At 47.1% G+C, this 72,089-nt stretch overlaps 3 protein-coding genes across 6 annotated transcripts; all 3 read right to left on the bottom strand.

Annotated features, from left to right (window-relative positions):
* Nucleotides 1-20,663: 20,663 nt before the first annotated feature.
* On the bottom strand, nucleotides 20,664-26,602 carry LOC140076684 (transmembrane protein 182-like). The gene is made up of 5 exons (XM_072123327.1): nucleotides 26,419-26,602; nucleotides 23,305-23,425; nucleotides 22,206-22,304; nucleotides 21,707-21,844; nucleotides 20,664-21,095 (listed from the first exon to the last, which is right to left on the bottom strand). The coding sequence occupies exons 1-5, from the start codon at nucleotides 26,560-26,562 to the stop codon at nucleotides 20,863-20,865; spliced, it is 735 nt and encodes a 244-aa protein (XP_071979428.1). The 5' UTR covers nucleotides 26,563-26,602; the 3' UTR covers nucleotides 20,664-20,862.
* A 21,923-nt stretch (nucleotides 26,603-48,525) lies between these two features.
* On the bottom strand, nucleotides 48,526-54,846 carry LOC140077387 (TLR adapter interacting with SLC15A4 on the lysosome-like). Of its 3 annotated transcripts, none has more exons than XM_072124509.1 (2): nucleotides 54,511-54,657; nucleotides 48,526-50,076 (listed from the first exon to the last, which is right to left on the bottom strand). In XM_072124509.1, the coding sequence occupies exon 2, from the start codon at nucleotides 50,056-50,058 to the stop codon at nucleotides 49,300-49,302; it is 759 nt and encodes a 252-aa protein (XP_071980610.1). In that variant the 5' UTR covers nucleotides 50,059-50,076; nucleotides 54,511-54,657; the 3' UTR covers nucleotides 48,526-49,299. The 3 variants fall into 3 exon arrangements, with proteins under 3 accessions (XP_071980610.1, XP_071980611.1, XP_071980608.1); XM_072124510.1 differs by lacking the exon at nucleotides 54,511-54,657 and adding an exon at nucleotides 50,281-50,347; XM_072124507.1 differs by lacking the exon at nucleotides 54,511-54,657 and adding an exon at nucleotides 54,710-54,846 and having other exon boundaries at nucleotides 48,527-50,076.
* A 3,169-nt stretch (nucleotides 54,847-58,015) lies between these two features.
* On the bottom strand, nucleotides 58,016-69,366 carry SH3BGRL (SH3 domain binding glutamate rich protein like). Of its 2 annotated transcripts, none has more exons than XM_072124512.1 (4): nucleotides 69,202-69,366; nucleotides 62,455-62,640; nucleotides 59,627-59,707; nucleotides 58,016-59,303 (listed from the first exon to the last, which is right to left on the bottom strand). In XM_072124512.1, exons 1-4 carry the CDS (start codon nucleotides 69,244-69,246, stop codon nucleotides 59,271-59,273), a joined length of 345 nt encoding a protein of 114 aa, XP_071980613.1. In that variant the 5' UTR covers nucleotides 69,247-69,366; the 3' UTR covers nucleotides 58,016-59,270. The 2 variants fall into 2 exon arrangements, with proteins under 2 accessions (XP_071980613.1, XP_071980612.1); XM_072124511.1 differs by lacking the exon at nucleotides 69,202-69,366 and adding an exon at nucleotides 63,210-63,314.
* Nucleotides 69,367-72,089: the final 2,723 nt, after the last annotated feature.

Here is a 72,089-nt window from a genome sequence, read left to right as displayed (position 1 = left end):
GCCTGTATATCCTGTGTGAGAGGTAGTCACAGCCCCGCCCCCTGCCTGTATATCCTGTGTGAGAGGTAGTCACAGCCCCGCCCCCTGCCTGTATATCCTGTGTGAGAGGTGGTCACAGCCCCGCCCCCTGCCTGTATATCCTGTGTGAGAGGTAGTCACAGCCCCGCCCCGTGCCTGTATATCCTGTGTGAGAGGTGGTCACAGCCCCGCCCCCTACCTGTATATCCTGTGTGAGAGGTGGTCACAGCCCCGCCCCCTGCCTGTATATCCTGTGTGAGAGGTGGTCACAGCCCCGCCCTCTGCCTGTATATCCTGTGTGAGAGGTAGTCACAGCCCCGCCCCCTGCCTGTATATCCTGTGTGAGAGGTAGTCACAGCCCCACCCCCTGCCTGTATATCCTGTGTGAGAGGTGGTCACAGCCCCGCCCCCTGCCTGTATATCCTGTGTGAGAGGTGGTCACAGCCCCGCCCCCTGCCTGTATATCCTGTGTGAGAGGTAGTCACAGCCCCGCCCCCTGCCTGTATGTCATGTGTGAGAGGTAGTCACAGCCCCGCCCCCTGCCTGTATGTCATGTGTGAGAGGTAGTCACAGCCCCGCCCCCTGCCTGTATGTCATGTGTGAGAGGTAGTCACAGCCCCGCCCCCTGCCTGTATATCCTGTGTGAGAGGTAGTCACAGCCCCGCCCCCTGCCTGTATATCCTGTGTGAGAGGTGGTCACAGCCCGCCCCCTGCCTGTATATCCTGTGTGAGAGGTAGTCACAGCCCCGCCCCCTGCCTGTATTTCCTGTGTGAGAGGTAGTCACAGCCCCGCCCCCTGCCTGTATGTCATGTGTGAGAGGTAGTCACAGCCCCGCCCCCTGCCTGTATATCCTGTGTGAGAGGTAGTCACAGCCCCGCCCCCTGCCTGTATATCCTGTGTGAGAGGTGGTCACAGCCCGCCCCCTGCCTGTATATCCTGTGTGAGAGGTAGTCACAGCCCCGCCCCCTGCCTGTATTTCCTGTGTGAGAGGTGGTCACAGCCCCACCCCCTGCCTGTATTTCCTGTGTGAGAGGTGGTCATAGCGCCTCCATACCCCTTTAATGTAATGCCTTTTACCTTCATCCTTTGTGACTTCTTGTAGCAGTGACTTTTCCGGAGTTGGAGGACGTGTAGTGAACGCTGTGACACTTTTATTTTTATTGGAGTCAGAATATTTCATGGATTTTCCGGCTCTGTCGCTGTGAGATAAGTTTGGCAGGAAAGTATAAAATGTTACGACTACAAGAAGCCATCAAATGTATAATAGTTGTCACGGCGCAGACATTACAGCCGGTAATTTATACCTCGTATCACTGGGAAGTTCTGCTAATTGCGGCACGTGAGACAATACAGAGAGAGCGGAGAGGAGGCCATAGATGGGAGAGGCCACATCCCTGGGATCCATCAGGGTACAAAGTGGCCAGAGGAGGAGTTATAATGAGGAAGTGCGGTATATACATACGCCACACCCCCTGAGAAGTCACCCTCCCTGCACAGTCCTGGTTATCACTGGGAACCGCCCATGCACAGTCTCGGCTGTCTTTGGGAACCGCCCATGCACAGTCCCGGCTGTCTTTGGGAACCGCCCATGCACAGTCCCGGCTGTCACTGGGAACCGCTCATGCACAGTCCCGGCTATCACTGAAAACCGCTCATGCACAGTCCCGGCTGTCACTGAGAACCGCTCATGCACAGTCCCGGCTGTCACTGAGAACCGCTCATGCACAGTCCCGGCTGTCACTGGGAACTGCCCATGCATAGTCCTAGCTGTCACAGGGAACCGCCCATGAACAGTCCTGGCTGTCACTTGGAACCGCCCATGCACAGTCCCGGCTGTCAATGGGAACCACCCATTCACAGTCCAGGTTGTCCCTGGGAACCGCCCATACACAGTCCCGGCTGTCACTTGGAACCGCCCATGCACAATCCTGGCTGTCACAGGGAACCGCCCATACACAGTCCCGGCTGTCAATGGGAACCACCCATTCACAGTCCTGGTTCTCCCTAGGAACCGCCCATACACAGTCCCGGCTGTCACTTGGAACCACCCATTCACAATCCCCGTTGTCCCTGGGAACCGCCCATGCACAATCATGGCTGTCACTGGGAACTGCCCATGTACTGTCCTGGCTGTCGCTGGGAACCGCCCATGTCCATCAGATCCCGTGACATGTTGTTTTCTTGCTTTTGTCTAATGAATTTTCTGCTCCAGGCAATAAAATCCTGTGCAGATATTTGTGAAATGTCGACAGGCCGTAGTGATGGGGAAGCTAATGGTGATAATGATTGTATGGATGGTGATGATGTGAAGATGAGGAGCAGATACAAGGCTGGAGAGATGAGGAGGAGGAGGAGGAGGACGCTGGTGATGACGAATAGGATGAAAGTGATAATTATGGAGATGATGATGACCATGAAAATGATGAAGAAGATGATGAAAATAATGCTGGTGATGAAGATGATTTTGGTGATGATGATGGTGATAATGATGCTGGTGGTGATGAAGATGATACTAATGATGTTGGTAGTGATGATAATGATGTTGGTGATGATGAAGATGATGGTGGTGATGGTGATGATGATGATAATGATGTTGGTAGTGATGATAATGATGCTGGTGGTGATGAAGATGATACTAATGATGTTGTTGATGGTGATAATGATGTAGGTGATGATGAAGATGATGGTGGTGATGAAGATGATACTAATGATGTTGGTGGTGATGATGAAGATGATGGTGGTGATGATGATAATGATGTTGGAGATGATGGTGATGATGGTGATGATTACTGTTCTTGTTTCATCTCTGTACGGTCAGATATTGATAGATAATCTTTCTCTTTTCTTTCTCCTCCTGGCATTCTGGTTCCGGTTCCCCGTTGCGGTGGCGTCGGGGGGCCTCCATTGACTTGTTCTGTTTTTATCCTTTTTCTCTTTATTTATAATAATTTACACGCTGCGCCCCTCCCCGCCCCCGACATCCCCGAGTGTTTCCTCGGAGCCCATTTAATTTTTAATTTTCCTGAATCAGTGTTAACCAGGGCGGGGGGGGGGGGACGGTAATTGTTGTCAAGAGCGTTCAGACTGTCAGAATATCCTTCAATCTCCGAGCTGTTGGATTCTGAGCAAAAGTAATTACCCAAATTCCATTCAGCGGTAATAATAACCTGCCAGCGATGACGGCAATTACCGCCAGACGCAACACAAATCAAAGGGGCATTTTTCTCTGACAAGTGCGGTTTTTGTAGCCGGGGTTTCGCGGGTGACAATGATGATGATGATGATGATGTGCTTGTATCATTCCTAATCACGGCAGCCGGGCGCCGAAGGGAACGCGACGCTAATTGTGTGTATCGCCTGACGCTGCCGTGTTTTATCTCAGCGCCGAGATCCATCCGAGCTGAAGAAAGGTTAAGTGTTGTGCGTCTCGCCCTTTGTCAGCTCCTGGTTACAGCCGCAGCCATGATATCGTCAGGTGAGAGACATTGGCGCTGAATGTGTGAACGTGACCCCGAGCCTCCCGCGAGGCGAGAAGAAGAAGACGGACTGGTTATTAAATCTACGGAGAATCGGTCCCTGTCTATAGGACACAATGGGGGCAGCACATAAGAGGGTATAGGGTCAGCACCTCATCATAGTAATCTGTTGCTACGGGTTACAGAACTGTTACTTTGTTTCCCCTGCATTGTACACATGTTACTATCTCACTATTGTTACACGGGTCACCAGATACTGCTGGGGGGAGAGCAGCCCCTAATATCCGGTGCTCCACTATCACTCCAGAGAGAGAACCGTGATATATACCGTGAACATATAAGGTCCTGTGTATTAGGTCTCATGTATAAGGTCCTGTGTATTAGGTCTCATGTATAAGGTCCTGTGTATTAGGTCTCATGTATAAGGTTCTGTGTATTAGGTCACATATAAAAGGTCGAGTATATTAGGTCTTACATATAAGGTCCTGTGTATTGGGTCCTCTGTTACAGATCTCCTATATAGAGTTCCATGTTTATTGGGTCCTCTTTATCATGTATAATGTTCTGTGTATTAGGTCTCATGTATAAGGTCCAGTATAATAGGACTTCTGTATAAGGTCTTGTGAATTGGGTTGCATATATAAGGTCCAGTGTATAAGGTCTCATGAATAAGGTCCTGTGTATTGCATCCTCTATATTAGGTCTCATATATAAGGTCCAGTATAATAATGGCTTCTGTATAAGGTCTTGTGTATTGGGTCACATATATATAAGGTCCAGTGTATAAGGTCACATGTATCAAGGTCCTGTGTATTGCATCCTCTATATTAGGTCTTATATATAAGGTCCTGTACATAAGTTCCTCTGTATCAGTTCTTAAGTATACGGTCCAGTTTATAAGCTCATTTTCTGTCATGTGTTATGTATAGGTTCCTGTGTATTAGGCTGCGGTCACACGTGGCGTTTAGAACCTGATTTTGGCCCGTTTCTAAGCAGTCCATTAAAAAACACATGAGTTTTTGACAAGTTTGACCAATTATCTCAATTAAAACTGGTCAAAATGACAGACAACTTAAAAACAGGCCAAAAACGGGTTCAAAACGCCACGTGTGACCGCAGCCTAAGGTCCACTGTATCAGGTCTTATGTATAAGGGACATTTATCATATAATTTTCTTGACTTTTTGGTGGTAAAAAAATTGCGCTGGCCTTTTCCCGCACTCACAAATATTGCCTTAAACATCGAACCGCTACTAGGACAACACCATGTAAATCGATTTCCGACTTGGAAATTCATTAAAAAATTGCGCAGTCACTTGTCTCCTCTCCTGATGTATTTGCTGCTGCGATACTTTATTAATTTTGTAATTATTTGGATATTTGTTTCAAAGTCGCCGACGCTGCTGCAAGATTTATTAAAGGGCCAACTCCAGTGACCCAGCGGATCTCTGAGGGCAGAGATACGACCGTCCCATGGACCCGGGTGATAAATGTCCCTTTGTTCTTAGCTCCGCCCTCCCTGGCACAGGAATACTATTTGTTGAATCTTATGGGTTAATATAAGTGAGTGCAGTAAGTATGTGCCCCCCGGTGTATCCATTCCCTCCGCCGGTGTGGTCTAACATTTGAATAATTGCAGCAGTCATATCTCCGGGAGAAAATTAAAACTAAAGGTCACTCCATAAAAGAGAGCGCGGAGCGGGTGTAGATAAACAGATGAGACGCTCTGCCACCACCCGCTCACCTTTCACTCCGCTCCGCGATATTCAGCGACTCTGACAATATATTGGAGTCATTTCTGTCATTATCTGTGGCAAAGGTTCTGACTGAGGGGCCCCTCTATCCCCCCAACAATGAGTCACATGACCCGGTCCCTGATATAATCTATCTCTGATCCCAGGCTGGCAGGACAGTGGCGCCACCTTCAGTCCTGGCAGTTGTTGTGCCCAGGTTGTCAAGAGAGTGGTGCCCCTTTCACTTGTGGCAGGTTATGTGCCCAGGCTGTCAGAAGAATGGCGCCCCCGTCAGTCGTGGCTGTTGTTGTGTCCAGTCTGGCAGGAGAGTGGAGCCCCCTTCACTGGTGGCAGGTGATGTGCCCAGGCTGCCAGGAGAGAGGCACCCCCTAAAGTCATGGCAGGTCATGTGCCCAGGCTGCCAGGAGCAGTGGTGCCCCCTTCACTGGTAGCAGGTGATGTGCCCAGGCTGTCAGGAGCAGTGGTGCCCCCTTCAGTCGTGGCAGGTGATGTGCCCAGGCTGTCAGGAGCAGTGGTGCCCCCTTCAGTCATGGTAGGTGATGTGCCCAGGCTGCCAGGAGATCGGCGCCCCCTTCAGTCATGACAGGTGATGTACCCAAGCTGCCAGGAGATCGGTGCCCCCTTCAGTCGTGGCAGGTGATGTGCCCAGGCTGTCAGGAGCAGTGGTGCCCCCTTCAGTCGTGGCAGGTGATGTGCCCAGGCTGTCAGGAGCAGTGGTGCCCCCTTCAGTCATGGCAGGTGATGTGTCCAGGCTGCCAGGAGCAGTGGTGCCCCCTTCAGTCGTGGCAGGTGATGTGTCCAGGCTGCCAGGAGCAGTGGTGCCCCCTTCAGTCGTGGCAGGTGATGTGCCCAGGCTCTCAGGAGCAGTGGTGCCCCCTTCAGTCATGGCAGGTGATGTGTCCAGGCTGCCAGGAGCAGTGGTGCCCCCTTCAGTCGTGGCAGGTGATGTCCCCAGGCTCCCCCTCTGTGGGTGAGGCCCATAATGGTAAGCGGCTAGTTTACAGACATTCTGTTTATTGTCCAACATAGACTAAACATACATCTCTGGTGGCAGGAAAGGCTGGCAGCTAAGCTGGCTTTAAGGTGCAGATTGCCCCTTTATGCTGAAGCTTCCTTCTTCACCCTGCAGTAACAGGCTGGAGATATGGAAATCTTTCTGTAGCCTTCCTGACTCTGCTGTGTCCCAGGTTATTAATGATCACCAGTGACCTTCCCTAAGAAAAGACTAAAACCCACAAACACTTGTATTAATTTTTGGAGTCTGCTTCTGAAATGTTCTAAGGAGCCAGCCAATGGAAGAGCCTCCATACCACCAGGTGACATGAAACTGTAAACTTAGGAAATGCATAATAAAATATTTAAATGAGGATCAGTGTGCATCAAATACCCGTATTGGCAAATAGATGCCACTGTTGTTATACATATGTCCAGCTGAGACAGGAGTTTATCTAGAAAAGCTTTCTTGATACGGAAAGCAGCAGAATTATCAGGCCTCCAATGGGATTACATGGCAGAGATTAGAAATGGCCCCTACTCTGGGTCATTACACCAACAGCAGTGCCCATCCCCCTACAGTAGTGGCAGGTGATGTGCCCAGGCTGCAAGCAACAGTGGCGCCCCCTTCATTCATCACAGGTGATGTGAACTCGCTGCTGCTGGCTAATTTTCACATGTGAAAATTCGCCAGGCTGCGTTTATTTATGTGCCAGGGAGGGCCTAGCATAGAGATAAACGCTGCGCAGGACCCCACCAGCTGAAGATTCTTGAAGTATCGGGCTGCGCAAGAGCGACGTTTTTAATAATTATCCAAGTATCTATTGTGAGGTATATAAAGGGTTGTGTAAAAAATTGGAGACATCTGGTAAAGTAGCTCTATGCATTACTGGGGATCCCAACTACATAATTGGGGCCTCATGAGAGACGGTGGAAGCAGAGGAGGAGGAGGCGATGGCAGCATAGGATAAAAAAGAGGACATGGTGGCAGAGGATGAAGAGGCGGTGGAGGCAAAGGACAAGGAGGTGGTGGAGGCAGAAGACGAGGAGGTGGTGGAGGCAGAAGACGAGGAGGTGGTGGAGGCAGAAGACGAGGAGGTGGTGGAGGCAAAGGACGAGGAGGTGGTGGAGGCAAAGGACAAGGAGGTGGTGGAGGCAGAGGACGAGGAGGTGGTGGAGGCAGGGGACGAGGAGGTGGTGGAGGCAGGGGAGGTGGTGGTGATAGAGAACGTGGCAGTGGAGGCACAGGACACGTTGGCAGGGGATGAAAAGGGGGTGGCAGTAGCACACTCAGTGTTGTTCTGCTTTCTATGTCATGATGAATTACAGGTTTACACGGCAGGAGGCAGCAATCATGGGTGTAGCGGTGGCCACTTACTGCAGACAGGCGTCTGAGCAGACAGTAGTAGCGTCATTCCCTGAATTGACAGTTAACAAGTCTTCAAGTTGATCCAGAGTCTGTAAAATCATGTCTGCACTGATACATTGTAACAAACCTAGAAAAGTATAAGCTCAGGAAAGGCTATCGGTCTCTGGATCAAAACTATAAATAGTTCTGGTCAAAGACAACAAGCAGAGGTCTTGACATTGGTGAAGAATGAAACATAGAAAGTGTGGGACTGCACAGACCATAAGGGACTGTCAGGACCAGAAGTGTGGGGGTTGTTCCTTAGTGACACGTGGCGGGGGCCGAGTGACCATAATGCACCTTGTCTGCCATGAATGTGTACAAAAGAATAACAGGAAGAACAACTGTAGGGACATCACCAGGGGCTCCGACCCTTCAACTCTAATGGTGGCCAGGTAGAGGAACCTGTTCTGGTTGACTCCGAACCTTTCCATTGAGCTGTGTGATCCTGAAGGTTGGACCTTCTACTCTTACATGAGTGGTGGGTTATGAAGATGTTACCTCCTTGTGTCTATCCATTGGCTGTGCTATAAACACCACAGAACCCCCCCTGGTGTGACCCTACAGACCCTCATCATGGCGGTCATGGGCTGTGTGACATTCCTGTTGTGTTTCTTGTTCAATGAATTGTTACATTCTTCTTTTCATCTTCTCTTCTACTTCTTTTCTTCTCTTCTTACATTCCCTCTTCTCCTCTCCTAATATCTTCTTCTCTTCTCATCTCTATTTCTTTTCCTCTCCTGTTCTCTTTTCTTCACCTTTTCTTCTGTACTTCTTCTCGTCTTCCTTCCTCTTCCCTTCCACTTCTCTTTAAATTCTTCCTCTTGTGCTTCTTCTTCTTCTCCCCTTCCTCGCTTCTCTTTTCTCTTCCTCTATTCTTATTTTACTCTTTTCTTCTCTTCTACAATTCCTCTATTTTTCTACTCTTCTTCTTCGCTTTTTTTCTTCCTCTCTCCTCTTTTTCTCTACTTCTTGGGGGGAATTCATCACGAGAGCTTACAAGCCATGATAAATAGCCCCCTATCTTTTTACAATTACGTTCTTCTCTTCTTCTTCCTCTCCTCCTATGATAAATTCTATCTCTTCTTTTCTTCTACTTTTCTCCTTATCTCTTCTCCTCCTCAGACCATCCCTCTGTGATACAGATTTGGCCCCTCATCCAGCGCACGCTCGTCCTGTGTCTTTCCATCTCGCATTCTTGTCCTTCCTGCTTCATTTGTTTTCCAGATGGCGAAATGAAAGTCAATAACCCGGGGCGGCTCGCGTGTCGCGGAGAAATGGGATTTCTGTAAGGGAAATCTGAAGAAATTGCTAGAGAAATGAATGAGCAGATAGACGGCAGACGAGGGGATAAAGGGAAATATTCCATTATGGTTATCTCACTGCCGGGGTGGGGGGAGGGGCGGCCCGGCGCTGGTACAATATTTACCTCATATGTGCAAATGCAAAGTAAACACCCCCCAGAACTGAGTGAATTGTGTCTCCTCCGCTCACAGCCGAGGCTTCTGGGTGCAAGGCCCTGAGGCTCGGCTTTCACTGGTTGGAGCTGCAGTCAGTGCTCCGGAGCTGCATTCCGTCCATAATGAAGATGTAACCATAATCAGCCTCCATCTCACTCCACGGCTTCTAGTCTTGAATATGTTATTCCCAAACACACACAAAGGGGCTTATTTACTGCACTTCCGTCTGATTTTCCGACATTTCTGGGATTTGCCCTGCTGTGACAGGTATTTAACTGGGGATTGTGGCGCAGCTGCGCTGCTTCCATGCGTCGTTAATTGGGGGTGGTGCCATCGGACGATCCAACTGAATCTGACTGAGCGCCGGGAAGAAGAAGGTGAACTCCGGGGACCTGAGCGGGGAAGCGACACATGCAGGATATCGGGCGCACGATCTTAATGAATCGTGGCACAGGGCATTATACACGGACCATGCACTTACATGCACCAGGAAGAAGAAGGTGAACTCCAGGGACCCAAGCGGGGAAGCAACACATGCAGGATATCGGGCGCACGATCTTAGTGAATCGCGGTACAGTGCATTATACAAAGACAATGCAATCGTGAACTCCGCGGGACCTGATAAGTAAATGTGCCCCACAGTGTAAAGATACACACAAGCCTCATGGCTCAAACTTCACCAACCACTAAAATTCCCAACGCCAGATCCAGAGGAAATGTTCTGATGACTTTGGGGGTTGATATTTAGTGAATCCATTGAACTTTTCCTTGTCATTGGACAGATGAACGACCCCCAGCCATTGCCTCCACTTCCCAGATTAATGACTTCAGAGAATAATCTGCTCTGATTATGGAGATTTCATTAATAAATATACATATTCGCACGTTCTCGCCATGATTGTGGGTTTGGGGCGGCGCACGGATGTTCTGTGACAAGCTTTCCTCGGATTGTCACCCGCTGTGTCGTCCTCTCGCTGCGGTTGATCCTCGTAGTCTCTGCAGCGTCGCTGTCCCATTACTTTCATCTTAATGAACTTATGATGTCATCGCTGTCAGCATTGTCACAGCGGTTAGAGAATAACGCTGACAGAAACCGCATAATGTGATGGCGCTAAAATACTGAAAAATCCAGAGCCGCCACTGCCGAGGACATTGTAACAACATGTCTGCATTTATAATAATTTCCAGGCAAATATGCAAACGCTGCAGATTACAAACAAGTGAGCATTGTCAGCAGCACAGAGTATTTCAGGATGGAGTGTGGACAAGGTGGTGATGTGTGCTGTCTGCTTCTGGGTAATTACTAAGGCAGAGGGCATAACCTTTACTGCTCTGAGGGCCACACTAGTAACCAGAACCAAATACACAGAAGATCAGGAATGATAAATACCACAGTACAAGACCAGGGGCAGATTTATCATTAGACGGGATCTTAATCCTCGTGACTTGTGAGCACTTTAAGATGTATTAAAGTGACTGTCTGGCACACCTGTATTCACATGATGAACATGGAGTAAGTTGACTGAAGTGAAGATGGTGCCAATAGGAGTAAGTTGAATTTTGTACTATTACTAGGTTACTATTGGGGAGGGATGATCATTTATTATTAACCAAGGGGGCACTATGACTTGGCTGCTCAATGCAGGCACTTTTACTACAGGTGGAGCACTGTGACTATTGGCTACTGGTGGAGCACTGTGACTATTGGCTACTGGTGGAGCACTGCGACTATTGGCTACTGGTGGAGCACTGCGACTATTGGCTACTGGTGGAGCACTGCGACTATTGGCTACTGGTGGAGCACTGTGACTATTGGCTACTGGTGGAGCACTGTGACTATTGGCTACTGGCGGAGCACTGTGACTATTGGCTTCCAATGTAGCGCTGTGAATATTGGCTACTGAAGGAGCACTGTGACTATATTGGCTAATGTGGGGGCACTGCGACCATATTGGCTACTGTGGTTACTAGGTGACTATTGGGGAGGGATTAGCATTTATTATTAACCAAGGGGGCACTATGACTTGGCTGCTCAATGCAGGCACTTTTACTACAGGTGGAGCACTGTGACTATTGGCTACTGGTGGAGCACTGTGACTATTGGATACTGGAGGAGCACTGTGACTATTGGCTACTGAAGGAGCACTGTGACTATTGGCTACTGAAGGAGCACTGTGACTATTGGCTACTGGTGGAGCACTGTGACTATTGGCTACTGAAGGAGCACTGTGACTATTGGCTACTAAAGGAGCACTGTGACTATTGGCTGAAAAGGAAGATAATGAAAAGGAACTTTTACTATCAAATATCATCTGTTATTCACCAGATTTACAGTAAGTGCTGATATTACCCATAAGCCAAAAATATATACCATCTCCCCTGTGCTGTGCCTCTCTATATCTTCTCCCATGAGGGGGAGCTAAATGGGGAGAATCTTACTATACTATGTGAGATTTATCATCAGCATCAAACACTGTGACAAATCTGGTGTAGTAGAAGGCTGACTCGCTCTGCTTGGTTCTGGTCCCTTATCTAAATTGTAAGCTTTCATTCTGGTACAGCTATAGTATGATTTGTTCCAGTGCTGTATCTATGTAGTAAGATTGCTTTTGTACTGTATCTTAATAGTAAGCTTGGTTCAGGTGCTATATATGTAGTAAGATTGTTTTATTTTATTTTGCATCTATGTAATAAGCTTGGTTCCAGTGCTGTGTATTTATAGTACGATTGGTTTAGCACTGTATCTGTGTAGTAAGCTAGAAAAATAATGTCCCACATTTACCAGTACTAGTGTAGTCATGGGGCGCCAGATTAATCAAACCTGGTGCCGGTCTTCATGAACCTTGCGCAGTGACTACTATGAGCTGGACTTACCACTACCTGAGCTCCTGCACCAGGCACCACTCCCAGCAGTTATCTTTGATTTCTGCCTGGCAGGAGAGATGAGGCCATTAAGACCCCTGGAGTAAGGTGGCCATCACCCAGCTTTTTCAGAATCCAGAATGGTGACTGGGCCCAGAGTAGAGCAGGACACTGAAAGCCTGATTATACATCTCTGTACATATCTGTGTAATATAGCGCGTAACACCAACAGAAGAGCATAGAAAAAGGCAACAGTGTCCCCTACTGGACACATGTCATAATGCACACATTTCGTGAAACTGTAAAGGTTTTTTTTCCACAAAGCAATAGCTTTTGGGATGTCAAACAACTTTACCTATTATCTTTGTTACCTCTATGCAGCAGTTTACATGCTATCCCCCTCAGATTGTCTCAGTGCTGCAGTAGCTGCTTCCTCTGCCTGTGCTGATAAGCCCTGGAGTCCGTACTTTGGGTCAGATCTATCACTTTTCTGCGCTTAAGTGTAGTTCTTGCACCTGTATTCTGGTGCATTGTTGCGCCAGAATTATCACAAGCCACAACCATCTGTTCTGAGTTGAATTCCTGTCTCTTATTAATCACTTTGCTTTAGTTGCAGTTTTGGCGCAATATTAGATCGGGGCACTTACTTGTGATCCCCCTACAAGCTCCTCTCTGCTTCCCTCCGGCACCCCAGCATGATAACGACCCTCACAGCAGCACCCGGTGTGTGACACCCTGCACCCAGTGACCTCCTCAGCAGTGGCTTCTCCTGGAGGGGATCCCCCAGTGCTGATCTTCTGTTGCCCCCTGTAATTCTGGCCAGTATCCCCTTCAGACACCAGTGTGGTCATCCTGCTACACGGGGGACACTTCTCTGTAGTATCTGCAAAATCCTACAAACTTCTCTCCTCTCCTGCTCTTAGCTGAGGCTTCTGCAGATTGTTTTGTAAATAGAAGATCATGAACTGTAGACAGAGGCTGCACGTAGTGTCTGTAGAGCGCTGCTGGGGAGGAGCTGCACAAAAGCTCACTGCTGGGGGGACATTTATCACACTGGGGCACATTTACTTACTCGGTCCTGTTGCGATCCCACGGTGCATTGTCCGACGTGGATTCGGGTCCGCTGAGTTCACCTGCTTCCTCCCAGTGCATGTGAGTGCTTGATCTTGCGACACAAAACCTTTTTTAAATTCCGCGGTTTGTCCAAAGCCGTCAAATTGTCCGACGGCCACGCCCCCAATTTCTTTTGCGTGCAAGCCAGCATCGATGCGCCAAAATCCAATTGCGTGCGCAAAAATCCCGGGGCAATTTGGTGCAAAACGGAAATATTCGGGAAACCCGACGAAAGTGCGGCTTTCGGACCCTTAGTAAATGAGCCCCATTGCGTTGCTTCACAGTTTACACCAACTTCGGGCTGGTTATTTTTGCTGCGCAACTAGTTTGGTGTTGAGTTGCAAAATTGGCGCAAAAATAGTAAGACACTATGAATAGGCACAAATACAACAGAAAAAATGAATGATACATCTGCCCTTTGTTTATAGTTTGTTTCTTAGTCAATTTCATGGGAGGGGAGGAGCTGCTACTCACAGAGAAGGAGGTCATGTGACAGTGTATGAAGCCAAGCTGGATGTGTGAATGCAGATGTCTCCTGCACAGAATAGTGAGGTACAAGATCTCTGTTCCCTATCAGTTCTTCCATCCCAGTCTATGATTCTACAGAACCTTCTCTGTCTATCTCCTCTCCGCATGCTGCTCCCTCACCTTGTCATCCAGTATCAGATCTGTGCAGATAAGCTATTAACCCTTAGTGCTCACACAGCACACACCACTAGGGGGAACTCACTACATACATATTATACACCACCACTAGGGGGAACTCACTACATACATATTATACACCACCACTAGGAGGAGATCACTACATACAGATTATACACCACCACTAGGGGGAACTCACTACATACATATTATACACCACCACTAGGGGGAGCTCACTACATACAGATTATACACCACCACTAGGGGGAGCTCACTACATGCAGATTATACAACCACCACTAGGGGGAGCTCACTACATACAGATTATACACCACCACTAGGAGGAGCTCACTACATACAGATTATACACCACCACTAGGGGGAGCTCACTACATACAGATTATACACCACCACTAGGAGGAGCTCACTACATACAGATTATACACCACCACTAGGAGGAGATCACTACATACAGATTATACAGCCACCACTAGGGGGAGATCACTACATACAGATTATACACCACCACTAGGAGGAGCTCACTACATACAGATTATACACCACCACTAGTGGGAGATCACTACATACAGATTATACAACACCACTAGGGTGAGATCACTACATACAGATTATACACCACCACTAGGGGGAGATCACTACATACAGATTATACACCACCACTAGGAGGAGATCACTACATACAGATTATACACCACCACTAGGGGGAGCTCACTACATACAGATTATACACCACCACTAGGGGGAGCTCACTACATACAGATTATACACCACCACTAGGGGGAGATCACTACATACAAATTATACACCACCACTAGGGGGAGATCACTACATACAGATTATACAGTCACCACTAGGGGGAGATCACTACATACAGATTATCCACCACTAGGGTGAGATCACTACATACAGATTATACACCACCACTAGGAGGAGTTCACTACATACAGATTATACACCACCACTAGGGGGATCTCACTACATACAGATTATACACCACCACTAGGGGGATCTCACTACATACAGATTATACACCACCACTAGGGGGAGCTCACTACATACAGATTATACACCACCACTAGGGGGATCTCACTACATACAGATTATACTCCACCACTAGGAGGAGCTCACTACATACAGATTATACACCACCACTAGGGGGAGCTCACTACATACAGACTAGACGTTTAGATGATATATGAGTGGCGCCCCCTGTGGCATAATCACAATATTATTTAAGGAGTTATAGACAACCTCTCTGCCCGCTGTGTCAATAACTTAAGTTTGAAGCTTTACTGGTGAAACTTGTTCTCATGTCAACTAAAATTTTTGAAAAACAATTTGTTGCAAGGACTAAAACGATTTTTGTCCAAACTTACATCCACTTTTAACAACTATCCACTATCAAGACTCGCTGTAAATTTACCAAACATGAGTGGTGAGAAAATCTGTTATACAGTCATGGCCATAAGTTTTGAGAATGATACAAATGTTACAAAGTCTCCTGCATCAGGTTTATAATGACAATTTGCATATTCTCCAGAATGTTATAAAGAGGGATCAGCTTAACAGCAATTCATTGCAAAGTCCATTTTTGCCTAGAAAATGAACTTTTTCCCCCAAAACACATTTCAACTTCATTGCAGGCGCCTTACAAGGAGCAGCTACCATGGTGTCAGTGATGGCTCCAGTAACACAGGTGCGGGTGCTGATGAGGACAGGGCTGGAGATCAATCTGTCAGGATTAAGTGAGAATCACACTACTGGACACTTTAAAAAGGAGGCTGGTGCTTGGCGTCATTGTTTCTCCTCGGTTAACCATGGTTATCTCTAAAGAAACACGTGCAGTCATCATTGCACTGCACAAAACTGGCCTAACAGGGAAGAGTATCGCAGCTACAAAGATTGCACCTCAGTCACCAATCTATCGCATCTTCAAGGAGAGAGGTTCATTTGTTGCCAAAAAGGCTCCAGTGGCCCAAGAAGGACCAGCAAGCGCCAGGACCATCTCTTACAAGTGTCTCAGCTTGGGGATGGGGCTCCCAGCAGTGCAGAGCTCAGGAATGGCAGCAGCAGGTGTGAGGCATCTGCACGCACTGTGACACTGCGGAGACTCCTGGAGCAAGGCCTGGTGTCCAGGAGGGCAGCAAAGAAGCCACTTCTCTCCAGAAAAAACATCAGGGACAGACTGATATTCTGCACAAGGTACAGGGAGTGGACGCTGAGGACTGGGGGAAAGTCATTTTCTCTGATGAATCCCCTTTCCGATTGTTTGGAACATCTGGAAAACAGCTTGTTGGGAGAAGACAAGGTGAGCGATACCACCAGTCTTGTCTCCTGCCACCTGTAAAGCCTCCTGCAGCCATTCATGTGTGGGGCGGCTTCTCAGCCAAGGGAATCGGCTCTCTCACAGTCTTGCCTAAAAACACATCCATGAATAAAGAATGGGACCAGAATGTCCTCCAAGAGCAACTTCTCCCAACCCTCCAGGAGCAGATGGTGATGAACAATGCCTTCTCCAGCATGATGGAGCACCTGCCATAAAGCAAAGGGGAGAACTAAATGGCTCAGGGAACAAAACATAGAGATTCTGGGTCCATGGCCTGGAAACTCCCCAGATCTTATCACATTGGGAACTTGTGGTCAATCATCAGGAGACGGAGGACAAACAAAAAACAACAAATTGTGACACAATGCAGCAGTGATTGTGCAGGAATGGACGGCGATCAGTCAGGATTTGGTCCAGAAGGTGATTGTATATCCTGTGTGAGAGGTAGTCACAGCCCCGCCCCCTGCCTGTATGTCTGTGTGAGAGGTAGTCACAGCCCCGCCCCCTGCCTGTATGTCTGTGTGAGAGGTAGTCACAGCCCCGCCCCCTGCCTGTATATCCTGTGTAAGAGGTAGTCACACCTGCTGACAGGTTCCCTATGTCTTGCTACATCTGTTAATGACTCTCTGTACCCAGAGGTTTCTCCGGATGGAATCATTTCTGCCCTTTCTCCGTGTTTGTGTTCTGACTCCCCTCGTTGGGGTTGTTCGTGTTTTGTAATCACTGCGCCGATCCTGCAGAATCTCTGGTGAGAACAATGAGGCTAAGATTACAAGTTGGGGGCGGTAATGAGCCCCCACCCGTGCCGGACAGAGTAACGGCTCATCTTGACCTCGGCGTCAGGGGTCGTGGCCTGATGAAGTTCTGTCGTCTTTGCAGTAATCAGGCGCCATTGTCATCCGGAGCCGCCGTGCAGAACTCAGCAATCAGCGGCACCACTTACATGAAGTGTTAATCAGAGGAATAAAGATGCAGCCGCGGCAAATTTACCTAATAAAGAGAAAGCTCCTTTTTTAATGTCATATTGTTATAGACCCGAAGGGAAGATCAAGTGTCAGCAATTTTCCAATCAACTCACGAGACGACGGCACCGGAACCAACATGGAGTCACTGCAATGTGTTCATATAGGGGGATCATATCCACACACCCAACATGTACAGGATGAGTGACATCACAGGGCGTCCTGCAGTCACATCCAGAGCTGCACTCACTATTCTGCTGTTGGTGCAGTCACTGTGTACATACATGACATTACTTATCCTGTACTGATCCTGAGTTACATCCTGTATTATACTCCAGAGCTGCACTCACTATTCTGCTGCTGGTGCAGTCACTGTGTACATACATGACATTACTTATCCTGTACTGATCCTGAGTTACATCCTGCATTATACCCCAGAGCTGCACTCACTATTCTGCTGCTGGTGTAGTCACTGTGTACATACATGACATTACTTATCCTGTACTGATCCTGAGTTACATCCTGTATTATACCCCAGAGCTGCACTCACTATTCTGCTGCTGGTGCAGTCACTGTGTACATACATGACATTACTTATCCTGTACTGATCCTGAGTTACATCCTATATTATACCCCAGAGCTGCACTCACTATTCTGCTGCTGGTGCAGTCACTGTGTACATACATGACATTACTTATCCTGTACTGATCCTGAGTTAAATCCTGTATTATACTCCAGAGCTGCACTCACTATTCTGCTGCTGGTGCAGTCACTGTGTACATACATGGCATTACTTATCCTGTACTGATCCTGAGTTACATCCAGTATTATACCCCAGAGCTGCACTCACTATTCTGCTGCTGGTGCAGTCACTGTGTACATACATGACATTACTCATCCTGTACTGACCCTGAGTTACATCCTGTATTATCTCCAGAGCTGCACTCACTATTCTGCTGCCAGTGCAGTCACTGTGTACATACATGACATTACTTATCCTGTACTGATCCTGAGTTACATCCTGTATTATACTCCAGAGCTGGACTCACTATTCTGCTGCTGGTGCAGTCACTGTGTACATACATGACATTACTTATCCCGTACTGATCCTGAGTTACATCCTGTATTATCTCCAGAGCTGCACTCACTATTCTGCTGCTGGTGCAGTCACTGTGTACATACATGACATTACTTATCCTGTACTGATCCTGAGTTACATCCTGTATTATACTCCAGAGCTGGACTCACTATTCTGCTGCTGGTGCAGTCACTGTGTACATACATGACATTACTCATCCTGTACTGACCCTGAGTTACATCCTGTATTATCCCCAGAGCTGCACTCACTATTCTGCTGCTGGTGCAGTCACTGTGTACATACATGACATTACTTATCCTGTACTGATCCTGAGTTACATCCTGTATTATACTCCAGAGCTGGACTCACTATTCTGCTGCTGGTGCAGTCACTGTGTACATACATGACATTACTTATCCCGTACTGATCCTGAGTTACATCCTGTATTATCTCCAGAGCTGCACTCACTATTCTGCTGCTGGTGCAGTCACTGTGTACATACATGACATTACTTATCCTGTACTGATCCTGAGTTACATCCTGTATTATACTCCAGAGCTGGACTCACTATTCTGCTGCTGGTGCAGTCACTGTGTACATACATGACATTACTCATCCTGTACTGACCCTGAGTTACATCCTGTATTATCCCCAGAGCTGCACTCACTATTCTGCTGCTGGTGCAGTCACTGTGTACATACATGACATTACTTATCCTGTACTGATCCTGAGTTACATCCTGTATTATCTCCAGAGCTGCACTCACTATTCTGCTGATGTACATTTGATACATAGGTGTGTGTTATTTGGGGCTCCTCCTCCCTCGCTGACACATTAGAGGGTAGACGTTTCAGGCTGACAGTTCACCATAGTAACATTACATTGTCCCTTCTCCTGTCACAATGGCGGCTGAATGTCAGGCGTTCCGCTCTCGCTGGGCATTGGGGACATTCGCTCACAAAGGTTCTGACGGTTCCTTTGAATGTTGGCGGCTGCGGAGCGCAGATAAGGGGAGAGGTTTGAGGTTCGGCTATCAGGCGTTTGCGGGTCTCTTCCTCACATTAGCCGGTAATTATCCCGGGCGGCGGATGATAGCGTGGCGCTGACAAAGGTTTCCCTCAGATATGGAAATTGTCAGTGATTGGCGCGGGGCCGCGGGGGCGCTCTACACCTCCATTATCTGTGTCACTTTCATTGCCTTCACGTCAACGCCATCTTATCGGAGGCGCCGCACACTAGTACAGGAGAACGGACAGAGGAGCGCGGGAAACTGTGCTGTGCCTATATATACAGAATATGAGTAGTAGTACTGTGCTGTGCGCGTATATACAGGATAGGAGTAGTAGTACTGTGCTGTGCCCATATATACAGGATAGGAGTAGTAGTACTGTGCTGTGCCCATATACACAGGATAGGAGTAGTAGTACTGTGCTGTGCACATATATACAGGATAGGAGTAGTAGTACTGTGCTGTGCCCATATACACAGGATAGGAGTAGTAGTACTGTGCTGTGCACATATATACAGGATAGGAGAAGTAGTACTGAGCTGTGCCCATATATACAGGATAGGAGTAGTAGTACTTTGCTGTGCCCATATATACAGGATAGGAGTAGTAGTACGGTGCTGTGCCCATATACACAGGATAGGAGTAGTAGTACTGTGCTGTGCACATATATACAGGATAGGAGTAGTAGTACTGTGTTGTATCCGTATATACAGGATAGTAGTAGTAGTACTGTGCTGTGCCCATATATACAGGATAGGAGTAGCAGTACTGTGCTGTGCCCATATATACAGGATAGGAGTAGTAGTACTGTGCTGTTCCCATTTATACAGGAAAGTAGTAGTAGTACTGTGCTGTGCCCATATATACAGGATAGGAGTAGTAGTACTGTGCTGTATCTGTATATACAGGATAGTAGTAGTAGTACTGTGCTGTGCCCATTTATACAGGATAGGAGCAGTAGTACTGTGCTGTGCCTATATATACAGAATATGAGTAGTAGTACTGTGCTGTACCTATATATACAGGGTAGGAGTAGTAAAACTGTGCTGTAGCCATTTATACAGGATAGGAGTAGTAGTACTGTGCTGTGCCCATATATACAGGATAGGAGTAGTAGTACTGTGCTGTGCCCATATATACAGGATAGGAGTAGTAGTACTGTGCTGTGTCCATATATACAGGATAGGAGTAGTAGTACTGTGCTGTGCCCACATATACAGGATAGGAGTAGTAGTACTGTGCTGTGCCCACATATACAGGATAGGAGTAGTAGTACTGTGCTGTGCCCATATATAGATGATAGGAGTAGTAGTACTGTGCTGTGCCCATATATACAGGATAGTAGTAGTAGTACTGTGCTGTGCCCATATATACAGGATAGGAGTAGTAGTACTGTGCTGTGCCCATATATAGATGATAGGAGTAGTAGTACTGTGCTGTGCCCATATATACAGGATATGAGCAGTAGTTCTGTGCTGTGCCCATATATAGATGATAGGAGTAGTAGTACTGTGCTGAATCAGTAGTTGCTACAGAAACACACATTAAAATGTTTTTATTGGAAATATTTTCAAGAAACTTGAGCAGCGGATAAAGGAAGCATTAATCTGTAGTAGACGTGTTACATGCGTGTGTGTCCCCCGCAGGGGAGGGGTCCCTCGTTATTGTTGCTACAGACCACCTGATCGAGGTCTGTAGCTTTATGTCCATCATACACAGTCACAGCGCCACCTCTGGTCATTTCTCTGGAGGCGCATGGAGGCTGCGGCTGATACATTGGAACAGAAGCCCAGAGAGGAGCACCAGGGGGGCCCCGCTAGACGCAAACATGAATGACCAGCCGTAGTAGACATGGAGGTGGGACTCTGGGGGGCAGCTCCTGCTTCTCTCTAATAAGATGTACCTCTCCAGGTCAGCAGCAAATTCTTTCCACAGGGCGAAGAGGCTGATGAGGAGGGCGAGCAGCACCCCTGCAGGGAGAGGACAGAGCATCAGAGACACCGCTATCTATACTGCATTATGGGAGACATAGTGATCACATCTGCTCCACAGCGCCTCCCATCTGCTCTGAGTGACTGCTGTTGTATCCCATCAGAAATGTCATGCAGCTTATACACAGAGCACAGCAGTGTGAGGACACCACCCAGTGCACGTGGATAAGCTACAATCCTGGAATATAAATCCATGTATCACAGTCCTGCTGCTACTAATTTACACAGAGGTCTGTTTGTAAAGCAACTGGAGTATAAGAGAAGAATAAGAATAAATTATAAGACATGTGAAAGTCTATGGGTCGATTTTAAGGAGACTCCCCGATGTCCCTCGTATCTGGGCTACTTGTAAGACATCTGGTTTCTTCCCATTGTCTCTGAAACTTAATTTCTCTCAATTTATTTTCCCAAAATTTCTCCCTGTGACTTCACTTCTAAATAAACCTCAAGTGTTTTCCTAAATTGAGATGGAAATATGTGGTGGAGAATGCGGGCAGGTAAGTGAGGAGGACGCGCAGCACGTGGTGAGAGGTCTCGCCAGTCTCTCCTCTGACTACAGGTGTCCATCCCTCTCTTTATCGGTCACTTACCTGCAGCGATGAGGAATCCGCCTCCCACCTTATAGAGTCGCGCCGCAGCGAAGGGCACAGCACAGACCAGCAGCAGCCCCCCCACCACACTGGCCATGACCGCCAGGATGATGAACGCCGTCCAAAAGCCTCTGTACACTGCAGGGAGAAGACACAGAGCGCCCCTCAGTGGCTGAGCAAACAGGTACATGGAAATGCCCGCTAGTACCACACACAATGCACATACTACACCTACTGCATAAATTATACTCACTGCACATATGGCACACAACATACTACATACTACATACTGGCAATTCCACATACTACACACATTACACAAACTGTAACCACCACATACACTATAAGCACATGCTACACACACTACTTATACTACACACATTAAACATACTACACACACTGCACAGGCGAAGGGAGAACCGACGCTGTGTGTGTTATGCCCCCTCCTCAGCATTAACCAGATACAGTCATCAAGATCATGGACATGAGGACGACTTACCTGCTGTGGGGTCATACGATGGATGTGGGACTGGTCCAGCTGCTATGGGCATAGGGAACAAGTACCCCTGGATGCAGTGTTTGGGGTGCGCTTGACTGGCTGAAGAGAGAAGATTAAAAAGTGACGCTATGTGAGAACATTACAGATGTAGACGGAGGACGACTGACAGCAGCCCAAGTACAGACTCCAGTGCACCCCATGCCCAAAAAGGGTGCAAGCAGTGCTGACCACAAGGACCTGTACTGGGAGCAGTGGAGACCACAAGGATCTGTACTGGGAGCAGCGGAGACCACAAGGACCTGTACTGGGAGCAGCGGAGACCACAAGGATCTGTACTGGGAGCAGCGGAGACCACAAGGATCTGTACTGGGAGGAGCGGAGACCACAAGGACCTGTACTGGGAGCAGTGGAGACCACAAGGACCTGTACTGGGAGCAGCGGAGACCACAAGGACCTGTACTGGGAGCAGCGGAGACCACAAGGACCCATACTGGGAGCAGTGGAGACCACAAGGACCCGTACTGGGAGCAGTGGAGACCACAAGGACCTGTACTGGGAGCAGTGGAGACCACAAGGACCTGTACTGGGAGCAGCGGAGACCACAAGGATCTGTACTGGGAGCAGCGGAGACCACAAGGACCTGTACTGGGAGCAGTGGAGACCACAAGGTCCTGTACTGGGAGTAGTAGAGACCACAAGGACCTGTACTGGGAGCAGCGGAGACCACAAGGACCTGTACTGGGAGCAGCGGAGACCACAAGGACCTGTACTGGGAGCAGCGGAGACCACAAGGACCTGTACTGGGAGCAGCGGAGACCACAAGGATCTGTACTGGGAGCAGCGGAGACCACAAGGATCTGTACTGGGAGCAGCGGAGACCACAAGGATCTGTACTGGGAGCAGTGGAGACCACAAGGACCTGTACTGGGAGCAGCGGAGACCACAAGGATCTGTACTGGGAGCAGTGGGAGACCACAAGGATCGTTTTTAGAGGAATATTCTGGGATGTTTTTGGTGCCAGTAGGGGGCGCCAGTGTCTTCATCTAGGTGACTTCTGGGAAGTGAAAGGACAGGGTGCACACGTAGGGGTTTTACTTACTAAACCAAAAGTTCCAGATGGTTTCCTGATAATCTTCCCCAGTGAACCAACATCTCCAGAAAAATCCCTCGTGATGGAAATACAGGGGCCGTGTTGGGGAGGGGGGCCCCTCTGTGCTGTTCTGTAATCAGAGAATGGGGTGCAGTCAGAAAGGTGACATCTTCATTCACAGGGATCATACATCTAATATATAAAGCTGAGTGTATGTGTATATATGTATGTGTGTGTATGTATGTATGTATGTATGTATGTATGTATGTATGTATGTGTGTGTGTGTATGTATGTGTATATGTATGTGTATGCATGTGTGTATATGTGTGTATGTATATATGTATGTATATATGTATGTGTGTGTGTGTATATATGTATGTATGTGTGTGTGTATGTATGTGTGTGTGTATGTATGTGTATATGTGTGTATATGTATGTGTGTATGTATATATATATGTCCACTAAAAGAATCTGCACCGTCACGTTTCCAATAACAAAATTTTGCACGGCCCCTCTCTGTGACTCAGGGAACGTCATACACTCGGTTTTGAGCTGAGATTTTCACTCCAGCAGTTTCCAAAAACCACTTATTACCCACCATGTACAGGAGCCATTGTCTGCTGCTGCTGGGGCAGTTACAAGCTGAGCCGTGATTGGTTGCCATGGGCAACTAGAGCAGTTCTGCTCTCAGAAACTTCTGATAAATCTTCCCATAGACAAAGTGGCAGTCAGATAGAAATACAGAGACAGTCAGAGACAGACAGAGAAAACCAGAGACAGAGATAGTCAGAGATAGAGATGAAGGATAAGATGAATTGTGTCTAGGATACTAATTTATTCAAAGTTAAAAGCCAAAATACAAAAACCATAAAAATGATATAAATAAAATTATTAAGTCCTATCATTTATTATTATATTAGTATTATAGGACTTAATAATTTTATTTATATCATTTTTATGGTTTTTGTATTTTGGCTTTTAACTTTGAATAAATTAGTATCCTAGACACAATTATTGTTTCTTTGGAGTACTCATCTGGCGCCCTGATAGTGCTCATACCTTTCTCTCATACCCTCTATAGTCAGAGACTGAGACAGTCAGAAACTGAGACAGACAGAGACAGTCAGAGACAGAGAAAACCGAAGCCAGAGACAGACAGAGATAGTGAGACATAAACGGTCACGGAGACAGTCAGAGAGACACAGTGAGGGTCTGAGAGAGAACATATAAAACATTTTTTGTTTACCCATTCGATTTTGTTATAGCAGTTATTTACTATCCCGGGTAACACTGGGGGCTACTGTTAGTGCCATAATGTCCTGCAGGCTGGCAACATCTGGTCCTATAGATGATTAGAGACGATACCCCAATTTTTCAGAACATCAGCATCACTAGTACATCTCTCATATGGCTACTCTTACTGCACTGCACCTAAACACCGCCATACCCACACCTGTCATACTGCTCCACACACATAGGGTTACACCTAAACTGCACTTCCACTATATCCACACTCCTCGTACTGCTACACCATGGGCGTAACTACAGCGGTATGGGGCCCAAAGTGTCAGTATATATATGTGTATATGCTGTATGTGTATATGGTGTATGTGTGTATATATATATACACATTACGTTATGTGTGTATGTAAGCTGTATGTCTGTATATGGCACTCTATGTGTGCATATGTGAGGTGTATATGCTCTATATGTGTGTAACAGTGTATAAATGTGTATGTATGAGTGATGAACTGTATGTTTATGTAAATAGGAATGTAATATCTGTATATTTTTAAGCCGGAAGGGGGCCCCGCTATGCCCTGCCTCTCCTAGTTACACCACTGCGCTATACCCACACTACACCGCTCTACACTCACACCCCCCATACGGCTTCCCCCACACTCCTCATACCACTACACTTACAACCCTCATTCTGCTACACCCACATTCCTTGTACCACTACACCCACACCCCTCATACCTCTACAACCCACCCTCATACCTCTACACCCACACCCCTCATACCTCTACACCCACACCCCTCATACCTCTACACCCACACCCCTCATACCTCTACACCCACACCCCTCATACCTCTACACCCACACCCTTCATACCTCTACACCCCTCATACCACTACACCCACACCCCTCATACCTCTACACCCACACCCCTCATACCTCTACACCCACACCCTTCATACCGCTACACCCACACCCCTCATACTGCTACACCCACACCCCTCATACCTCTACACCCACACCCTTCATACCTCTACACCCCTCATACCACTACACCCACACCCCTCATACCTCTACACCCACACCCCTCATACCTCTACACCCACACCCTTCATACCGCTACACCCACACCCCTCATACTGCTACACCCACACCCCTCATACCTCTACACCCACACCCTTCATACCTCTACACCCCTCATACCACTACACCCACACCCCTCATACCTCTACACCTACACCCCTCATACCTCTACACCCACACCCTTCATACCGCTACACCCACACCCCTCATACTGCTACACCCACACCCCTCATACCTCTACACCCACACCCCTCATACCGCTACACCCCTCATACCACTACACCCACACCCCTCATACCTCTACACCCACACCCCTCATACCTCTACACCCACACCCCTCATACCGCTACACCCCTCATACCACTACATCCACACCCCTCATACCTCTACACCCACACCCCTCATACCGCTACACCCACACCCCTCATACCGCTACACCCACACCCCTCATACCACTACATCCACACCCCTCATACCTCTACACCCACACCCCTCATACCTCTACACCCACACCCTTCATACCGCTACATGCACACTCACTGTACCCCTACACACATTTCATGTACCAATACACCCATACTCCTTATACCACTACACCCACAACCCTCAAAAGTGATTATATGTGATTAAAATGTGTCTGGTATGATGGATCTCCCCCCTCCGGGGTGACTGAGCCCCCACAGCTCTGACATGGTGCGATCAGCCAATAGATCCAAGTGTCGCCACATCGTGACATTAAACCTCAGAACTGACAAAAACCAGAAGACAAGACCAACATATGGTCCAGACCCAATGTTACCTGCGCCAAAGACGACTGCCCACCGCTCACCCAACAGTCCTCAGTCGCCAGGAGCCAATAATCCGTGACAAAAGCAACGAGGAACAAGAGGACCCCGACTCCACCAACCAAACCAGCAACAAGAGAAGCTGCTCCGACCCTCATCCTGACCAACACTGACTACACTGAGAGCAGCCGAGGGGCGCAGGGCGGAGGTGGGACACAGACCGGTTATTTTAAGATGGAACGTTACATCCCTTAATGACCGGTGTGGATTTCACTGAGAAGCGGCACAAGATGCTATTTAAAGGCGATGACCTTACACTACAGAACAGATGTGGCCTAAACACAGGAGGCAGACGGGGAGCAGAGCACAAACTACACAGAGACACAGGAGAAGAAACACAACAACATGGAGAACAATCACACAATAACACAATATATGGGAGGAGAAACATAATATTATACTGCCCCCTATGTACAATAATATAACTACTATAATACTGTCCCCTATGTACAAGAATATAACTACTATAATACTGCCCCCTATGTACAAGAATATAACTACTATAATACTGCCCCTATGTACAAGAATATAACTACTATAATACTGCCCCCTATGTATAGGAATATAACTACTATAATACTGCCCCCTATGTACAGGAATATAACTGCTATAATACTGCCCCCTATGTACAGGAATATAACTACTATAATACTGCCCCCTATGTACAAGAATATAACTACTATAATACTGCCCCCTATGTACAGGAATATAACTGCTATAATACTGCCCCCTATGTACAGGAATATAACTACTATAATACTGCCCCCTATGTACAAGAATATAACTACTATAATACTGCCCCCTATGTACAGGAATATAACTACTATATTACTGCCCCCTATGTACAGGAATATAACTACTATAATACTGCCCCCTATGTACAAGAATATAACTACTATAATACTGCCCCCTATGTACAAGAATATAACTACTATAATACTGCCCCCTATGTACAGGAATATAACTACTATAATACTGCCCCCTATGTACAAGAATATAACTACTATAATACTGCCCCCTATGTACAGGAATATAACTACTATAATACTGCCCCCTATGTACAAGAATATAACTACTATAATACTTCCTCCTATGTACAAGAATATAACTACTATAATACTGCCCCCTATGTACAAGAATATAACTACTATAATACTGCCCCCTATGTACAGGAATATAACTACTATAATACTGCCCCCTATGTACAAGAATATAACTACTATAATACTTCCTCCTATGTACAAGAATATAACTACTATAATACCGCCCCCTATGTACAGGAATATAACTACTATAATACTGCGCCCCTATGTACAAGAATATAACTACTATAATACTGCCCCCTATGTACAAGAATATAACTACTATAATACTGCCCCCTATGTACAAGAATATAACTACTATAATACTGCCTCCTATGTACAAGAATATAACTACTATAATACTGCCCCCTATGTACAAGAATATAACTACTATAATACTGCCCCCTATGTACAAGAATATAACTACTATAATACTGCCCCCTATGTACAGGAATATAACTACTATAATACTGCCCCCTATGTACAAGAATATAACTACTATAATACTACCCCCTATGTACAAGAATATAACTACTATAATACTGCCCCTTATGTACAAGAATATAACTACTATAATACTTCCTCCTATGTACAAGAATATAACTACTATAATACTTCCTCCTATGTACAAGAATATAACTACTATAATACTGCCCCCCTATGTACAAGAATATAACTACTATAATACTGCCCCTATGTACAAGAATATAACTACTATAATACTGCCCCCTATGTACAAGAATATAACTACTATAATACTGCCTCCTATGTACAAGAATATAACTACTATAATACTGCCCCCTATGTACAAGAATATAACTACTATAATACTGCCCCCTATGTACAAGAATATAACTACTATAATACTGCCCCCTATGTACAAGAATATAACTACTATAATACTGCCTCCTATGTACAAGAATATAACTACTATAATACTGCCCCCTATGTACAAGAATATAACTACTATAATACTGCCCCCTATGTACAAGAATATAACTACTATAATACTGCCCCCTATGTACAGGAATATAACTACTATAATACTGCCCCCTATGTACAAGAATATAACTACTATAATACTACCCCCTATGTACAAGAATATAACTACTATAATACTGCCCCTTATGTACAAGAATATAACTACTATAATACTTCCTCCTATGTACAAGAATATAACTACTATAATACTTCCTCCTATGTACAAGAATATAACTACTATAATACTGCCCCCCTATGTACAAGAATATAACTACTATAATACTGCCCCTATGTACAAGAATATAACTACTATAATACTGCCCCCTATGTACAAGAATATAACTACTATAATACTGCCTCCTATGTACAAGAATATAACTACTATAATACTGCCCCCTATGTACAAGAATATAACTACTATAATACTGCCACCTATGTACAAGAATATAACTACTATAATACTGCTCCTATGTACAGGAATATAACTACTATAATACTGCCCCCTATGTACAAGAATATAACTACTATAATACTGCCCACTATGTACAGGAATATAACTACTATAATACTGCCCCCTATGTACAAGAATATAACTACTATAATACTGCCCCTTATGTACAAGTATATAACTACTATAATACTGCCTCCTATGTACAAGAATATAACTACTATAATATTGCCCCCTATGTACAAGAATATAACTACTATAATACTCCCCCTATGTACAGGAATATAACAACTATAATACAGACCCCTATGTACAAGTATATGACTACTATAATACTGCCCCCTATGTACAAGAATATAACTACTATAATACTGCCCCATATGTACAAGAATATAACTACTATAATACTGCCCCCTATGTACAAGAATATAACTACTATAATACTGCCCCCTATGTAGAAGAATATAACTACTATAATACTGCCCCCTATGTACAGGAATATAATTACTATGATACTGCCCCCTATGTACAAGAATATAACTACTATAATACTACCCCCTATGTACAAGAATATGGCTACTATAATACTGCTCCCTATGTACAGGAATAAAACTACTATAATACTGCCCACTATGTACAAGAATAAAACTACTATAATACTGCCCCCTATGTACAAGAATAAAACTACTATAATACTGCCCCCTATGTACAAGAATAAAACTACTATAATACTGCCCCCTATGTACAAGAATATAACTACTATAATACTGCCCCCTATGTACAATTATATAACTACTATAATACTGCCCCCTATGTACAAGTATATAACTACTATAATACTGCCCCCTATGTACAAGAATAAAACTACTATAATACTGCCCCCTATGTACAAGAATATAACTACTATAATACTGCCCCCTATGTACAAGAATATAACTACTATAATACTGCCCCCTATGTACAAGAATATAACTACTATAATACTGCCCCCTATGTACAAGAATATAACTACTATAATACTGCCCCCTATGTACAGGAATATAACTACTATAATACTGCCCTCTATGTACAAGAATATAACTACTATAATACTGCCCCCTATGTACAGGAATATAACTACTATAATACTGCCCCCTATGTACAAGAATATAACTACTATAATACTGTCCCCTATGTACAGGAATATAACTACTATAATACTGCCCCCTATGTACAAGAATATAACTACTATAATACTGCCCCCTATATACAATAATATAACTACTATAATACTGCTCCCTATGTACAAGAATATAACTACTATAATACTGCCCCCTATATACAGGAATATAACTACTATAATACTGCCCCCTATGTACAAGAATAAAACTACTATAATACTGCCCCCTATGTACAAGAATATAACTACTATAATACTGCCCCCTATGTACAAGAATATAACTACTATAATACTGCCCCCTATGTACAGGAATATAACTACTATAATACTGCCCTCTATGTACAAGAATATAACTACTATAATACTGCCCCCTATGTACAGGAATATAACTACTATAATACTGCCCCCTATGTACAAGAATATAACTACTATAATACTGCCCCCTATGTACAGGAATATAACTACTATAATACTGCCCCCTATGTACAAGAATATAACTACTATAATACTGCCCCCTATGTACAAGAATATAACTACTATAATACTGCCCCCTATGTACAAGAATATAACTACTATAATACTGCCCCCTATGTACAAGAATATAACTACTATAATACTGCCCCCTATGTACAAGAATATAACTACTATAATACTTCCTCCTATGTACAAGAATATAACTACTATAATACTGCCCCCTATGTACAAGAATATAACTACTATAATACTGCCCCCTATGTACAGGAATATAACTACTATAATACTGCCCCCTATGTACAGGAATATAATTACTATGATACTGCCCCCTATGTACAAGAATATAACTACTATAATACTACCCCCTATGTACAAGAATATGGCTACTATAATACTGCTCCCTATGTACAGGAATAAAACTACTATAATACTGCCCACTATGTACAAGAATAAAACTACTATAATACTGCCCCCTATGTACAAGAATAAAACTACTATAATACTGCCCCCTATGTACAAGAATAAAACTACTATAATACTGCCCCCTATGTACAAGAATATAACTACTATAATACTGCCCCCTATGTACAATTATATAACTACTATAATACTGCCCCCTATGTACAAGTATATAACTACTATAATACTGCCCCCTATGTACAAGAATAAAACTACTATAATACTGCCCCCTATGTACAAGAATATAACTACTATAATACTGCCCCCTATGTACAAGAATATAACTACTATAATACTGCCCCCTATGTACAAGAATATAACTACTATAATACTGCCCCCTATGTACAAGAATATAACTACTATAATACTGCCCCCTATGTACAGGAATATAACTACTATAATACTGCCCTCTATGTACAAGAATATAACTACTATAATACTGCCCCCTATGTACAGGAATATAACTACTATAATACTGCCCCCTATGTACAAGAATATAACTACTATAATACTGTCCCCTATGTACAGGAATATAACTACTATAATACTGCCCCCTATGTACAAGAATATAACTACTATAATACTGCCCCCTATATACAATAATATAACTACTATAATACTGCTCCCTATGTACAAGAATATAACTACTATAATACTGCCCCCTATATACAGGAATATAACTACTATAATACTGCCCCCTATGTACAAGAATAAAACTACTATAATACTGCCCCCTATGTACAAGAATATAACTACTATAATACTGCCCCCTATGTACAAGAATATAACTACTATAATACTGCCCCCTATGTACAGGAATATAACTACTATAATACTGCCCTCTATGTACAAGAATATAACTACTATAATACTGCCCCCTATGTACAGGAATATAACTACTATAATACTGCCCCCTATGTACAAGAATATAACTACTATAATACTGCCCCCTATGTACAGGAATATAACTACTATAATACTGCCCCCTATGTACAAGAATATAACTACTATAATACTGCCCCCTATGTACAAGAATATAACTACTATAATGCTGCCCCCTATGTACAAGAATATAACTACTATAATACTGCCCCCTATGTACAAGAATATAACTACTATAATACTGCTCCCTATGTACAAGAATATAACTACTATAATACTGCCCCCTATGTACAAGAATATAACTACTATAATACTGCCCCCTATGTACAGCAATATAACTACTATAATACTGCCCCCTATGTACAAGAATATAACTACTATAATACTGCTCCCTATGTACAAGAATATAACTACTATAATACTGCCCCCTATGTACAAGAATATAACTACTATAATACTGCCCCCTATGTACAGGAATATAACTACTATAATACTGCCCCCTATGTACAAGAATATAACTACTATAATACTACCCCCTATGTACAAGAATATAACTACTATAATACTGCCCCTTATGTACAAGAATATAACTACTATAATACTTCCTCCTATGTACAAGAATATAACTACTATAATACTTCCTCCTATGTACAAGAATATAACTACTATAATACTGCCCCCCTATGTACAAGAATATAACTACTATAATACTGCCCCTATGTACAAGAATATAACTACTATAATACTGCCCCCTATGTACAAGAATATAACTACTATAATACTGCCTCCTATGTACAAGAATATAACTACTATAATACTGCCCCCTATGTACAAGAATATAACTACTATAATACTGCCACCTATGTACAAGAATATAACTACTATAATACTGCTCCTATGTACAGGAATATAACTACTATAATACTGCCCCCTATGTACAAGAATATAACTACTATAATACTGCCCACTATGTACAGGAATATAACTACTATAATACTGCCCCCTATGTACAAGAATATAACTACTATAATACTGCCCCTTATGTACAAGTATATAACTACTATAATACTGCCTCCTATGTACAAGAATATAACTACTATAATATTGCCCCCTATGTACAAGAATATAACTACTATAATACTCCCCCTATGTACAGGAATATAACAACTATAATACAGACCCCTATGTACAAGTATATGACTACTATAATACTGCCCCCTATGTACAAGAATATAACTACTATAATACTGCCCCATATGTACAAGAATATAACTACTATAATACTGCCCCCTATGTACAAGAATATAACTACTATAATACTGCCCCCTATGTAGAAGAATATAACTACTATAATACTGCCCCCTATGTACAGGAATATAATTACTATGATACTGCCCCCTATGTACAAGAATATAACTACTATAATACTACCCCCTATGTACAAGAATATGGCTACTATAATACTGCTCCCTATGTACAGGAATAAAACTACTATAATACTGCCCACTATGTACAAGAATAAAACTACTATAATACTGCCCCCTATGTACAAGAATAAAACTACTATAATACTGCCCCCTATGTACAAGAATAAAACTACTATAATACTGCCCCCTATGTACAAGAATATAACTACTATAATACTGCCCCCTATGTACAATTATATAACTACTATAATACTGCCCCCTATGTACAAGTATATAACTACTATAATACTGCCCCCTATGTACAAGAATAAAACTACTATAATACTGCCCCCTATGTACAAGAATATAACTACTATAATACTGCCCCCTATGTACAAGAATATAACTACTATAATACTGCCCCCTATGTACAAGAATATAACTACTATAATACTGCCCCCTATGTACAAGAATATAACTACTATAATACTGCCCCCTATGTACAGGAATATAACTACTATAATACTGCCCTCTATGTACAAGAATATAACTACTATAATACTGCCCCCTATGTACAGGAATATAACTACTATAATACTGCCCCCTATGTACAAGAATATAACTACTATAATACTGTCCCCTATGTACAGGAATATAACTACTATAATACTGCCCCCTATGTACAAGAATATAACTACTATAATACTGCCCCCTATATACAATAATATAACTACTATAATACTGCTCCCTATGTACAAGAATATAACTACTATAATACTGCCCCCTATATACAGGAATATAACTACTATAATACTGCCCCCTATGTACAAGAATAAAACTACTATAATACTGCCCCCTATGTACAAGAATATAACTACTATAATACTGCCCCCTATGTACAAGAATATAACTACTATAATACTGCCCCCTATGTACAGGAATATAACTACTATAATACTGCCCTCTATGTACAAGAATATAACTACTATAATACTGCCCCCTATGTACAGGAATATAACTACTATAATACTGCCCCCTATGTACAAGAATATAACTACTATAATACTGCCCCCTATGTACAGGAATATAACTACTATAATACTGCCCCCTATGTACAAGAATATAACTACTATAATACTGCCCCCTATGTACAAGAATATAACTACTATAATACTGCCCCCTATGTACAAGAATATAACTACTATAATACTGCCCCCTATGTACAAGAATATAACTACTATAATACTGCCCCCTATGTACAAGAATATAACTACTATAATACTTCCTCCTATGTACAAGAATATAACTACTATAATACTGCCCCCTATGTACAAGAATATAACTACTATAATACTGCCCCCTATGTACAGGAATATAACTACTATAATACTGCCCCCTATGTACAGGAATATAATTACTATGATACTGCCCCCTATGTACAAGAATATAACTACTATAATACTACCCCCTATGTACAAGAATATGGCTACTATAATACTGCTCCCTATGTACAGGAATAAAACTACTATAATACTGCCCACTATGTACAAGAATAAAACTACTATAATACTGCCCCCTATGTACAAGAATAAAACTACTATAATACTGCCCCCTATGTACAAGAATAAAACTACTATAATACTGCCCCCTATGTACAAGAATATAACTACTATAATACTGCCCCCTATGTACAATTATATAACTACTATAATACTGCCCCCTATGTACAAGTATATAACTACTATAATACTGCCCCCTATGTACAAGAATAAAACTACTATAATACTGCCCCCTATGTACAAGAATATAACTACTATAATACTGCCCCCTATGTACAAGAATATAACTACTATAATACTGCCCCCTATGTACAAGAATATAACTACTATAATACTGCCCCCTATGTACAAGAATATAACTACTATAATACTGCCCCCTATGTACAGGAATATAACTACTATAATACTGCCCTCTATGTACAAGAATATAACTACTATAATACTGCCCCCTATGTACAGGAATATAACTACTATAATACTGCCCCCTATGTACAAGAATATAACTACTATAATACTGTCCCCTATGTACAGGAATATAACTACTATAATACTGCCCCCTATGTACAAGAATATAACTACTATAATACTGCCCCCTATATACAATAATATAACTACTATAATACTGCTCCCTATGTACAAGAATATAACTACTATAATACTGCCCCCTATATACAGGAATATAACTACTATAATACTGCCCCCTATGTACAAGAATAAAACTACTATAATACTGCCCCCTATGTACAAGAATATAACTACTATAATACTGCCCCCTATGTACAAGAATATAACTACTATAATACTGCCCCCTATGTACAGGAATATAACTACTATAATACTGCCCTCTATGTACAAGAATATAACTACTATAATACTGCCCCCTATGTACAGGAATATAACTACTATAATACTGCCCCCTATGTACAAGAATATAACTACTATAATACTGCCCCCTATGTACAGGAATATAACTACTATAATACTGCCCCCTATGTACAAGAATATAACTACTATAATACTGCCCCCTATGTACAAGAATATAACTACTATAATGCTGCCCCCTATGTACAAGAATATAACTACTATAATACTGCCCCCTATGTACAAGAATATAACTACTATAATACTGCTCCCTATGTACAAGAATATAACTACTATAATACTGCCCCCTATGTACAAGAATATAACTACTATAATACTGCCCCCTATGTACAGCAATATAACTACGATAATACTGCCCCCTATGTACAAGAATATAACTACTATAATACTGCTCCCTATGTACAAGAATATAACTACTATAATACTGCCCCCTATGTACAAGAATATAACTACTATAATACTGCTCCCTATGTACAGGAATATGACTACTATAATACTGCCCCCTATGTACAAGAATATAACTACTATAATACTGCCCCCTATGTACAAGAATATAACTACTATAATACTGCTCCTGTCTTTTGTATTTTGTTTGATTTATTTTTGTATTTTCTTACGTTGTTTTTCTATCCTGAGTTTTTAATGTTTTTCTTCTGGGGGTCGGCAGTAAATCTCCCAGAATATAAATAATAGGGGGGGGGGGGGGCAGTAGATTTCTCCATTAATGAGGTGTCCGGGGGGTTGTTCTCGCTGTGAGTAATATCCTCATAAAATCTCTTCTCTGCCTGTGGTGTTTGGGATCTTTTCACTTCTTTAGTTTTACACTTCTTTTGCTATTATTGTTTTTTTTAATGTTTTAAGTAACAGAACGAAGCACAAATGTTACAATATACTGTGAATGTATCACGTGGTCTTTGAGACATGAATGGGTTTGCTTGAATACAGGGATGTAGGGCGGTAGATGAGGAGCACAAGTTGCTGGGTCAGACATCATAAGGTCCTGCAGCACTGGACCTACTGCATGATACACACAGCAGCACAGAGGACCTCAGCACTAGATCTCACATGGTTCTAGTGTAGGACACTCACAGCAGCACAGAGGACCTCAGCACTAGATCTCACATGATTCTGGTGCAGGGCACTCACAGCAGCACAGAGGACCTCAGCAATGGATCTCACATGGTTCTGGTGTAGGACACTCACAGCAGCACAGAGGACCTCAGCACTGGATCTCACATGGTTCTGGTGTAGGACACTCACAGCAGCACAGAGGACCTCAGCACTGGATCTCACATGGTTCTGGTGCAGGGCACTCACAGCAGCACAGAGGACCTCAGCACTGGACCTCACATGGTTCTGGTGCAGAGGGATCCTGTGCTTGTGGTTCGCAGGGTGTTTGTGACTCTGGAACATTCTCCTATTTTTAGGGGTCATTTTCCTGTGAGCACAAACCGCAGAGAATTACAGAGTAAAAACCTGCTGCAAATACATAATTATCAAGTCCAGTAGTGAGGGAGGGAAGGCGCCACCTAGTGGCCACGTTTCAGTGTAATTTTCAGTTGTTTCTTTCCTGGCAGTTGCCTTGTGACCCCAGGGTCATGCTGGTCCCAGGGTTATGCTGGGACCTGTAGTTCTTTCTCCATCTCTGTGTTGGCATATCCTGGACTGGAGGCATGCTGGGACCTGTAGTTCTTTATCTCTATGGTTTGAGATTCTGGACTGGAGGCCTGCTGGGACTTGTAGTTCTTTCTCCACCTCTGTGGTGTGAGATCCTGGACTGGAGACATGCTGGGACTTGTAGTTCTTTATCTCTATGGTTTGAGATCCTGGATTGGAGGCATGCTGGGACTTGTAGTTCTTTATCTCTATGGTTTGAGATCCTGGACTGGAGGCATGCTGGGACTTGTAGTTCTTTATCTTCCTAGTGTGAGATCCTGGACTGGAGGCATGCTGGGACTTGTAGTTCTTTATCTCTATGGTTTGAGATCCTGGACTGGAGGCATGCTGGGACTTGTAGTTCTTTATCTTCCTAGTGTGAGATCCTGGACTGGAGGCATGCTGGGACTTGTAGTTCTTTATCTCTATGGTGTGAGATCCTGGACTGGAGGCATGCTGGGACCTGTAGTTCTTTATCTCCTTAGTGTGAGATCCTGGACTGGAGGCACGCTGGGACCTGTAGTTCTTTATCTCCTTAGTGTGAGATCCTGGACTGGAGGCATGCTGGGACCTGTAGTTCTTTATCTCCTTAGTGTGAGATCCTGGACTGGAGGCACGCTGGGACCTGTAGTTCTTTATCTCCTTAGTGTGAGATCCTGGACTGGAGGCATGCTGGGACCTGTAGTTCTTTATCTCCTTAGTGTGAGATCTGGACTGGAGGCATGCTGGGAACTGTAGTTCTTTATCTCCTTAGTGTGAGATCCTGGACTGGAGGCATGCTGGGACCTGTAGTTCTTTATCTCCTTAGTGTGAGATCCTGGACTGGAGGCATGCTGGGACTTGTAGTTCTTTATCTCTATGGTGTGAGATGCTGGACTGGAGGCATGCTGGGACCTGTAGTTCTTTATCTCCTTAGTGTGAGATCCTGGACTGGAGGCATGCTGGGACCTGTAGTTCTTTATCTCCTTAGTGTGAGATCCTGGACTGGAGGCATGCTGGGACTTGTAGTTCTTTATCTCTATGGTGTGAGATCCTGGACTGGAGACATGCTGGGACTTGTAGTTCTTTATCTCTATGGTGTGAGATCCTGGACTGGAGACATGCTGGGACCTGTAGTTCTTTATCTCCTTAGTGTGAGATCCTGGACTGGAGGCATGCTGGGACTTGTAGTTCTTTATCTCTATGGTGTGAGATCCTGGACTGGAGACATGCTGGGACTTATGGTTCTGCAGTAACATCTTCTCCTACTTAAACTCCGCTTTTAGAAAAAACACATTTTCCATCTTCTGTTTTTTTGTGTTTTTTTCATTTTCTTTTGTGTTTATATTCCGGCCTGTGTCATGTGATGCGGCAGAGCCGGATTCTCCTCCGGATGAGACGAGTTTGTTACCAGGTCTGTCTGAGCTGAGCCTCTGCCGCACACATGTCTCCCATCATCCACGTCCCCAGGAATGTGGCACATGTGCGCCGCCGCATACTTCACATTCTCGCCCGTTCAGATCCGTTTTGGCGCAGGAACCAGGACGCCGCTATTTTTAGGGAACTAGGAAATAATGATTAGTGGAAAATCCATGGAAAATTCCAGAAAAGATGAAAGAGGCGACGAGTGGTGGCGGAGTTGTCAGCGCCATCACCGGCTCAGGCCGTGCCAATACTGACTCACCGGCACCGAGGACGCAATGAAAGGAAAAAGCGGAAGGAGAGGGACGCAGCTCCTCCATATGTCTCCTGTAATCCAGGGCAGGAGGGGTTAAATAGCTGCTGGATTATCGGATATTGTGGATTACTTGATATCAGTTATTGTACCTCTGTGCCACACACAGGGGGGCGCCACCTAGTGGCAGATTTTGACTGAAGATAAGCAGCACGCTGTTGGAAATATGTCTATCAACTATGAATAATAAAAAATTGTAAATCTGAGCGAAAATCTGAAAAAATGACTGGTGAAAGGTACAGGGGGGCATCTGCTGGGGAGCCCTCTTATATATGGGGGAGCGGGTCTGCAGTTACATCTATGCAGACAAGTCCTGATCTAATGCTTTGCAGAGCTGAGGATTTGCTACAGTTTCTTACGTAAGAGTAAGATGTATCCTGCGGAAGGGTTTGGCAAACAAATTTTTCTGTGATTTTATTGTAACAAACCTCCAGCTGTGTGAGGAGCACGAGGTCAGGCGATGGAGATTTTATAACCAGGTCCTGTCGTCTTCTTCTATTGTGTCCTCTGTATGGTCCTCATACTCGGGGGTCCTCCTACCATATTGTCCTGGGTGGCACTGCCCCCCACTGTTACATCATAGGAAGAGATATCCCCACCCTGAGCGTAGCCTAAGGGTGATGTCACACATGGCGTTTTCAGATCGTAAAAAACCTATCCGTTTTTTTAAAAATGCATGCGTTTGACATGTATGACATTACCTACTGAACCTAAACCACACACTGCTAGGCTTCATCTTAATGTGAAGCTGCAGCACTGAAGGGCTTTGGTAACACCCCCAGAAACCTTTAGGCTCATTAACATAATTTCAAAAGTTGATTTTAGACATAAGGAGGCCATGAATAACAAATATAAGAAGATTACCACAGTCCCGGTGTCTGGATCTATGAGCAAGTGGTTTGTCAGGATGGATTTCTGCAGCCTGTGAAGCTGCAGCACTGAGGGGCTCTGGTAACATGGATTCTGATGGTAGATTTCCTTTAACAGCCTGAAGCAACATCAGACTAAAGAATCTTATAATAGACTTGTATTGTATGTTCCAATCCCAGATTTATACTCCATAAAGTTCCCTATATTTAACCCCTCTTCTACCTACCTGTGGTTCCTCTAATACTCCCATCGTCAGGAACAATCACTCACAGTTTCCTTTGTTATTAAATAAATCTTATTAAATGTTGCGTTTTACAGATAACAAATAGGGTTTCTCTTTACCCATCAGTAAATTTGTATTGTAAAATATATGAACCCAGTAATTCTATTGCCTGGATACATTTTAAAATACTCAGTATTATAGTCATATTACATGTCATTATATATAACTAGCCGGTCACACGTCATTATGCATTACACATAATTATTATATAATGATATGTAATATATAGTCATGTATAATCTACAATGATGTGTAATATATAATACAGTATTATTATATATTATACATATTACACATCATTGTAGATTATACATGACTATATATTACATATCATCATTATATATTAACATGTGACATGTGACCTCACCACTCGGGGGCGCTGTGGATTCGGGGTAAGGTTTATACTATTCCTGACTATGATGATGTGCATGGGGGCCCATACAGGGTCCAAGTTATCACCAGGGAAGTCGAGTGGGGGGCACAAGTGGGGGCACTTCCACGCTGCGCTGCTGCCCTCCAGTGGTGAGAAGGTTAATTGCCTTCATTTATTACTTTTTCCTGCAGTTTAATCTCAATCTGGAGCTTCGTAACAATGGGCCAAATATATCAAAATGAATGCAGTCAGTACTATGTGCCTGTGGGGTGTGCAGGGGGCGGCAGATTACTGAATACTGGGGCCCGCTCTCCATTATCTGACGCCCCCTGCACCGCTCAGGAAGCGGCACTAACTTTTTTTTGGTCCACATTTAACATAGGGAGTGCAACGCAATTCTGTCCAGTCACTATAAAAAATTTGGTGCACGGTCCGACTCTACACAGGAACGTCCCTCTATGTGCAGAATTTTGTGTCGGACACAGAGCAGGCCCGACACAAAACTGGCGCAGACACTTTATAACTACATGTAGAAGAAGTTTCCACGTTCTAGTGCAATGGGTCACATTTATTATAATGTTTGCGCCAGTTTTCTGTCTGACTTTGCACTAGAAAGAACATGGAAACTGCTCGCACATGTAGTTATAAAGTGTCTGCGCCAGTTTTGTGTCGCGCCTGCTCTGTGTCCGACAACACAAAAAATGTCACCTAAAGGGGCTGTTACGGCTGAGTCCGACCGTGCGCCACATTCAGTACTGACGTGCGACACAATTCTGCAGCACGAACAAAAGAAATAATGGCGCACACTTCCCGAGCAGCAGGGGGCGCCAGATTGATGAAGACCTGGTGCCAGTTCTGTTGACTCTGGCGCCCCCTGCGCACTCCACAGGACACTGCACATAGTACACACTGCACTAGTTCTGATAAATCTGGTCCAATCCTAAGAAGAAAAGGAGGAAGGACGAGCAGAATGTTGTGTTATATTTTATCATATATCATGTTATTATACTGTATCTTGTCCTGTATTACATTGTGTCACCTTATTATACTGTATGCTGTGGAATATTTATTGTACCGATGATGTGATAATGTTGTTGTATTATATTATATGCTATTATATGTGTTATTTACTTACCATTGGAGTTCACAGAAAATGCATTGTCCGTGTATAATGCACCGCACCGCGATTCACTAAGATCGTGCGCCCGATATCCTGCATGTGTCGCTTCCCCGCAGGTCCGACAGAGTTCACCGTCTTTTTTGAGCTGCATGTTAAACATAAGTCTTGCGAAACAACTTAAAAGTTAAATCCGGCGCTTGGTCCGAATCAGTCAGACTGTCCGGCGGCACGACCCCTTAGGGTGATGTCACACATGGCGTTTTTAGGCCATTTTTTGGGGCGTTTTTAGTTTCATTTTTTGAAAACGCATGCTTTTTTTGTCCAGTTTTCCGAGTTTGCGCAATTACAAACGGACAAAAATGCATGCGTTTTAAAAAACTAATGCGTTTTTTATCGCATGTGTTTTTTTACGATCTGAAAACGCACTAAGGGTGATGTCACACATGGCGTTTTTAGGCCGTTTTTGGGCCATTTTTAGTTAGTGCGGTTTTAGGTCGTAAAAAACACATGCGTTTTTGTCCGTTTTAATTGCGCAAATTCGGAAAAACTGACAAAAATTTCATGCGGTTTCAAAAATTGCATGCGGTTTTAAAAACCGGATGCGTTTTTAACACATGCGGTTTTTACCATCTGAAAACTAAAAACGCCATGTGTGACATCAACCTAATTTGTGTCACATGGAAGCAGCGCAGACACTTAAATACCTGTGCAAGCCACTTTAGCCCCAAAGAAGGTGAACAGTCCGACTAAAGTGCACAGCGTGACATATAGTAAATGAGCCCCATTATATTGTTTTATGTTGCATGTTGTTGTGTTATATTATTTGCTATTGTATGGTCTTATTTTGTGTTATATTATGGAACATTGTATTGTGTTATGTTGTATATTGTGTTTCATGAGGCTACATTGTATTTCCTTATGTTGTATATTATTGGGTCGTATTCGGTAGCTGGTTCTTACTGGTCTCTCCAGAACATCCGACCCCATGGCCGTACATGTCCTCCATCCCAGCGATCAGGTGATCCATCAGTTGTAAACAGGACACATCATGAGGTTAACAATGGAAACACCTGACATGAGCCACAACTCCCAGCAATGGGCTCTATCACTTGGGATGAATGAAGTTCTAGTTCTTATGGATAAATTATATTTCTAAGTAAATAAATCACATAACTGGATCATGTTGGGAGTTGTAGTTATAGTGACCAAATACTACTGACCTACATCACTAAGATCTAAACACCTATCCCTCAGGACCTGTTCACACAGTGCGTTGCGTCACGTTTTTTGCTGCCTTTTAGATGCATTACAAAGGCTTGGACCATAATCATGTGCAGAGGTTACATTGCGTTTTAGCAAATACAGTGGAAACGCAATGCAACCTTAGTATGTGACCAAAAACACATTGCATCATGTGAACGCGGCCTCATCCCCAACTGTGCAGTCACTGGCCCAGACTTATTAAAGCCCCTGCACCCGTTTTCTTTTGGACTTTGCGTGTTCTTCAGTGCAAACTGCTTGCACAGGTATTTAAGAAGTCCCCGTCCTAAATTTGCTGCACCGCACTAAACTTAAAAGGCGCGTTCTGGTGCCCAGCCGGACCGCGCACCAGATTTATCATGAAAAGTCCAACAGAATTGTGTAGCACTTCCCAAGTTTTAAAGGTGCACCAAAAAAAGTGGTGCACTCTATCAGGGCAGTGCAGCGGACACCAGATTCATTTAGAACGGGGGCTAAAAATCCTAAATCTGGGCTGCAGTCTCTTCCTCCTGTGCAGTCACTGGGGCACATTTACTTATCCGGTCCTGTGGCAATCCAGCGGCGCGTTCTCTGACAAGGATTCGGGTGTGCCGGCGATTCACTAAGGTAGTGCGCCTGATGTACAAGAGGTGTCGCTGCTGCGCCGAGGTCTGCCGGAGTTCACCATCCTATTCCTGGTGCAAGTGAGTGCGTGTCAAGCGACACATTTTTTTTTTTCTAAATACCGCAGTTTTTCCGAATCCGTCGGGTTCTCTGACGGCCACGCCCCCCCGATTCTCAACACATGCAACCGGGCGGTGATGTGCCACAATCCGATCACGCACCATTAACCCGGGTCAATTCGACGCAAACCGGTAATTTTTGGGAAGCCCGACGAAAATGAGCGATTCGGGCCCTTAGTAAATGAGCCCCACTGTGTGCAGTCTCCTCCTCCTGTGCAGTCACTATGTGCAGGTTCCTCCTCCTGTGCAGTCACCGTGTTCAGTCTCTTCCTCCTGGGCAGTCTCTTCCTCCTGTGCAGTCACTGTGTGCAGTCTCTTCCTCCTGGGCAGTCTCTTCCTCCTGTGCAGTCACTGTGTGCAGTCTCCTCCTGTGCAGTCACTGTGTGCAGTCTCTTCCTCCTGTGCAGTCACTGTGTGCAGTCTCCTCCTGTGCAGTCTCCTCCTCCTGTGCAGTCACTGTGTGCAGTCTCTGTGTGCAGTCTCCTCCTCCTGTGCAGTCACTGTGTGCAGTCTCTTCCTCCTGTGCAGTCTCTGTGTGCAGTCTCCTCCTGTGCAGTCTCTTTCCATGTAGATGGCGGGAAGGCGCTTGGTGTTAGGTGGTGTCGGAGCTGTAGATGATTGATCACTCTGACCTTTAGTTTTATTCCTTACCAGCGACAGACGGAGTGATCCACCATGAACTGCTGCCAGGGTGGGGGGTTTATAGTGAGGGACCCCCACCTCGCCCTCCGCACAGGAAAAGAGCCGTACACAATCCATGTTCGATGCTCCAGGACAATGGATACCTCATATCTAGAATATGGAAATGGCACTGGCAAAACATCCATCATGGCAGCCATAGCGACAACTATGGGGTCCACACAGCGAGGGGCTTCTTCCAGCCCCTTAGTGGCTACTGACTCCATCTGCGTCATCCGGTCACAGACAGAGGTGACAGCAGTGGTGAAGAGTGTGCAGCAGGTAATAAGTGGAGAGCTGCATGCTGGGTACAGTACTGGGCTCCATCATAGCCCCTACATGCAGCTCTCCACTTATCAACACAACTTTTTATCTACTGCACAGTTTCTGGGGGATCCCTCTTCCTCCAGGGCAGCACTAGATTGACTGCACACTGCTAATCCCGCCCACACAGCAGCTTCCTGTACAGAGTCTAGTGCTGGCGGCCCCTCCCCCCTGTGTAATGCTGTCAGAATTGTGCTGTAGTCAGAGGAGGGGTAGTAAGCAATCAGGCATGAAAACAGCAGGACTAGGACTGGAAGATACAGGGAAGACCCTTTAGTGTATGAAATAATGTATAAAGGGAATTGCAGCCCTGGATGTGATAGGAGTATAAGACATAATATAAGAAGAGAACTTCAGCTCTAGATGTGACTGGAGTATAAGACATAATGTAATAATATAACTGTGACTATGGATATGACTGGAGTATAAGACATAATATAGGTCAGGCATTACTCTGTAAGTGGGGACTAACACATTGGGGCTTATTTACTAAGGGTCCGTGAATTCACTTTCGTCGGATTTCCATAATTTTCGGGTTTTGCTGTGACAGATGTTTAACGGGAATGTGTCGTATGCGACCGGATTTTGGCGCAGCTGCACGGCTTTCATGCGGCAGAAATCGGGGCGATCCGACACATTCGGACTGAGCGCGGGATTTAAAGGGGTTATCCGGGTGGGCTGGGGAGGGCTATTTAAACACAATAAACATGTACTTACCTCCTCCGGTGCTGCCGATGTCCCGCGCCGCGGCCAGTCTTCTCTGTGCGCCGGTTTCATTACAAGTACGCACAGAGAGCTTCCAGCCGGCCGGATGCTCCCATGCGACACCATCTCCCAGGGCTTGCAACGCTGAGAGATAAGGACGGATGGGAGGAGCCGGCCACATCGCGGACCGGAAGCTCCCTGTGCGCGGCTTCCGTGCCCCTGTAAACAAACAGAGGCACAGATCGAGGGGACCACGGCGCTGGACATCAGCGGCGCCGGATGAGGTAAGTACATGTTTATTATGTTTAACTAGCCCTCCCCAGCCCGGCCCTAGGTAATTTTTAAAACCCGGATAACCCCTTTAACTTTCAAATTGTGTCGCAAGCCCAAGCACTTACATGCACCAGGAAGAAGAAGGTGAACTCCGGGGACCTGAGCGGGGAAGCGACACATGCAGGATATCGGGTGCACGAGTTCATGATCATCGGACAATGCACTTTCCAACACTTAATGTAGAGCATTTGGTAACAAGACAAATCCTCATCTTAAGAGGGAAGGAGACTTCAGCTTCTTGTCTGGGTTACGCTGAATGTAGTTCTACATATAAGGGTCAAATGTAATATCATTGGAGAGATGTGTAATCAGCACTTGAGGTCTGGGCGTAGGATCATAGAACCTAACAAGCAAATACTGATGTATATACAGTGTGTATATATTTATCTGATAATAGAATGTATGAGACGTTCCTCTCGGGTGACAATAGTGATTCCTGCAGTGTGCACCGGGTGGCGCTGGTGTAACACTAAAAATTAAGTGCTGGTAAATGTCAGAAAGAGGTACAGACGATAGAGCAGTGGTGGCGAACCTATGGCACTGGTGTCAGAGGTGGCACTCGGAGCCCTTTCTGTGGGCACTCAGGCCTTCACCCCAACTCAGACTTTGCCAGCTAGGACTCAAGGTTTTCTCCTGTGATCCAATACAGCCCGGGACGTGCCATGCTCTGCGCTATTTAGCTGCCAGGACTACAGAAGGAGCGAGACGGTGCCGATAGAGATGGATTGTCATTGGAGCTCCTGTTCTGGGTCCCCTGATTCTTACTCTCCAGGGGACCCTGGAGGGAAGATACAATCCAAATTTTTCCATCATCTTTCTATTGTATTGGTGAACTCAGGATTCCAATACAATTGAAACCTGTGATACAGCAGGGATCAATAAGTTACCGCTTAATTTGTCATGCTGGCACTTTGTGACATATAAGTGGGTTTCTGTTGTAGCTTGGGCACTCTCCAAAAGGTTCGCCATCACTGCGATAGAGGAACAAAAGATCCTCCATAAGGGGATAAGGGTAGCAGAGGGTTAAAAAAATGAAAATAAGTTCACGTCATCCCTCTCCCAGTTTTAGCTACAGGTGCAGAGAGTTCTGTGCCACCTGTGGACCCCTCCTCCATACTGCCGGGACAGTCAGGATGCATAGATTCTGCTCTGTGAAACCTAGAACCAGTGTTTTAGTGTCATTTTAAAGAAAAGAGCCTGCCCTTTAATATACTAGTCTGTTTCTAGATGTCACAGAACCAGCAATATTCACAGATAACCTTACAGCCAGGAGTAGACACGGTACATGAAGACCTTCCTCCTGAACGTAAATTTAAGAGAAAGTGGGGCACATTTACTTACCCGGTCCTGTCACGATCCCCGAGGTGCATTGTCCGACGAGGATGAAGTCCGGCGTGATTCACTAATATCGTGCGTCCGATATCCTGCATGTGTCACTTCCCCGCTCAGGTCCCAGGAGTTCACCTTCTTCTTCCCAGTGCATGTAAGTGCTTGGCTTGCGGCACAATTTGAATTTTATATCCCAGGTTGTCCGACTGCTGCCCGAACCCCTCCCCCCCCCCCCCCCGATTTGTGTCGCATGAAAGTCGGCTCATGTGCGCCAATAACCCCTGTTAAATGCGGCGCAAATCGGAATTAGTCGGGAACCCCGACAGAAATGCGGTGTGCGGACCCTTAGTAAATGTGCCCCAATATCTTCAGTTCTGTGGCACCGAAATACACAATCCTCCTTAAAAATGACACCATAACTTTGGTTCTAGGTGTCACAGATTAGAAGTAATGGGTCTTAGTTGCCATAAAATATTGGATATGCCCCTGGCTACTGAAGGGGCTTCCTGTCAGGAGGTATCAGGTATGACCTTGGCAGGGAAAGGGTTAATCTCCAGATTCTCCAGAATCTAGAGGATTGTGCAGCAGATCCAGGAACTTCTGATCAAAGGAAGCATCGGAAAGGTTTGTTGGTTTTGTGTCATACAGTGTTGCTTTGCCACGCAGAATACTGTTTTGTTTCACAGAATGTTATTTTGTCAGACAGAATAGAATCTTGTTGTACAAAAATTCATTTTGTGTCACAGAATTTAATTGTGTTACTCAGGAGGATACGTATTATATGTAATCTCGTCATACAGAGGGTTATTTTTTGGCACTGAATAGCATTTTTAAATACTACGTAGAATGGGGCTTATTTACTAAGGGTCTCGTATCGCACTTTCGTTGGACTGTTCGCCATTTTCGGGATTTGTGCAGCTTTGACAGGTATTTAACAGGGGTTTGCGCTGGAATTGTGGCGCACGTGATCGGATTTTGGCACAGCTGCGTTGGCTTCCATGCGACAGAAATCGAGGGGGGTGGGGGCTGGCTGACAATCCGACTGATTCGGACTCAGCGCGGATTTAACTTTCAAATTATGTAGCAAGACCAAGCACTTACATGCACCAGGAAGAAGAAGGTGAACTCCTGTGGACCTGAGCGGGGAAGCGGCACATGCAGGATATCGGGCGCACGATCTTAGCGAATCGCGGCACAGGGGATTATACACGGACAATGCACTTTCGGTGAACTCCGCCGGACAATTAAGTAAATGCCCCCCAGTATGTAACTTTGGGTACCGAATTTTTGTTAAGCAATAGAATTTTGTTATTAAAAAGTGTCTCTTTGTTACACATTATGGCAAATCGTGGCACAGAAATAGAATTTATTTGAGGAATTGATTGTGTGAAGCCAATAATACAAAAGATTTGACTTAAAAACCAAAACAATTCTGTATTAGCATAAATTTCGTGTCCACCAAAGATAATTCTGTAAACTTAAAATCTGTTTTTTTGCTGACATAATTTATTATGCAAGACAAATTACGTGTTCAGAAATTCAAAGAAGTTCATATAAGGTGATGATTTGCTTTGGATATGACTAGAGAACAAATATGGTGGGGCAGGTTCACTCCTTGCTGTGCATGCTGCAGCTCTGGATGTGACTTGAGTAGACCTGCGGTGCTGCAGCGTCACTCCTTGCTGTGCATGCTGCAGCTCTAGATGTAACTAGAGAACAAATATGGTGGGGCAGGTTCACTCCTTGCTGTGGATGCTGCAGCTCTGGATGTGACTTGAGTAGACCTATGGTGCTGCAGCATCACTCCTTGCTGTGCATGCGGCAGCTCTGGATGTGATTAGAGTAGACCTATGGTTCTACAGCATCACTCCTTGCTGTGCATGCTGCTGCTCTGGATGTAACTAGAGAACACATATGGTGGGGCAGCTTCTCTCCTTGCTGTCCATGCTGCAGCATTAGATGTGACTTGAGTAGACCTATGGTGCTGCAGCGTCACTCCTTGCTGTGCATGCTGCAGCATTAGATGTGACTTGAGTAGACCTATGGTGCTGCAGCGTCACTCCTTGCTGTGCATGCTGCAGCTCTGGATGTGACTAGAGTAGACCTTTGGTGCTGCAGCATCACTCCTTGCTGTGCCTAATCCGGGGGGGTGTTGGGGGGCGGCCTGGCTTTGGCTTTGCTGTCTTGGCTGGAGATGTGCAGGACAGGGGTAATGAATTCGGAGCTCCCCCCGGTGGTGGAGCAGAGACACTGCAGGATAGGCTCCTTGATGTTCTGCTCCTTGATGTGGAGGCTGACGTGGTGGAGGACGGCGGACCAGAGGCCGGGGTGCAGGGAGCCGCCTGCCGTCAGCTTCTCCTCGTAGCATTGTTTATAGACCTCCTGCATCTTCTTCTCGATGAAGTCGTTGAGGACAGAGTTGGAGATCGGGGCGCAGGGTAAGATGTGGCTCTCGGTGCTGCGGGGCTCCTCCTCATGCTCCAGGAGCCCCCCAGCATTCTCCCCTGGGAGGCTGCGGCTGTCGATGTCCATTGAGACCAACACCGGACCGTCCTCGCAGTCGCCATCCAGGATGCATCCGGAGTCCACCATCTTATGGAGCACGTGGTCCCCAGCGATGTGCAGGTCCGGATAGTTCTTGTAGATACTTCCACAGCGGCTGGACCAGGAGGTGTAGAGGTCCAGGGAGGCGTTACTCAGCGCCTCGCACCTCGGGATACACAGGGCGGATGAGGCAGCGCCTGAGAGCTCACTGTGACGCAGCGCATGTTCTCTGCCACCGGAGGGCGCTCTGCCCGTATACATCACCCCGGGATTCTTCTCCCCTTCCTCCTGCTCCTTAGCGCCCACACGCCCCCGGTAGAGCGCTGTGCGCAGGAACGCCTCGGACAACATGGCGGAGACCGGGAAAGTCTGTGGAAAAGGAGCAGAGCATGAAGCACAACATTTACACCAAGGAATATCTGGCCGTCTACTCTGTTCATTCAGCATTCTGATCATGAACCAGAAGGCTCAGGATGAACAAGCATCTGGTGCCTTGTCCTGCAGCTGGATGTAATGGTCACAAGACGACGGCCCCAGATTATCCAGAAAACCGTAGAACATTCTCAACCTCACATTTACTGACGCAGATGTCACGTCCAGCGCTGCCCAGTGACCGAGTCATCAACCCCCCCCCCCACACACACACACACGAAGCATCGGCATGTTCCTCTTTCCAGTAAATACTTTCTATTCATAGGAAACAGGAAGTGGGAGGCTGCAGCCAGAGGTCATGCTCTATAGTACAGCAACTCACACCACCACTAGGGGGAGCTCACTACATACAGATTATACACCACCACTAGGGGGAGCTCACTACATACAGATTATATACCACCACTAGGAGGAGCTCACTACATACAGATTATACAGCCATTACTAGGGGGAGGTCACTACATACAGATTATACACCACCACTAGGGGGAGATCACTACATACAGATTATACACCACCACTAGGGGAGCTCACTACATACGGATTATACAACCACCACTAGGGGGAGATCACTACATACAGATTATACAACCACCACTAGGGGGAGCTCACTACATACAGATTATATACCACCACTAGGAGGAGCTCACTACATACAGATTATACACCACCACTAGGGGGAGCTCACTACATACAAATTATACATCCATCACTAGGGGGAGATCACTACATACAGATTATACACCACCACTAGGGGGAGCTCACTACATACAGATTATACACCACCACTAGGGGGAGCTCACTACATACAGATTATACAACACCACTAAGGGGAGCTCACTACATACAGATTATACACCACCACTAGGAGGAGCTCACTACATACATATTATATACCACCACTAGTGGGAGCTCACTACATACAGATTATACACCACCACTAGGGGGAGCTCACTACATACAGATTATACAGCCACCACTAGAGGGAGCTCACTACATACAGATTATACACCACCACTAGGGGGAGCTCACTACATACAGATTATACATCACCACTAGGGGGAGATCACTACATACAGATTATACATCACCACTAGGGGGAGATCACTACATACAGATTATACACCACCACTAGGGGGAGATCACTACATACATAATATACACCACCACTAGGGGAACATCACTACATACAGATTATACACCACCACTAGGGGGAGCTCACTACATACAGATTATACAACCACCACTAGGGGGAGCGCACTATATACAGATTATACAGCCACCACTAGGGGGAGCTCCTCACATACATATTATACAGTGATGGTTGATAAAGGCTCACATTAGGAGCCGCAAAAACACGTTCCCATTGACGTTCCTGCATTTATGTATGGTCTTCCTCTACATTAAAATTTAAGCATCAGAATCTGCGAGTGCCGGGATCTCTTTATTCATATACACCACCATTAGGGGGAGCTCCTCACATACATATTATACAGTCACCGCTAGGAGGAGCTCACTACATAAAGATTATACACCACCACTAGGGGGAGCTCACTACATACAGATTATACACCACCACTAGGGGGAGCTCACTACATACAGATTATACACCACCACTAGGGGGAGATCACTACATACAGATTATACACCACCACTAGGGGGAGCTCCTCACATACAGATTATACAGCCACCACTAGGGGGAGCTCCTCACATACATATTATAGAGCCACCACTAGGAGGAGCTCACTACATACAGATTATTACAGCCACCACTAGGGGGAGATCACTACATACAGATTATACACCACCACTAGGGGGAGCTCACTACATACAGATTATACAACACCACTAGGGGAGCTCACTACATACAGATTATACAGCCACCACTAGGGGGAGCTCACTACATACATATTATACACCACCACTAGGGGGAGCTGACAACATACAGATTATTACAGCCACCACTAGGAGGAGCTCACTACATACAGATTATACAGCCACCCGTAGGGGGAGCTCACTACATACAGATTATACAACCACCACTAGAGGGAGCTCATTACATACAGATTATACACCACCACTAGGGGGAGCTCACTACATACAGATTATACAGCCACCCGTAGGGGGAGCTCACTACATACAGATTATACAACCACCACTAGAGGGAGCTCATTACATACAGATTATACACCACCACTAGGGGGAGCTCACTACATACAGATTATACAACCACCACTAGAGGGAGCTCATTACATACAGATTATACACCACCACTAGGGGGAGATCACTACATACATATTATACACCTCCACTAGGGGGAGCTCACTACATACAGATTATACAGCCACCACTAGGGGAAGCTCACTACATACAGATTATTACAGCCACCACTAGGGGGAGATCACTACATACAGATTATACACCACCACTAGGGGGAGCTCACTACATACAGATTATACAACACCACTAGGGGAGCTCACTACATACAGATTGTACACCACCACTAGGGGGAGATCACTACATACATATTATACATCACCACTAGGGGGAGCTCACTACATACATATTATACACCACCACTAGGAGGAGCTCACTACATACAGATTATACAGCCACCACTAGGGGGAGCTCACTGCATACATATTATACACCACCACTAGGGGGAGCTGACAACATACAGATTATTACATCCACCACTAGGAGGAGCTCACTACATACAGATTATACAGCCACCCGTAGGGGGAGCTCACTACATACAGATTATACAACCACCACTAGAGGGAGCTCATTACATACAGATTATACACCACCACTAGGGGGAGCTCACTACATACAGATTATACAGCCACCCGTAGGGGGAGCTCACTACATACAGATTATACAACCACCACTAGAGGGAGCTCATTACATACAGATTATACACCACCACTAGGGGGAGCTCACTACATACAGATTATACAACCACCACTAGAGGGAGCTCATTACATACAGATTATACACCACCACTAGGGGGAGATCACTACATACATATTATACACCTCCACTAGGGGGAGCTCACTACATACAGATTATACAGCCACCACTAGGGGAAGCTCACTACATACAGATTATCCATCACAACTAGGGGGAGCTCACTACATACAGATTATAGACCACCACTAGGGGGAGCTCACTACATACAGATTATACACCACCACTAGGTGGAGCTCACTACATACAGATTATACACCACCACTAGGGGGGGCTCACTACATACAGATTATACAGCCACCACTAGGGGGAGCTCACTACATACAGATTATACAACCACCACTAGGGGGAGCTCACTACATACAGATTATACACCACCACTAGGGGGAGCTCACTACATACATATTATACAGCCACCACTAGGGGAAGCTCACTATATACAGATTATACACCACCACAAGGAGGAGATCACTACATACAGATTATACATCACCACCAGGAGGAGATCACTACATACAGATTATACACCACCACTAGGGGGAGATCACTACATACAGATTATACACCACCACTAGGGGGAGATCACTACATACAGATTATACACCACCATTAGGAGGAGCTCACTACATACAGATTATACACCACCACTAGGGGGAGATCACTACATACAGATTATACATCCACCACTAGGGGGAGCTCACTACATACAGATTATACAGCCACCACTAGGGGGAGATCACTACATACAGATTATACATCCACCACTAGGGGGAGCTCACTACATACAGATTATACACCACCACTAGGAGGAGATCACTACATACAGATTATACACCACCACTAGGGGGAGCTCACTACATACAGATTATACAGCCACCACTAGGAGGAGATCACTACATACAGATTATACAGCCACTACTAGGGGGAGATCACTACATACAGATTATACACCACCACTAGGGGGAGCTCACTACATACAGATTATACACCACCACTAGGAGGAGATCACTACATACAGATTATACACCACCACTAGGGGGAGATCACTACATACATATTATACACCACCACTAGGGGGAGCTCACTACATGCAGATTATACAGCCACCACTAGGGGGAGATCACTACATACAGATTATACATCACCACTAGGGGAGCTCACTACATACAGATTATACACCACCACTAGGAGGAGATCACTACATACAGATTATACACCACCACTAGGAGGAAATCACTACATACAGATTATACATCACCACTAGGGGGAGCTCACTACATACAGATTATACACCACCACTAGGGGGAGCTCACTACATACAGATTATACACCACCACTAGGGGGAGCTCTTCTCTTGCACACTGCATAGTGTTGGTTGTATGATATTATGTATATACTGACACCTCTGCTAATGCTGGATGTCAGGGTGTCTTTTGGCTTGGAGATAAGTCAGGACATTCCCCGTAGCTGCACTTACTACAGCCTCAGTATTTCATACCCCCATAGTAGTCACATGACATCTCTCAGCACGCCCTCCGCTTCTGCACGTATCACAGGTGCGGTGTCTGCACAGTGTGTCACCTCCCTGTCTCATCATTACCTTGTTTTGCGCCCCTCAATCCTCTGCGTATCCACCGCCGTCCCCGCACATCCTGGTGCTCTGAGGTCCCGGAGTTTATGGGGTCCCCGCCCCCGACACCGGGTTACGAGTCTCCGATCTTCCGCTTTTTCTATTTTCCACATCTACAGTATAAAAGGGGAAGTCGTTCTGCAAGAACCCGAAGAAATGACGGAATCACAGACCAGAGCGGGGGGGGGGGGGGGGTTTGGGGGATACAGTCTATTAGTCTATTACTCTCTGTTATCAGCCATTTCATCCTGTGGAGAGGAGACTGTACAGGGGGGATACAATCTATTACTCTCTGTTATCAGCCATTACATCCTGGGGAGAGGTGACTGTACAGGGGGGATACAATCTATTACTCTCTGTTATCAGCCATTTCATCCTGTGGAGAGGAGACTGTACAGGGGGGATACAATCTATTACTCTCTGTTATCAGCCATTTCATCCTGTGGAGAGGAGACTGTACAGGGGGGATACAATCTATTACTCTCTGTTATCAGCCATTATATCCTGGGGAGAGGAGACTCTACAGGGGGGGATACAATCTATTACTCTCTGTTATCAGCCATTTCATCCCGGGGAGAGGAGACTGTACAGGGGGATACAATCTATTACTCTCTGTTATCAGCCATTACATCCTGGGGAGAGGAGACTGTACAGGGGGGATACAATCTATTACTCTCTGTTATCAGCCATTACATCCTGGGGAGAGGAGACTGTACAGGGGGGATACAATCTATTACTCTCTGTTATCAGCCATTTCATCCCGGGGAGAGGAGACTGTACAGGGGGGGATACAATCTATTACTCTCTGTTATCAGCCATTACATCCTGGGGAGAGGAGACTGTACAGGGGGGATACAATCTATTACTCTCTGTTATCAGCCATTACATCCCGGGGAGAGGAGACTGTACAGGGGGATACAATCTATTACTCTCTGTTATCAGCCATTTCATCCCGGGGAGAGGAGACTGTACAGGGGGATACAATCTATTACTCTCTGGTATCAGCCATTTCATCCTCACTATATTGTGTGACGTGTCTCCGGTGATATTCTGTATTTCTCGTACATGTGACCGTTGTTCCTCTCAGATATTCGTTACTTTCCCTTTAATAGTTGCAGTTCGTATCTAAGTTTCTGAGCTGAACTTCTTCTCGTCTTTTGAATTCTCTGGAGATTTTTCCACCTTCAGCCTTTATCAGAAATCTTCTCTTACATCAACTCTGCTCTGCTACATCTGTCCCCCTCAGCCCTGCTACATCTGCCCCCCCTCAGCCCTGCTACATCGGCCCCCCCAGCCCTGCTACATCGGCCCCCCCAGCCCTGCTACATCTGTGCCCCTCAGCCCTGCTACATCTGTACCACTTCAGCCCTGCTACATCTGTACCACTTCAGCCCTGCTACATCTGTACCACTTCAGCCCTGCTACATATGTACCACTTCAGCCCTGCTACATCTGTACCACTTCAGCCCTGCTACATCTGTACCACTTCAGCCCTGCTACATCGCCCCCCCCCCAGCCCTGCTACATCTGTGCCCCTCAGCCCTGCTACATCTGTGCCCCTCAGCCCTGCTACATCTGTGCCCCTCAGCCCTGCTACATCTGCGCCCCTCAGCCCTGCTACATCTGCGCCCCTCAGCCCTGCTACATCTGCGCCCCTCAGCCCTGCTACATCTGCGCCCCTCAGCCCTGCTACATCTGCGCCCCTCAGCCCTGCTACATCTGCGCCCCTCAGCCCTGCTACATCTGCGCCCCTCAGCCCTGCTACATCTGTGCCCCTCAGCCCTGCTACATCTGCGCCCCTCAGCCCTGCTACATCTGCGCCCCTCAGCCCTGCTACATCGGCCCCCCCAGCCCTGCTACATCTGTGCCCCTCAGCCCTGCTACATCTGTGCCCCTCAGCCCTGCTACATCTGTGCCCCTCAGCCCTGCTACATCTGTGCCCCTTCAGCCCTGCTACATCTGTACCACTTCAGCCCTGCTACATCTGTACCACTTCAGCCCTGCTACATCTGTACCACTTCAGCCCTGCTACATCGCCCCCCCCCCCAGCCCTGCTACATCTGTGCCCCTCAGCCCTGCTACATCTGTGCCCCTCAGCCCTGCTACATCTGTGCCCCTCAGCCCTGCTACACCTGTGCCCCTCAGCCCTGCTACATCTGTGCCCCTCAGCCCTGCTACATCTGTGCCCCTCAGCCCTGCTACATCTGTGCCCCTCAGCCCTGCTACATCTGCGCCCCTCAGCCCTGCTACATCTGCGCCCCTCAGCCCTGCTACATCTGCGCCCCTCAGCCCTGCTACATCTGCGCCCCTCAGCCCTGCTACATCTGCGCCCCTCAGCCCTGCTACATCTGCGCCCCTCAGCCCTGCTACATCTGCGCCCCTCAGCCCTGCTACATCTGCGCCCCTCAGCCCTGCTACATCTGCGCCCCTCAGCCGAGCTACATCTGCGCCCCTCAGCCCTGCTACATCTGCGCCCCTCAGCCCTGCTACATCTGCGCCCCTCAGCCCTGCTACATCTGCGCCCCTCAGCCCTGCTACATCTGCGCCCCTCAGCCCTGCTACATCTGCGCCCCTCAGCCAAGCTACATCTGTCCCCCTCAGCCCTGCTACATCTGCGCCCCTCAGCCCTGCTACATCTGCGCCCCTCAGCCCTGCTACATCTGCGCCCCTCAGCCCTGCTACATCTGTGCCCCTCAGCCCTGCTACATCTGTGCCCCTCAGCCCTACTACATCTGTACCACTTCAGCTCTGCTACATCGGCCCCCCCAGCCCTGCTACATCTGCGCCCCTCAGCCCTGCTACATCTGTGCCCCTCAGCCCTGCTACATCTGTGCCCCTCAGCCAGGCTACATCTGTGCCCCTCAGCCAGGCTACATCTGTGCCCCTCAGCCAGGCTACATCTGTGCCCCTCAGCCCTACTTGTCAAGCAGGGGGTGTGGCCTGAGGTGAGTGGCTTAACTCACCTCATAGCAGGTATGCTCGGCCTGCTAAATTGTAGTGAGATGTAGATGAATGGATTAGACTCTAGAATACCGAGTGCAGCTTTAAATGTGACTGGAGCAGAAGTGATGATGCAACAGCAGAACAGTGAGTGCAGCTCTGGATGTGACTGGTGCTCTGCTACACTGTGACTCTAGAGCTCTAGCTCCACAGTTGCCTGAAGCTGAAGCAGGAAACGTCTTGCAGATCTGGTTGTGAAACAGTCGGTTATGTCATCATCTGAACTTCTGACAAGATTTATGAAACAGGAGATTTTTTTTTTTTTTACACTTTTTTTTTATTGAAGATTTTGCAAATACAAAATAAAATTTTTAAGACCTTTTTTTTTTATTACTAAAACACAAAGATTAGTGACAAAAAATGGAAAGGCGAGCGTCGCAGAGGAGATTGCAGAGAGAGATGTCCTGGCATGTGACAGCCCCAGACTACACAAAGATGGCGGCCGGCAGTGGGGAATGTCAGTCTGCCTGCTGGGAGTTGTAGTGCAGAGCAGACGGCCACTTGATTATACACTGACACATTATAAATATTAGGATGCAGTGGCCGCCAGTGCGCAAAACCGTACCGAGTAGAGGGGGGGGGGGGATTAACCTCTTACTGCCTCGCCCCATGAAGTGTGTGTAAATTACGGAGGAATGTGTGCAATTCAGGCGGCAGTTTGTGGGTGACCAATGACCATCAGATGGCGATAAGATCATATTACATTACAAAATCCTCACACCACCACCAGATGGAGCTATAATCTAGGTAATTTTCTCACTCTACCACCAAATGGCACCATTGTGCGGGTAATTTTCTCTGGCTACCATCAGATGGCGCTGTATTACAATGCTGACCCCTCTGATTTTCTCCAATATACGTGTCCCCCCCCCCCCTTATTTCTGCTCAGAGGCGGGGGCACTATTGGAACCTTATAGATCATGTTCATGTTCTGGGGTATCTGTGGGGAGGACGCACAGTCAGGAATGTCGGAGGATTTTTGGCTGCTGCAGCTTTATGATACATGAAGATTGTCGCAGCAGGACGTGACCCTGGAGACTGGAAGAGACAGTCACCCACGGGCTGCACCGTTGAGGACTGTCTCTCTACCTTCAGAGCTCATGAATGTCTATTAAAAGGCACCGAGGGGGCGGTCCTACAGAGGGGAGGGGCTTGTACCTGGAGTGTCCCGCCCCCATGAGATAAGACAACAGGAATTCCGTAGAACACAAATATGATACAACATTGGACCAGACGCTATGACGTCACTCGCCGGCCTGAGCACCAGATGGCGCCGCGCGGGTTGGAAGACAAATTTTTACGCAATTAAAATCATCTACATCCTTCAATGTTATTGACCTGCGTTGGCATCTAAGAGTTAATTTTGGCACAGGTGGCGATGGCGTTATGACACGGGAGAGGGGGCGGGGCTCACTTCAACCAGACAGCGAATCATTGCTGCATGGGGAGGAGTTAAGAGTTTAGGAGTGAAGCTTCTGGGACGCCCTGAAAAGCTCGGAAAGTTCTGGTCCGATGTGGAGGAATGGCGGCTTCACGCATTCTGCTGGGCCAACGCCTCGGCTTCCTGCGGACAGAGAAGAGAGAAGATGATTGGTCAGAATTGTCAGGGCAGCTGTAGGGAATAGTGCATTGTGGGCTGGACGGACCTCTGCATCTACCAATCACGTTCTCGTGTGATGTGAGCGTAGACACTACGGGGTTAATGCTCCTACAAGGAAGAAGCTGCAGATATAGTCGACCTTGACCGTGGATCTTTATATATCTGTAGCCGGGAGCGGCCGGGGTCATCGGTGCAATCACCTGCCTCGTCTGCACCGGCTGTGTGTGATTGGGGGGGGGGCCTCTACCGAAACCCCACATCCCGAAAACAGGGGGCGCTGTTGTTACCTTTGATCCCGGAGGAGGGGTCAGTCCCAGGAACGTATAAACCGTATTGTTCTCTCTGGCATCGAAGAAAGCCTCGTAATCCTGAGGGCGAGAAACAAGACAGATGAGCGAGATCCTAGACCCCCAGATCCTCAGGGGCGGGGATTCATTTAACCACTCCCCTCATAGGCTACTTATCACAGCGGAGGGTTTGTTACCATGTGCTGTACATGTAAAGAATCAGGCTCACAGTTGGGGAGCCCGAGGTGGAAAAAAAACAAGTCCCTCCTGATCTAATACTTGTCACAGCTGAGGATATGCTACAATGGATCAGTGTACACAATCTGGGTTAAAAACAATCTGTCCTGATACATTGTAACGAGCCCTCAGCTGTGAGAAGGGCAGGTGGCTGCTCTGTTCACCGTCTGGCTGCAGTAGTGACCACCATATATACAGAGCTCTTTTTTTTTCATTTTAGGCAATTTTCACAAGTTTAAAAGAAAATGATGAGCACAGACCACCCCTTTAATTTAAAGGCAATGTAACCCTAGAAATGAATGACACCAGGAACCAGTAGATGATCTCCCCCCAGCTTTGTCTGCAACGATTCCCTACACAAAAAGCCCTGCAGAGAACACAGGGTTAATCTCCTGCTGATCTCAGACTAAAGCAGAGGGGAGGAGCCAGGAGCGGGGGAGGGGCAACTGTCAGTTAAGTTTCCATAAATCAATAGTACAAGAGAATATAAGAAACTGGAAGATCTCACCAGAACCTCTCTCCAATCTCCTCTGCAGTATAACATAAGAGACAATACAAGTTTCTATCTCACCCCAAGTGCTTTATTCCCATCAGTACAAGTCATTGCTTCTCTATAACATCCTGTATGACCCTACAGGCAGAGAGAGACGCTGCTGGAGATAATAATAGAAAGGTTCTATCTTTCCCCATGTGCTTTATTCCCATGGATAATACAGGCAGGGCTGGGACAGATAGAAGGCACCAAGGGCGTGCGCCCGGGGCCCCCACCACTTACCAGAAGGCAGGGGCCTCCACTAGAGCCGCCAGCTTGCCAAACCAGCAGAAACCAGACACCTCCTGCTGAAGATGGCCCCATGGTTACAGTCCACTCGGTTCTGATGTACCAGAGTTCAGGGGAAGAAGCAGCAGCTGCTGGAATGATCCAGTAATATGTCCCCTCTGGAGGAGAGATAATTATTGTGTCCAGTAGGTGGCAGCATTGCTTCCTGCTGGCCGACAGCATGGAGGAGCTGGACGGAAAGAAAGAGGAGGAGGCGGACGAGGGGGTGATGATCAGCCCTCCACCTGCTCCTCTGCAGCCCTCAGCAGGTCAGTGACTTTGGGGATAGCCTCCCTGCCCACCATATACAGGCAGCTGTATTCCATCTTTATTCACCCACATATTATCCCCCCCCCCCTAGCCCCCAGCTCCTGCACCCCCTTTTCTATTTATATTACCACAAAAACTCTGATTCCCCCATCACATGTAACCTGCCCCTCTCACATGTAACCTGCCCCTCTCACTCCTATCACATGTAACCTGCCCCTCTCACTCCTCTCACATGTAACCTGCCCCTCTCACATGTAACCTGCCCCTCTCACATGTAACCTGCCCCTCTCACTCCTATGACATGTAACCTGCCCCTCTCACTCCTATCACATGTAACCTGCCCCTCTCACTCCTATGACATGTAACCTGCCCCTCTCACTCCTATCACATGTAACCTGCCCCTCTCACTCCTATCACATGTAACCTGCCCCTCTCACTCCTCTCACATGTAACCTGCCCCTCTCACTCCTATCACATGTAACCTGCCCCTCTCACTCCTCTCACATGCTATTCCTGCCCCCCTGACAGGAACTTTCCCCTTATACCCACTAAAATCAGTGCTACTGGGGGCCCCGTGACTATATTGGCTACAGCGGGGGCCCCCGTGACTATATTGGCTACAGCGGGGGCCCCGTGACTCTACTGGCTACAGCGGGGGCCCCGTGACTCTACTGGCTACAGCGGGGGCCCCGTGACTCTACTGGCTACAGCGGGGGCCCCGTGACTATATTGGCTACAGCGGGGGCCCCGTGACTATATTGGCTACAGCGGGGGCCCCGTGACTATATTGGCTACAGCGGGGGCCCCGTGACTCTACTGGCTACAGCGGGGGCCCCGTGACTATAGTGGCTACAGCGGGGGCCCCGTGACTATAGTGGCTACAGCGGGGGCCCCCGTGATTATATTGGCTACAGCGGGGGACCCGTGACTATAGTGGCTACAGCGGGGGCCCCGTGACTATAGTGGCTACAGCGGGGGCCCCGTGACTATAGTGGCTACAGCGGGGGCCCCGTGACTATAGTGGCTACTGCGGGGGCCCAGTGTGGGCAAGTAGTACTGGCACCCAGTGTGGGCAAGTAGTACGGGCGCCCAGTGTGGGCAAGTAGTACGGGCGCCCAGTGTGGGCAAGTAGTACGGGCGCCCAGTGTGGGCAAGTAGTACGGGCACCCAGTGTGGGCAAGTAGTACGGGCACCCAGTGTGGGCAAGTAGTACGGGCGCCCAGTGTGGGCAAGTAGTACGGGCGCCCAGTGTGGGCAAGTAGTACGGGCGCCCAGTGTGGGCAAGTAGTACGGGCGCCCAGTGTGGGCAAGTAGTACGGGCGCCCAGTGTGGGTAAGTAGTACGGGCGCCCAGTGTGGGTAAGTAGTACGGGCGCCCAGTGTGTAGTATCACGTGGTGTAGTATTTCAAGATCAGAGACTACATTTTTTTTCATCTGCGCCTGATCCCTGGTAATAAAAGGTTGAGGAGCTCAGCGATAGCCATAGGAGCAGGGCTCTTACCCCGAGGTATTGGTCATCATTGAAGATCTGGGGGGGGAGCGGGATGCCACTCGAAGGCCGGCAGTTCTCCGGAACATTCTCTCTCATCCACTTCCGATTTTCCTCATTGGCAGCGATGTCCATCTCTTCATATTCAATCTTCATGGCATCAAAGAGACCCAAGATGGTCTGCTGCTGCTTCTTGATCTGGAAGTCACATGCAAGGATTACAGCTTATTACAAAGGCCAAAAGTAATGAGAAGATGCAGGGAACGGGCCGGGGGGACGCCGGAGCTGCAGGGAACGGGCCCCGGGGACACAGGAGCTGCAGGGAACGGGCCCCGGGGAAGCAGGAGCTGCAGGGAACGGGCCCCGGGGAAGCAGGAGCTGCAGGGAACGGGCCCCGGGGAAGCAGGAGATGCAGGGAACGGGCCCCGGGGAAGCAGGAGATGCAGGGAACGGGCCCCGGGGAAGCAGGAGATGCAGGGAACGGGCCCCGGGGAAGCAGGAGATGCAGGGAACGGGCCCCGGGGAAGCAGGAGATGCAGGGAACGGGCCCCGGGAAAGCAGGAGCTGCAGGGAACGGGCCCCGGGGATGCAGGGAACGGGCCCCGGGGACGCAGGAGCTGCAGGGAACGGGATCCTGGGACGCAGGAGGTGTAGGGGACAGGCCCCCCAGCGCAGGAGGAGCAGGAGACGGGCACAAGCGCTGCAGGGGATGGGCCCCCGGGAGCAGGAGCAGTAGAGGAAAGGACACTAATATATGAAGCTGGCACTTTCAGAAGCACATAGAGGCGGCATAAGTGGGCACAGGGTGGGAACACAGGGGACATCTTGTAGCCAGAGGAGATGATTTCACGTCCTGTGATGTTATACAGTTTTCCTGGGCAGTGCTGAGAGTCCTGGTGCCGGGGACATTACCCTTATAAGGACTGGATTTCCCCCTCCTACCATAGACTGAGACACAAGCTCACAACCTCCTAATAAGGAGACACTACATTCCAGGGAGTAGTACTGTGCACCTAGAGGAGACGGGGAGTAGTACTGTGCACCTAGAGGAGACGGGGAGTAGTACTGTGCACCTAGAGGAGACGGGGAGTAGTACTGTGCACCTAGAGGAGGCTGGGAGTAGTACTGTGCACCTAGAGGAGACGGGGAGTAGTACTGTGCACCTAGAGGAGACGGGGAGTAGTACTGTGCACCTAGAGGAGGCTGGGAGTAGTACTGTGCACCTAGAGGAGGCTGGGAGGAGTACTGTGCACCTAGAGGAGGCTGGGAGGAGTACTGTGCACCTAAAGGAGGCTGGGAGGAGTACTGTGCACCTAGAGGAGGCTGGGAGGAGTACTGTGCACCTAGAGGAGGCTGGGAGGAGTACTGTGCACCTAGAGGAGACGGGGAGGAGTACTGTGCACCTAGAGGAGGCTGGGAGTAGTACTGTGCACCTAGAGGAGGCTGGGAGTAGTACTGTGCACCTAGAGGAGGCTGGGAGTAGTACTGTGCACCTAGAGGAGGCCGGGAGGAGGACTGTGCACCTAGAGGAGGCTGGGAGGAGTACTGTGCACCTAGAGGAGGCTGGGAGGAGTACTGTGCACCTAGAGGAGACGGGGAGGAGTACTGTGCACCTAGAGGAGACGGGGAGGAGTACTGTGCACCTAGAGGAGACGGGGAGTAGTACTGTGCACCTAGAGGAGACGGGGAGTAGTACTGTGCACCTAGAGGAGGCTGGGAGGAGTACTGTGCACCTAGAGGAGACGGGGAGGAGTACTGTGCACCTAGAGGAGACGGGGAGGAGTACTGTGCACCTAGAGGAGACGGGGAGGAGTACTGTGCACCTAGAGGAGACGGGGAGGAGTACTGTGCACCTAGAGGAAACGGGGAGGAGTACTGTGCACCTAGAGAAGACGGGGAGTAGTACTGTGCACCTAGAGAAGACAGGAGACGGGCAGTACTAGTGCCTGTCCCCGGGGCCCCTGGTGTGCTGCAGTGGGGGGCCCCACTCATACACCGGTCTCTTTGACGCTGCAGTTTCCTGGCAGGAAGAGGTTGTGACTCACAGTCCACGTTTGGTCGCCCAGATCAATGTGTACATGGCCCTGCGTGGTCATAGATCACAGGGACGTCTGACATGACATCAGATGACATCACAGGTCACATGACAACAAGCCAGATCATGACATCACATGTAATCTCTCTCCAGGTTTCTAACAGGTATGGGGAGATTTACCCATAATGCAATCCCAGCAATGGCTTTGGACCCCACACATTCTACTGTCCCCCGCATGAAATTAGGGACACCCCCTGTTATCAGCCGTATAACCTGTAAGTAAGTAGAAGCCCCTCCCCCACCGACATCACATGTACCCGGACCGGCAGATGTTCTCCCCACAGATCTATGTGCTGAGCAAATACAGCGACACAAAGATACGAACACACCCCTCTACACAGCAACCACCCCACACAGACCGTACGGGGGAGACAATCTATTACTCTCTGTTATCAGCCATTTCATCCTGGGGAGAGGAGACTGTACAGGGGGATACAATCTATTACTCTCTGTTATCAGCCATTACATCCCGGGGAGAGGAGACTGTACAGGGGGGATACAATCTATTACTCTCTGTTATCAGCCATTTCATCCTGGGGAGAGGAGACTGTACAGGGGGGATACAATCTATTACTCTCTGTTATCAGCCATTACATCCCGGGGAGAGGAGACTGTACAGGGGGGATACAATCTATTACTCTCTGTTATCAGCCATTTCATCCTGGGGAGAGGAGACTGTACAGGGGGGATACAATCTATTACTCTCTGTTATCAGCCATTTCATCCCGGGGAGAGGAGACTGTACAGGGGGGATACAATCTATTACTCTCTGTTATCAGCCATTATATCCCGGGGAGAGGAGACTGTACAGGGGGGATACAATCTATTACTCTCTGTTATCAGCCATTATATCCCGGGGAGAGGAGACTGTACAGGGGGATACAATCTATTACTCTCTGTTATCAGCCATTACATCCTGGGGAGAGGAGTCTGTACAGGGGGGATACAATCTATTACTCTCTGTTATCAGCCATTTCATCCTGGGGAGAGGAGACTGTACAGGGGGGATACAATCTATTACTCTCTGTTATCAGCCATTTCATCCTGGGGAGAGGAGACTGTACAGGGGGATACCATCTAGGTAGGTCAGAATTATATTTTGGGGTACTTTCTCCTGGCCGGTGCCCCCTGTTGTGTCCTGTATACTGGGGGTGCCAGTAGATGTGGCGGCCGGCTGAGGATGGGGGAGGATGTACTCGCTCAGCTCTATAATTCATGGCAGATGTTGGAGGCTTCCCGCCCTCTTCAGTCACATTTTATTCAACAGTAGATTCTGCTTCTGGGAAAGCTGGGTGTAGGACCCGTTAACCCTTGATGTTGTGCACATGTAAAGCTTCAGGCAGGCCAGCAACCATGGTAATAAGCAACATGGCCGCCATGACTAGTCACTAATGCACTGGCTGTATCCGGAGAGACCCTGGCAGCCATATTGTCTGTCACTCAGCTTTCCCAGGCATGGATACATCTCCTCACACTGGCTTCCTAACCATAGTAATCAGGATGTCCCCTCACTACTGTCCTGGTGGTCTGAGCTATCCCCGGTCTTGGTGTCCGTAACCTGAGAGACAAGAGACACGTCCCGGGTGTCAGCGCAGATTTACAGGGCGACTCAGGCACAGCCGCCGCCACCCACATGTTATGGAAATCAGCGACGCTTTACTGCTCCCTCATAAACATCAGTCACAAAGGAACAAAGTCACAGCCGAGCTACAGCTCCCGACCCATCAATAAAACGAGAGCAGAGGGAGGACGGTACAGGAGCCACGCACACCACAGAGCCGTGAGGGGCGGTACTAGGGGGCCACGCACACCACAGGGCCCCTCACATGGACAGCCCTGGGGGCCACGCACACCACAGGGCCCCTCACATGGACAGCCCTGGGGGCCACGCACACCACAGGGCCCCTCACATGGACAGCCCTGGGGGCCACGCACATCACAGGGCCCCTCACATGGACAGCCCTGGGGGCCACGCACACCACAGGGCCCCTCACATGGACAGCCCTAGGGGCCACGCACATCACAGGGCCCCTCACATGGACAGCCCTGGGGGCCACGCACACCACAGGGCCCCTCACATGTACACACAGCGGGGTCCCCCCGTATATCAGCCCTGTACATGTACACACAGCGGGGTCCCCCCGTATATCAGCCCTGTACATGTACACACAGCGGGGTCCCCCCGTATATCAGCCCTGTACATGTACACACAGCGGGGTCCCCCCGTATATCAGCCCTGTACATGTACACACAGCGGGGTCCCCCCGTATATCAGCCCTGTACATGTACACACAGCGGGGTCCCCCCGTATATCAGCCCTGTACATGTACACACAGCGGGGTCCCCCCGTTACCCCGTATATCAGCCCTGTACATGTACACACAGCGGGGTCCCCCCGTATATCAGCCCTGTACATGTACACACAGCGGGGTCCCCCCCCCCGTATATCAGCCCTGTACATGTACACACAGCGGGGTCCCCCCCCTCGTATATCAGCCCTGTACATGTACACACAGCTGGGTCCCCCCCCGTATATCAGCCCTGTACATGTACACACAGCGGGGTCCCCCCGTATATCAGCCCTGTACATGTACACACAGCGGGGTCCCCCCGTATATCAGCCCTGTACATGTACACACAGCGGGGTCCCCCCGTATATCAGCCCTGTACATGTACACACAGCGGGGTCCCCCCGTTACCCCGTATATCAGCCCTGTACATGTACACACAGCGGGGTCCCCCCGTATATCAGCCCTGTACATGTACACACAGCGGGGTCCCCCCCCCCGTATATCAGCCCTGTACATGTACACACAGCGGGGTCCCCCCCGTATATCAGCCCTGTACATGTACACACAGCAGGGTCCCCTGTATATCAGCCCTGTACATGTACACACAGCGGGGTTCCCCCGCATATCACCCCTGTACATGTACACACAGCGGGGTCCCCCCCCGGTATATCAGCCCTGTACATGTACACACAGCGGGGTCCCCCCGTATATCAGCCCTGTACATGTACACACAGCGGGGTCCCCCCGTATATCAGCCCTGTACATGTACACACAGCGGGGTCCCCCCCGTATATCAGCCCTGTACACGTACACACAGCGGAGTCCCCCCCGTATATCAGCCCTGTACACGTACACACAGCGGAGTCCCCCCCGTATATCAGCCCTGTACACGTACACACAGCGGGGTCCCCCCGTATATCAGCCCTGTACACGTACACACAGCGGGGTCCCCCCCCCGTATACCAGCCCTGTACATGTACACACAGCGGGGTCCCCCCGTATATCAGCCCTGTACATGTACACACAGCGGGGTCCCCCCGTATATCAGCCCTGTACATGTACACACAGCGGGGTCCCCCCGTATATCAGCCCTGTACATGTACACACAGCGGGGCCCCGACGTATATCAGCCCTGTACATGTACACACAGCGGGGTCCCCCCCGTATATCAGCCCTGTACATGTACACACAGCAGGGTCCCCCCCCGTATATCAGCCCTGTACATGTACACACAGCAGGGTCCCCCCCCGTATATCAGCCCTGTACATGTACACACAGCGGGGTCCCCCCCCCGTATATCAGCCCTGTACATGTACACACAGCGGGGTCCCCCCCCCGTATATCAGCCCTGTACATGTACACACAGCGGGGTCCCCCCCCGTATATCAGCCCTGTACATGTACACACAGCGGGGTCCCCCCCTGTATATCAGCCCAGTACATGTACACACAGCGAGGTCCCCCCCGTATATCAGCCCTGTACATGTACACACAGCGGAGTCCCCCCCCCCCTGTATATCAGCCCTGTACATGTACACACAGCGGGGTCCCCCCCGTACATCAGCCCTGTACATGTACACACAGCGGGGTCCCCCCCGTACATCAGCCCTGTACATGTACACACAGCGGGGTCCCCCCCGTACATCAGCACTGTACATGTACACACAGCGGGGTCCCCCCGTATATCAGCCCAGTACATGTACACACAGCGGGGTCCCCCCCCCGTATATCAGCCCTGTACATGTACACACAGCGGGGTCCCCCCCTGTATATCAGCCCAGTACATGTACACACAGCGGGGTCCCCCCGTATATCAGCCCAGTACATGTACACACAGCGGGGTCCCCCCGTATATCAGCCCTGTACATGTACACACAGCGGGGTCCCCCCGTATATCAGCCCTGTACATGTACACACAGCGGGGTCCCCCCCCGTATATCAGCCCTGTACATGTACACACAGCGGGGTCCCCCCGTATATCAGCCCTGTACATGTACACACAGCGGGGTCCCCCCCTGTATATCAGCCCAGTACATGTACACACAGCGGGGTCCCCCCGTATATCAGCCCTGTACATGTACACACAGCGGGGTCCCCCCGTATATCAGCCCAGTACATGTACACACAGCGGGGTCCCCCCGTATATCAGCCCTGTACATGTACACACAGCGGGGTCCCCCCCCCGTATATCAGCCCTGTACATTTACACACAGCGGGGTCCCCCCCCCGTATATCAGCCCTGTACATGTACACACAGCAGGGTCCCCCCCGTATATCAGCCCTGTACATGTACACACAGCAGGGTCCCCCCCGTATATCAGCCCTGTACATGTACACACAGCGGGGTCCCCCATATATAGTCACAGCCTCTCACCGCTGTGGATCCGGAGCAGCTTGCGATATACACTTTAATGACCATCCTGGCCGCTGTTCTGTGATGCAATGCTCTGCTGATGTTCTGCTGCTGCTCTGCTAATGCGATGCTCTGCTACTTTGTTGCTGCGATGCTCTGCTGATGTTCTGCTGCTGCTCTGCTAATGCGATGCTCTGCTACTTTGTTGCTGCGATGCTCTGCTGATGTTCTGCTGCTGCTCTGCTAATGCGATGCTCTGCTACTTTGTTGCTGCGATGCTCTGCTGATGTTCTGCTGCTGCTGTGCTGATGCGATGCTCTGTACACTGGGAGGTTCTGTGGTTTTTTCTTCAATAAACTTTATTTCACGCAGGAGCGCAGACGTTGCACACACTGCTGGGAAATGCCTGGTCTGCTGCTTAACCCCTTAGTGCCTGGGAGATCCTGGTGGATGGAGTTAACCCCTCAACACACGTGGATATGTCTGGTGGCTGGAGTTAACCCTTGGTGCCCAAGAGATCCTGGTGGCTGAAGTTAACCCCTTGGTGTCAGGGGATCCAGGCGGCTGGGGTTAACCCCTTAGAGCCCAGGGTATCTTGGTGGATGGGGTTGACCCCGTGGTTTCCCACTCTGTACAGGAGCTCCCCCTAGTGGTGAGGGCGAGGGTAACACACTTGTCATTTATGAGATCAGAGATCCACCACCAACACATGACACATGATTATTGTGGTCATGTGATAACAGGAGCCAATCCCTAGGCAGACCTCCATAGAGGACCTTAGACACAGGGGGAGGGGCCTTGTTCTAGACATAAGGGAGGGGTTACATCACATGTAGTAGTCACCCAGGATCAGTCCCTGACTGCTGCTGTGATTTTTGGCACAGCCTCATCTTATTTATCCTGTGTCTTGGCAGAGCTGAGCTGTGGACAAACATCTCCGTGAAATCCGGTTAACGCCTCTGTCTGCTTAAAGGGATGGTCCAGTTAATATGCCAAACAGATAAGCAAAGCCTCCACCTGACGTCTGCAGCGCTTCTTTACATCCAAACCCATTCTGCCCTGGTGCTGCTCCCACAGCTGAGGGTTTGTCATAATGTATCAGTGTTGGTATGGAGTCTGGTACAGGTGAGAGATCTGTGCGGCTGCAGTGTCCCATAAAGGGCGGAATTCCACATGGAATTTTTGTTGTGTTTTTAAACACGGGGTGTGGCCAAAAAGTGCTACAAAGTGTTTAAAAGTGCTACAAAGTGTTTAAAAGTGCTACAAAGTGTTTAAAAGTGCTACAAAGGTCCTATGCCGATTGGGAATTACCCGGGAGGATGACTGGTCCCATTATGAAACTATTTTTCTGAAGGAAGCTCTGGACTTGGCCGGTAAGGCCATTGCTATACGCTGTATGGCTGATCGCTCTCAGTGGAAGAAATTGGTTAACTTGACTCTATCATGCGAGAATATAGGGGCACATTTACTTACCCGGTCCAAGGAGTTCACAGAAAATGCATTGTCCGACGATCATGCCCTGTGCCGCGATTCACTAAGATCGTGCGCCCGATATCCTGCATGTGTCGCTTCCCCACTCAGGTCCCCGGAGTTCACCTTCTTCTTCCTGATGTATGTAAGTGCATTGTCTTGTGACACAATTTGAAACTTAAATCCTGCGCTCAGTCCGAATCAGTCGGATCGTCCAACGGCACGCACTCCCTCATTTCTGTTACATGAAAGCAGCACAGCTGTGCCAAAATCCGATCACGTGCGACACAGTCCCAGCGCAAAGCCCTGTTAAATACCTGTTAAAGCTGCGCAAATCCCAAAAACCGGGAACAGTCCGACAAAAGTGCGAACCGCGACCCTTAGTAAATAAGCCCCATAAGGCCCCTTTCACACTTGCTTTTGACGCGCAGAACTTGCATTGCACTCTGACCCATTGGGGCAGATTTATCAAGCTGTCAGAAAGTCAGAATATTTCTAGTTGCCCATGGCAACCAATCACAGCTCCCCTTTAAAATATTCATGAGCACTGGTAAAATGAAAGCTGAACTGTGATTGGTTGCCATGGGCAACTAGAAATATTCTGACTTTCAGACAGCTTGATAAATCTGCCCCATTGTCTTTTCAGACTAGCATATTTTTTAACACGCGTTGAAATCTCGGCATGCTCTACTTTTGCAAGTCACGTGCGTGAAAAACGCACCATACAAGTCTATGGAGATGCATCAAAAACGCATTGCACTCGGAGACATACGCACGTCCAATGCAAGTGCAATGCGTTTTTCACGCAACAATTGCCATAGAAAAGATAGAGCTCAGTCCTGAGTCCTTTTCACTCGCATTATCTGCGTGTGAAAAACGCATTGAAAATGCGCATGAAAAACTGAGACACTGAACAAACTCTGACAGAAAACTGATTGAACTCTGATGCAAAATATCAGTTTTTCACTGACCAAACCCTGATCAGACTCTGACGTGATCTGCAACGCAAGTGTGGAAGGGGCCTTATATGTATAAGTTGGGAAAGGAGTTTTAAGGTTATCGCTTTTAGGCAGAATTCTTCACGAATGGCGATTGACTACATTATGATGTACTGTACGTTGTTATTTCTGATGAACCTCAACTAATGTTGCCTGTTTTATGATGTTGTTCTGTTTTATTCATGTGTCAATAAAGTGATTAAAAAAAAAAAAAAAAGATACAAAACTTGTCATGTGGGAATCTCTCAAACTGGATTGTCTGCTCTGATACATTGTAATGCTCATTTTGGGAGGTTTATGTTGTGTGGACTCCACCTTCCTTATCAGAGGCTGCAGACATCAGGCCTGTCCTGTGTGAACACTCACTGATAGCGCTGGAGCTGAGCCATCAACATAAAGAGACACAAGACGTATGCAAACCAATAAGTCTGCGGAACAAGG

This window comes from Engystomops pustulosus, chromosome 9 (genome assembly GCF_040894005.1).
Source record: "Engystomops pustulosus chromosome 9, aEngPut4.maternal, whole genome shotgun sequence".
In the NCBI taxonomy this organism is placed as follows: domain Eukaryota; kingdom Metazoa; phylum Chordata; class Amphibia; order Anura; family Leptodactylidae; genus Engystomops; species Engystomops pustulosus.
This window is presented reverse-complemented; position numbering and strand designations above follow the sequence as displayed.

What these genes read in the sequence shown, in the direction of transcription:
- LOC140076684 (XM_072123327.1), bottom strand. Translation starts at nt 26,562, where the DNA reads ATGAGGGTCGGAGCAGCTTCTCTTGTTGCTGGTTTGGTTGGTGGAGTC. An exon ending in GGCAGTCGTCTTTGGCGCAG is followed by an intron (nt 23,426 to 26,418) that starts GTAACATTGGGT and finishes CTCTGATTACAG; the next exon opens with AACAGCACAGAGGGGCCCCC. An exon ending in CATCTGGAACTTTTGGTTTA is followed by an intron (nt 22,305 to 23,304) that starts GTAAGTAAAACC and finishes TTCTCTCTTCAG; the next exon opens with CCAGTCAAGCGCACCCCAAA.
- LOC140077387 (XM_072124507.1), bottom strand. Translation starts at nt 50,058, where the DNA reads ATGTTGTCCGAGGCGTTCCTGCGCACAGCGCTCTACCGGGGGCGTGTG.
- SH3BGRL (XM_072124511.1), bottom strand. Translation starts at nt 63,266, where the DNA reads ATGTCCCCTGTGTTCCCACCCTGTGCCCACTTATGCCGCCTCTATGTG. An exon ending in ATGATGACCAATACCTCGGG is followed by an intron (nt 59,708 to 62,454) that starts GTAAGAGCCCTG and finishes TCTCGCCCTCAG; the next exon opens with GATTACGAGGCTTTCTTCGA. An exon ending in CCCCTCCTCCGGGATCAAAG is followed by an intron (nt 59,304 to 59,626) that starts GTAACAACAGCG and finishes CTCTGTCCGCAG; the next exon opens with GAAGCCGAGGCGTTGGCCCA.